Source organism: Aspergillus mulundensis, assembly GCF_003369625.1.
Source record: "Aspergillus mulundensis strain DSM 5745 chromosome Unknown scaffold_12, whole genome shotgun sequence".
Lineage (NCBI taxonomy): Eukaryota > Fungi > Ascomycota > Eurotiomycetes > Eurotiales > Aspergillaceae > Aspergillus > Aspergillus mulundensis.
Window position 1 is genome coordinate 435,627 of NW_020797900.1, and position 71,268 is coordinate 506,894.

Here is a 71,268-nt window from a genome sequence, read left to right on the forward strand (position 1 = left end):
CCCGGGCGTAATTACTTTTATTATATTTATAATAAGGGCACTTGCCTCCCCTTACTATTTTATATAAAAAAAATATTTTTTTTTATAATAAATAAACCCTGGTAACTATAATAAATATTTTTATTATTAAAATATATTTACTTATTAAGTTAAACTAATAATAAAGGCCTATAAAAAAAATAAGCCCTAAGGTTTATATAATAAAGGTATTAGCTTTAGCTATTTAAAAGCTTATTTAATTTTTTTAACTTACTATTAAATAGCCCCTGGCCTATTTTAATAATAGCTAGAATAGCTACTAGTTTACTAATATTTTTTTTTAAAAAAATAAGCCCGTCACGCCTTTTTTTTTAAAAAAATACTAGGTATAAAAAAAAATACCTAAAAAGCCCCTGCTTTTATTCCTAATACTAAATAATAATTTTTTATTATAGCCTTTACCGCGTAGCTAGTTATTATTTTTTTTTTTAAAAAAAATAAAAAAAATTTTTTTTTAATACTTTAACTTTAATATAAACATAGTTTTTTATTTTAAATTATAATTTAAAATAAGTTTTAATACCAAGCTGGCGGCAATCCGGCTGCAATTTATTAAACCTTAAAACCTTGTAAAAAAATAAAAAAGGTAATTACTTTATTTATAGTATTAGGTATAATTTTAAAACCTTATAAAATAAAAAATCTTGTACCCCTTTTTAAAGCCATAGGTAACTAGTAAGAATTAAATAATAGTTTAATAATTTTTTAATAATACTAGCGGTTTATTAAATTTTAAAACCTAGTAAAAAAAAAAGGTATTTAACTTAATAAAGTTATTACCTTTTTTTTTAAACTAGTGGTAAACTAGTATTATTATAGCTAGTTTTTTATAATTTATTAGGGCTTTTTATGCATGCTTAAAATTAAAAAGTAATTTTTATAAATTTTTATAGCTAGGCTAGCCCTTTTACTTAATAAAAAATTTATTATATTTATAAATATATTACTTTTTAAAAATAGCCTTAACTTTTTATTCTTTTTTTTTATTAACTAACTTTATAATTAATAATTACTTCTTTTCCCCCTTAGGCTTATCTTACTATATAAATAGCTTTAAAAAAAACATAAAACATTAAATAAATCTTTAACTAATTATATATATTAGTAAGCCGGAGCTAATATACCTGCTTTTTAATAATAAATTTAATTTTAAAAAGTTTATTATACTTTAGGTTAAGTTTTTTACTTAAATATATTAATTTAATATTTTTTAAAAATATTAAAATATTATTTTTAATCTTAAATTTTACTAAATAATATTTTTAATTATAGTAAAGCGCCTGCTTTTTCTACACCTTATTTATATAATTTTATAAATTCTTATAAAGCTATTTTAAATAATATAAGTATTTTTTAATAAAAAAATAAAATATTAATTTCCTTAAGTTTTTAAGCCTAAAAATTACTAGTTTCTATCCATAACTTACTATAAGCAAAGCATAGCTAGTTAAGTTATTTTTTAAGTTATTATAGGTAAAGCATGCTAGTAGCAAATATAATACTTAATTACTTTACTAGTAGTTATAATATACACGTAAATATATTTTAAGTATTTAGTTTTAGCGCTTAGTTTAACTATTTAATTAAAAATAATATATTATACTAAGTTATTACTTAATATATAGCGCTTAATAAAAGGTTATTTAATATTTTAAAGTAAAAAATAAATCTTAATTTATTACTATGCTCCGGGGCGACCCTATATTATATATAATTTTTTTAATAAATAAGTTAGCTAACTTCTCTGTAGTAATTTTATTAATAATAAAAAAATATTTTACTTTTTTACTAAATTAATTTATAATTACTAAAATTATGTTATAAACGCGCCCTTTATACTTTAATAAAAATAGGCTAATAATAAAGTTTATAAAAATATTTTTTTATAATATATTTAATATTAAAAAAAATATTAAACTTTCCTAAAATAGCTACCTTGGAACCTTAAACCTTTAATATAAAAAATATTTTTTAATATACACACGTGTATTTTTATTAAGCTTTTTTTATTAAAACTTACAGGTAAGTAATTTAATAGTTTTTTTATAATTAAAGTAGCCTATATAAAAATTATTATAATACTATTTTATAATCTTATATTATAACGCGGGCACGGGAGGTATATAAATAATACCTTTATAAAAAAAAGTCCTTTTTTTATATTATTTAGTAATAAAAAAGGCCTGCCCTAAATTAATAAAAATTATACTTTTAAGTTATTATTATAATTAGCCTGCAAGAGCATTCTTTTATTAAGCTATAATTAATTATTACTAAAGGGTATTTATAACTAGTTTAATAATTTTTTTTTTACTTACTATTTTTATAATAAATATTTTAAGGCTTAAAAATTTTAAATACTTATAAGCCTAACCGCGCGGAGGGATAGCTAGGTCCTTTAATATTATTTTAGTAATAGTTTATTAAAAAAATAAACTTAACTTTTTTTATAAAATAGGGAATATTTTAACTTAATATTTTTTATTTTTTATTATATAATTTAATTACTATAATAATATATTTATTAAATTATACTTACCTAGCTTATACTTAATTTTAAAATAATAAGTTATAAGTAATTCCGCCTATTATATCTACCTTTAATTTAAAACCTTTATTATAAAAAAATAGCATAAGTTATTATAATTACACTACATGCGTATAAAATATAAAAAGCCTTTAAAATAAAAACACTACTTTTTAAAGTACTTAACTACTATAAGTAGTTTTTAATTATAAACCTTATAATAAAGCTTTAGTTTATATAATTAATAAAAATAAAAAATTATAGGGCGCTACTAGTCTTATTTTTTTTTATTAAATAATTTTTTTTGCTTTAGCTATATAATAATTCTAGTAATAGTAAACCCTAACACATTAGTAATAATAAAATTTTTTTTTAAAATTAAAGTATTATAGTACCGGCGGTTTAGTAAAGTTTAACTTAATTTTTTTAAATATATTTTTTATATTAGTAAAAAATAAAAAAGGCTTATTTTTATATTTTTTTACTATTTTTATTAAAAGCTAGGTTATTAAACATGTTACTTTAGCATAGCTAAAAATAAAATATTAAAAATAGTTTATAAAGCCTAAAAAAACCTGTAACTTATAAAATAATATTAATTCTAGCTAATTAGTAATAGTCTAGCTATGGTTTAAATTAATAAATATTTTTTTTTATTTAATAATAAAGTTTAAAAACTTTACCTTTTTTTTATAAAAACTATATTTTAATAATTTTATATATAAATTATATTTTTTTAACTAATTAAGGACTTTTTAAACATGGTGCACATGTTTTTTTTTTATTTTTAAAAAAATAAGAATATTATTAAGTGTCAGGGCCGACATTGATCCGGGTCACGCCATCAAGTGATGCCTGAGGCACCCAGGTCACGCCACCGCGAAGTATTGATGTCACCTGTATAGGATGCCTTAGGCACCTATTTAGCTTAGCAAACCTTATTATTATAAATTACTATATAAGACTTAATATAATATTAGATTTAATATAATATTAGGTTTAACATGGTGTTAGCTTTAACCAGGGATTTTAGCTTGGGGACCTTAGGTTTTAGGTATTATTTAGGTAGTAAAATAAAGGCGCGCCTTATATTAAATTACTTTAATAACTAAAAAGTAGTTATAGGGGATGTAAATATAAAAATATTTAAATATTACCTACTTTTTAAATAAGAATAGCTTAAAAAATTACTTAAAAGCCTTAGGCCTTTAGGCAAGGCCTATATAAAAAGGCTAAAGGCCATAATATATCTAGTTTTTTAAGTAATTTTTTTAATTAAATTTATTAAGGTTTTAAATACTTTATTTTTATTAGTTAAAAATACTTTACTAAGCTTTATTATTATTAATAAAGAATATTTAGGTGCTAGGGCGCCCTTATAGTTAGGATTATTTTTTTTATTAATTTTTAAATATTATTAGTATGGTATTCTAGACCAAATTTTTAAATAAATAAAGGCGGATTAAAGCTATTTTAGTTAAGGTTTTTAAAATATAAACTTAGGTATAAAAAAGCTTAAAACTATTATCCCTACCTAAACCTATATTATTAATATATAATAACACTTTTATTATTAAGGTTAATAACTTAAACTATAAGTTAAATAACTTATCCCCTTTAGTAGGTAAGGCTTAAAAATTTTTTTTATTACCTTACCTTTCTAAAAATCCCATATAGTATATTAACCCTAAATATATTATAATAAATATTATTTTAATTAAAAATATTATTTTAAAAATACCTATAGCTAGGCTATTTACTATAATACTATAATAAAACATGCTATTAAAACTAAAGCCTAATAAAAGTAAGTAAATAGCTTAATAAATTAAAAAAAATTAGTAACTAGACAAGCCACCTCCGCCCGCTGGAAATCCTAAAAAGCTATTTAACTTATTAAGCTTAAATAATAATAATAGCACTGCAGGTAAAACACCGCCTAACTAGGACTAAGTATATAAATAACCTTAAATATTAGCTAAAAATAAGATTATTAAAGTATTAGCATGGTAATTATTATAAAATAAGCCTAAGCTAAAAAAATTAAAGCCTTTAAATATTAAGATTTTTAATAGCAAGAACTTAATAAAACTAAAAATATTTTTTAATAATTTTAAAAATATATTTAATAAAGCCCCTGTGCAGTATAGTATTAAAATAAGTAAAATTATTTACTTAGTAGGCAAAGTTAAAAAAAATATATAATATAAATAGTGTGTAAAGTAAAAAAAGCTTACTAAGCCACCCACGTGGGTAATATTTAAGTAGTTTATGTATTAATAAGTTAACCTAAAAAAAAATTAAGCTAGCTAAAAAATAAAGTGTTTTATAAATAATTAATAAAATAACTAACTACTAAAGGTATAATTAATAAAGTTTTAAAAAATAATTTCTAACCCCCTCCGGGGCACTACCAAGAAGGCTATTATTTATATTTATATATTAAATAAGTTATATTAATAGTATATAGCGCGCCTGCAGAATTCTTTAACTACTTTTAAAGGTATTAATATAAAAATAACCTAATATAAGTTAATTTTAGCATGTAAAAAGTAAAAAGCGCCTAGAAATAGCAGTTAAAAAAAATAATAAAAACCCTTTTACTATAAAAAACAAGAATCTAGTAAAAGGCACTAACTAAAGCTAAAATAAAAATATTTTAGTAAATAAAAAAAACTAAAATTTATTAGGACAGCCCTTAAAAAAGCAAGGTTAAAAAAATTATTATAGCTTTAAAAGTAAAACTAACAGGCAAAAGCTAGCGCAAGCTAAGCACTAGCTCTTGCCTAAAAAAAAAATAAATAAAAAAAAAAAAATTATTACTATACATGCGGCGCGGAAGGGCACTTTATAAAAAATTACCTAATTAAAATAAAAGTAAATAAAAAATTAAAAACTAAATAATAATTACCAGGCCCTAAGCTATTAACTTTAACTAGTGTAGATAAACCCACCGCATTTCCTATCCTAGTAAATTTGTAAGTTTAAAAAAATAATTTAAATAAATAGTTTAAAGCTTTGCTAGATACCAGGGCTAGTATAAATTTTTTTTTAGTTTAATTTTTAAAAAAGTAAAAAATTAAAATAGCTACGGACTAAATATTATAACTAGTCTAGTATACTAATAAAAAAACTACTTTATATTATAGCTAATTTAAGGCTAAAATATAAATCCGCGATTTTATTAGCAAGATAAAGATATTTAATATAATATTTTATATTATTAATCTTATTTATAATAAGTACCAAGCCGTGCTTAAACAGCCTTAAATAGCTAAAGTAAATTTAAATATTTTTTTAACTATTAATTAATAGTATTAGCGGTATTATACCCCACGCTTTTAAATTAAACTAATAAAAAAATTTATTAAAATAATAAAAAAGGGTCCTGTGCTCTTAGTCTTATATAAATTAAAAAAAATTAAAGGTGTACTAGTTATAATCCTGCCTTTTTAATATACTAAATAAAGTTAGGTCTTCTCTAAGAAAGAAGTGTTTTAACTTTTAAGTAAAAAAGTATATTATAAAATTTTTTTAAAAAAAGGTAAAATACCTTTTTAGGGGCCTATTTATAGCCTTTCCTATTATAAATTATTAATTTTAAAAAAGTATTTTAATAAAATATTAGCAAGGGAATAAATATAACTATCCTAAAGTTTAGTAAAAGCACTTGTTTTTTTTACCTAAAAAGCAAATAAATTTTTATATTTATATATTAATTATTAAGGTCTAAACACAATAACTTAAAAAAATTATTATTTATTGCCTTATATTAATAAACTTATAAATTAGTTAGTAAATACGCAATACTTTATTAAACTTAACCTTTATAACATGTATTACCGCATCTGCATAAAGTAAAAAAATAAGTAAAAAATAGCGTTTTAGACCCAGTACAGCCATTATAAATATATAGTTATATTATTTAGTTTTATTAATACACTTATAATATTTTAGTTTTATATTAATATAATAATAAACAGGGTTCTTAATAATTTTTATATAATTTATTTAAATAATATCCTAATCTTTTTAAAAACTAAAAAAAAGCATATTTAGCATGTTTAAAAAGTCCTAAAACGCCTGCAAAAGTATAATTTATATATAAAGTTATTAAAGTGTAATTTTTATTAAAAAAAGGTAAAGTTTTTTAGCTTTATTATTAGCCGGGGTGGAATATTTATTAACCTAGTATAAAATTAAATAGTTACTAATTAGCTAGCGCCAATATTATATTATAAGTTATAAGTTTTTTTAAAATTTATAAACTACTTTAAATAATTTATTAAAAAATATACTAAAATAACTTACCTTATAATATAACTTTTAAAAGGCATAATTAAGGGGCGCAAGAACAGCCCCTTTTTATAACTAAATAATATATAAAAAGCTTTTAAAAGGGTTAAATCTACTTTTACCCAGCCTTTAGTATTATAGCATTTTAACCTAAAAAAAAGATTTTTATTATTATAAATATATTAAGTTTTATTATAGCTAGCATTATTACATAGTTAAATTAGGAAAAAATACCTAATAAAAAAAATAAAACTAGTGGTAGCTTGTTACCTTTTACTTTTAATAACTTTATAAACTAAAGCTAAAATATAAGGTTTATAATTAGAAATTACTTATAGTTATTAAGTTTTTTAAAAAGTGGTAATACTATTTAAAGGGCTTTGCGTATTTTATACATGTTTAGTATAATTATAATAACTTATAGTACTTTTTTAAAATAAAGGTCTTAAATTAAAGGCAAGCTTATTAAGTAAAATTATTAATAACTTATAACTTTAAAATTAAGTATAGGCTAGGAAGGTTTAATTTAGTAAATATATTATTAAAGTACCTAGATTATTAAGCAGGAAATAAAAAGTACTAAGTTAATTTACTTTTAACTTTATAAAAAAAGTTAAAGTTATTTTTTAATTAAATTAACACTAAATAAGCGCTAGAGGGCCTAGCTACCCCTTTAAAAAAAGGTTAAAAAAAGTATTAGCTTCTAGGGCTAATATATTTTAGGTTATAAATTATAAAAGTAGCCTATAAAAAAAAACCCGTTAAACTAGCTATAAAACCCCTTTAGTAAAAGCTACTTAAAGCCTAATATAAAAATGCTTATACTAGCCATATTTAGTAATAATTAAAAAAAATAATTTTAGTTAAAATAGGGCAGGGCTTTTATTTAAAGTATTAATATATAAAAAATAATTTTTTTTACTAAAAGGCTATTTATATCCCTTTTATATTTATATTATAGTATAAAATTATAAGGGTATACTATAATAATCCCTATATAAACCACTTTAGTTATAAATATATTATTAAGCTACTTAAGCATAAATTTTAATAAGAAAATCTTAATAAAAAAGTGCAAGAGTATATTAAAAAGTATTTTTTATATTAAAGGTTTAAAGCTTTATAATAGCTAGCCCAAGGCTGGCTTACCTTCTTATTAGTTTTAAATATACTATAAAAAGATTTTTTTATAAACTTTATTATTAGCCTACCTTTATTAAAGTACAAAGGCCGCGTGTATAACATAATATTAGTAATAATAAATTATTTTAGTAAGAAAATAAAATACATCCCCACCACCTAAAAAGTTAATACTAAAAAGCTAGCTAATAAGTTTATTAAAAAAATAGTATATAATATAGGGGCGCCTAGGAGCCTAGTTATTAATTAAGGCTTATTATTTACCTTAGGTTATTAGTAATTATTTTATTAAGCATTATAAATTAAAAAATACCTTAGTACTATATATTATCCGCAGTTAAATAATTAAACTAAATAATAAAATTAAATGCTTAAAATATACCTGTATATTTATTATAACTTTTAGTAAAATAACTAGGTTATATTTTTACTAGCTATATTATTTACCTATAATAATTTAAAGCATAATATAACTAGGTACGCACCCTAAATAGCCTTACATGGCTAAAAACCTATTATTTTCTTATTAAAAAATTATAAAAAAAAAATATTATATTTTTTATTAAAAAATAAACTTTATTAACTATAAAAGTTGCAGGATAAATTACAAAACCATATAAATAAGGCCTAAAAAAAGTAAGCCCTTTATTATAATAAAAAGTATACCCCTATTAAATTTAAGGTTAGGAATAATATTTTACTATTACTACGTAATATTAAAATAATTTAGCTAAGTAAAAAACTTAACTAAAAGTTTAATAGTCCCTTTAAAATTATTAAACTTATTAAAAAGCAGGTATATTAGCTCCGGCTTACTAGTTATTATGCTTAGTTAAATATTTATTTAATATTTTATATATTCTTGCTAAGGCCTTACACTAAGCAACCTAAATTTAAGGGGGATAAAAAAATACCTAATATAAAACTTATTAATAAAAAGTAAAAATAAAAAGTTAAAGCTATTTTTACTAAATAACATGCTTATAAACTAAACTAGTTTTTAATTAAATAAAAAGGCTGGCCCAGCTATAAAAATTTATAAAAGCTACTTAAAAATTTTAAGCATGTATAAAAGGCTTTAAAAAATTATTATAAACTAGTTAAAATAATACTAAAATACCCCTAGTTTAAAAAAAAATAGTAATAATTTTTTACCTACTAGGTTTTTATATTACTAAAGCTAAAAAACTAGTAAAGCAGTTACCTTTTTTTTATATTTTAAAAGGTTTAAAGGTTTAATAAACTACTATTATAAATAAAACGCCTTTTAATAAAATCCGGACTACCTATGGGCCTAAAAATAATATTAAACCTATATATTAAAAACCTAGGTAAAAATAATTACCTTTTTTTTTTATTTTATATAGTTTTAAGATTTAATAAACTATAACTTAAATAACTTTAAATTACTAAAATTTACAAGTTACATTTATAAAAGCATATTAAAAAGGGAAAAAAGTTTTTTTTTAAAAATAAAAAATAAATAAAATATTAAAGTAGCACCAGGCTATTAACCTAAATAGCTAGCTATATGCTAAAGGTATAAATAAATATAAAACCTTAAAAAGGGGCATAAATAAAAATATAAAGCTTTTAAAAAGTAAAATCTAGGATTACTGCAATGCTAAAATTAGTTATATTAAATATATTTTTATTATATATCTTTTAATATTTTTTATTAAAAGTGGCTAAAGTCTTGCCAGCAAATAAATAAAGCTTGTTAACAAGTATAAAAATAATATAATATAGGTTATTTATAAACTAAACTTTTACTAGTACCTTATTAAAAGCCTTAGTAATATTTTCCACGTGCTTATTAAATATTTTTTATATGCTTATATATTTTTTTAAGCTCCTGTTAGCGGGCAAATATTATAAAATATTAATATTATTATATATATAAATAAAAATAGGCTTATACTTATTATTATTACTATAATACTAAACACATGCTAAACCTAAACCCTAAAAAATATAATTATAATAAGGCCTATAAAAATTCCCCTTGGGGAACACCACTAGTTTACCACTAGTAATAAAAATTTACTAATTATTTTTATTTTTTATTTTTTTACTATTACAAAAGATTACCTTAGTATATTTAAGGTATATTTAAAAGCTATTAGCTATTTATACTAAAAGCTATTTAAAAAAAAAATAAAAAAAACTTACCTTTATTAAAAGGGCGGGGCCGGCTGCAACAAAAGCAAAAAAAGTTAAAGTAAAAAAAGTTAAAGTAAAAAAAATAAAACTAAAAAGGGTAATTATAAAGGGCGTGGCAGTGCTAGCATTATTATTAATATTATTATTATTATTATTTAGGATATTTTTATTTAAGACACTTAACAAGCAAAAAAAAAATTAGGAAATATATTATTAGGCTTAGAAAGCCTATAATAATTATATATATTATTTATAAGCTAATTAATAGCGGCCTAGCAAGGAACAGGAAATAATAGTAAAATAGGTTATTAGTTTTAATAAGTCCTAAGTTAGCATGCTTTAATACTAATATACTTTTATTAAAATACCTCCAAATAGGCTACTATAAGTAAAAAAATACTTATTATTAAAGTAAAGCCCTACACATAAATATAAGCTAAAAAAAAGATTATTTTTAAAATTAGTAAAATAAAAAGGCGCTATTTATAGTTAGCTATTTACTACTACTTAAAAAAAGGCCTTAAAAGCTTTATTTAAAATTATTTAGGGGACTTATTACCAGGAAAGTAACTAGGCAAGTAGCTAAAAAAGGGTAATTTTTAAAAGTAAGGGCCCCTTAAAATTTTATTTAAACCTTATTTTTTTAGTTTTTAGCAAGGAAAGCTGCTAGCCATGCTTTTTTAGTATTAATAAAGCGCAGCGCCGTACTAAAAAAAGGATAATTTTACTTAGGTATAATTAAAATAAAAAACAAGGTAAAAGGGTAAAATAAAAGTTAAAATAAAATTATATAGCCTAGTTATACAAGAGTAATTTAAGGTTTAAAATTTTAAAAAAACTAAACTTAGGTTAAACTAACAAGAAAGTTATTTTTATAGTTAGGCGCCTTTTTAAAAGTAAACAGGTAGTAAGATGTTCTAAATAAAATATTAAATATTATTTAATATTTTAAACTAAGAATAATAAATAATAAAAATAGTAATAATAAAAAACACTATTATATTATAATATAATAATAAGTTAATATTATAAATTACTTATTTATTATTTTCCTAAGACGGCTAGCGCTAGATCGCGGATAATTTATTTTTTTAAGGGGGGAAAAATTATTAGGGCTAATATTAATTTAGGTTATATTATTAAATAATACCTAAGACACCTAGGTCACGCTATTATAAAATATTAATATTACCCGTGCGGGATACCTTAGGCACTTATTTAGCTTAGTAAACCTTATTATTATAAATTACTATATAAAACTTAATATAGCGTTAAATCCAACATAATATTAGGTTTAATATAATATTAGCTTTAACTAGGGACCTTAGCTTAGGGACCTTGGGTTTTAGGTATTATTTAAGTAATAAAATAAAGGCGCGCCTTGTACTAAATTACCTTAATAATTAAAAAGTAGTTATAAGAAGCGCGAATATAAAAATATTTAAATATTACCTACTTTTTAAATAAAAATAGCTTAAGGAATTACTTAAAGGCCTTAGGCCTTTAGGCAAGGCCTATATAAAAAGGCTAAAGGCTATAATATATTTAGTTCTTTAAGTAATCCTTTTAGTTAAATTTATTAAGGTTTTAAATACTTTATTCTTATTAGTTAAAGATACTTTGCCAAGCTTTATTATTATTAGTAAAAAATATCTGGGTGCTAGGGCGCCCTTACATTAAGGTAAATAATATAAAACTTATTAAAAATCCTGCTTATAACTATATTTATATAGAATTAAAATATAGCTAGCGTATTTATTAAGCTAAAGGGTATAATTATATACTTATAGTAACTATAATAGGTTTAAAATGCTATTTTTTATTTATTTCCCCTTTTAATTTATATTTTATAATACGTGTTACGCAAATCTAGCTTAATAAAATATCTTATATTTACTAGCTAATTTATTAGCTTGTTAATATATAATAGTAAATAATAATTCTTGTTAATTATTATATTTAAACCATGGTAGTTAATATAAAAATATAAAAATTTATTAGGTTTTTAAATAAAAAGCACTAGTGCTTTAACACTACTTTAAAATAGCTTAATTTATTTTTTTTAAGTATTTTATTAAAATACTTTTTTAATATTTATAACTTATATTAAAAAAAATTATAAATAAAACCCTATAAAGGCTTTTTACCTTTTTTTAATAGGATTTTATGTTTTATTTTACTAGTTAAAAGTTAAGTAACTTTTTATTTAAAAAAAACTTTACTTTAATAAATATACTAGGGTGGCAGGACCACCTTTACTCCCCCTTTAATATTTTTTAGTTAATAAAGTATTATAAGTACTAGTTTCTTGCACATAGTTTTTGCAAACTTTTATAATATTTTAATTTTAATAAAAAATATATAGCTTTACTAAGTTTATTTTGCTATAATAAAATAAAGGTTTAGATTTAATTTAATTATTTAGGGATATTTTAAAACTACTTAATAATTTTTATAAATAAGATTAATAATATAATAAACTAAATTAAATATTTTTATAACTTTTTTTAAATTATAAACCTAAGTACGGGCTTGTAAACACCCGTAATAAAAAGTAAAAATATTATTAATATATTAAACTAGCTATATTATATAGTTAGTATTTATTTTAATACCTTACTTTTATAAATATTAAACTAAAATAAAATTAGTATTAGCCCTAGTATTAAGTAATACCTTAAATTATTAATTTACCTTATTTTTTTATATTTTAAAATTTATAAAAATAGGGAAAGCAGTCTTCTTTTTTAAATTATATAACTTTAATAACTTAAGACCAGGGGATTATTATTTATTTTTTATTAATTTTTTTTAGGTTTTTTTTTATTTAAATAGGCCTTTAATAAGTGGCCTTATTTACTATAATTAAAATAAAAACCCTTTTTTTTATAGTGCTCTTTTTTCTCCTTAAAAAGTAAGTTATTACTTTTTTTTATTTTTTATTTTTTTTTTTTAAAAAAGCTGCTCCGCCGCTGTTTTAGTTTTATTTTAAGTTATTTTTATTTTTTTTATTTTTAAAGTTAAAACTAGCTTTAAATTTTTTTTTTTAGCCTTTAAGACCTTATTATGCTTATTAATAAACTTTATATAAATTATTATTATATTTACTTTAAGTATAATTTTTAGGGGTTTTTTTAACTTTTTTAAGTATAAGTAAATATTTTTATTATAAGTTTTAATAAGTATTTATATCTTAAACTTTAGATTATTAAAGTACAGGCCTAACTTTATAAAGCAAAGTTTTTAAAAAGTAGTATTTTAAATATTTTATTATTTAATTAAAAAATACTAGGTAGTATAGTGGCCCTAGTTTATAACTAGGTTAACTTATATATATATAAATTTTTTAAAATTTACCTAGGTTTACTTATTATTTTAAAGTTTAACTTAACCTTTTTAATAATTACAGGCATTTTTTAAAGTATTTTAAATAGTAAATATAATTTTTTTATTATTTATTTAAAACCTTTTAAGGGTGTTATAAAAGTAATTTTTTAAATTTTTAAACTAGATTTTAAGCTTTATTATATTTTTTTTAACTTTTTAACCTTTTTAAACTTAATCTTAGGCTTTTAAAAAGCCTTTTTTTTTATAATAAAGCTTATAATTTTTTATAACCTTTTAATACCTTTTTTATATATATTTAAAATTTTTAAACCTTTTAAAGCTAGCTTTACTAGTACTAGGTTTTAAAGGTAAAATAATTTTAAAATAATAACTTAAGTTATTTAAGCTTAACTTTAAATTAAAATTAAAAAAATTATTAAAATTAATTTTTTTTAAAGCTTATTAAAAATATTAATAAAAAAATTAGCGCGGGAATTAATAAAAAAATTAATATAAAAATTAATAATTTAATATTATTTTAGCTCCAGGTTACAAGAACAACTTTTCCTTATTTTTTTTAAAAAAATATTTTAATTTTAATATGTAATACTAATTATATTAAAGTTAAAAAATAAATAAGCTAAAAATTATAATTTTAGGCTATTTTCCCTTTAAAATAGCTTTAGTTATAATAAATTTTAAATTAATAGGTTTTAGTAATAATATAAAATAATAAGATAAAGGGTGTATTTTACCCTACGCTTTACTAAGCTAGTAAATTAAATTATTTAAGTTAGGTTTTTTTTTTAAACTATTTTTAATAGTAATAAAATTTTTAAGCATAAATAAAAAAAAGAATACTTGTCGGCACGGGGGGTGCCTGAGGCACCACCATACCGGATTGGGACTAGCGCGTCACGTGGCCCACAGAGTTTTCTCCCGCTAATTAAGGCAAACCTCTTAATACACTAGACTTCTTTTATTAGATACTTCGCCTACATTAGCCATTAGGTTATAAGCCCTTTCTTTTTTATATAAGCGCTTTAGTACCCCAGGAAACCTTATTTTAATATTTATTATAACGCCATTGGCTGAGCAAAGCCCCGGAAGTCTTTTAAAGCACCTTACTAAGTTAATATTTACTACCACATGCTTGGAATATACTAAAATTAACTAATTAAATAGTTTTTTTATACTTCACGGCTTAAATAACTATTAAAATTAGGCTTAAATAGCCGCTAGGAAATAATAGGCTTAAATAGCTATTATATTAAAAATAGCTTAAATAGCTGCTAGGAAATAATAGGCTTGGATAGCTATTATATTAGGATTAAAAATAGCTTAAATAATTAATTAAAAAGCTTGGATAGCCGCCAGGAAACTATACAAAAAATAAATTAAAAATAGCTTTAAATACTAGGAGTACTCCGCAGGATACAGGCAAGAAATTTATAAGTAAAAAATTTATAATACCCGTGGATAAAGGTACTAAGGCCTTGGGATTAAAATTAAAAACTATAGGTTTTAGCTAATTAAAAGTTATAAAACACTTTTAGCTAGTGCTTACTATTATTAACCAGGCGTATTATAACAGGCGGCTAATTAATAAAACACCCCTAATATTTATAGCGCCTATTTAAAAGGCTTTAATTAGCTAGGAAAATTATACCATGTGGGCGAACTATATAATATACTAACTTTATATATTTTAAATATTTTAACTTATTAATAAGAGCGTACCAAGGCCGCGGATTAGGGATTTAAAGTATAAAGTATAAAAAAATTATTTAATTATTATAGTTAATTAGCTAATTAGGTAACTATTTAAAAAATTATTTTATTATATTAGCTAATTACCTTACTTATTAAAGTATACTAATAATGCTTGGACTATTATTAAGCGCGTTATTATAAGTAATAAAACACTCTAAATTTTAAAGGTGGTGCTAGCGCTTTATAACATGCAGGTAGCCTAATTTAATAAGATTAATAAGTTTATTAAAGCTTATTTAAATACATAAAATATAGGGAACTAATTAGGGGTTATGTTAATACTAAAAGTTACCATAATTTTTATACTTTAAAAAATTAAAGTAAAAATAACCGCATGGGTGGTGGTAAAAAAATTAATAATTATAAAAGCAAACCTTAAATTATATATAAAAAATTACTTCTAGCACTTATATAACAACGCATATACTTAAGTAAAGTTAAATAAAAAAATATAAAAAATTTTATTAGCTACTTTAGTTAATAAGCTTAATAAAGGTTTAAATATCCCTGTATTAGTGCTTAAGGGTCCAGGGGAGGGTATTTTTAATAAAAATTATATTAATAAAATACGTAGGATAAAGCCTTAAACTAATACTAGTAATTATTATGCTTATTATGGCTATAGGAAATATATAACTTATGGTTATTTTTACCTACAGCCTAACCTACGGCCTAAGAAATAAATATTATGCTATAAAATCTAGGTATTAAAAAATAAAAGCAAGAATAATAGCTAATTAAAGCTTTTTAAAAGAATAGCTATGTTAGCGTGAAGAGCTTTTAATTAGTTAGATTACTTATTAAAAAAGGGATTACTAATTACTTGGGATAAAAACATATTTTAAAAATATGGGAAAGTATAAGAGGTGCAGTGTATAATTTTAAACTAGTTAATAAAAGACTATACTGCACCTGGGATGGTAAAAGCTTAAAAGTTTATTTATTTTTTTAGGTTTTTAGTTTTATATATATATTATATAAATAGTAACTACTTAACCACGCTAGTCAGGGGGTGTGTTAGCACGGGGGGTGCCTAAGGCACTATTATACCAGATTAAGACTAGCGCGTCACGTGGCCCACAGAGTTTTCTCCCGCTAATTAAGGCAAACCTCTCAATATACCAGACTTCTCCTATTGGACGCTTCGCCTACGTCGGCCGTCAATACTTTTTTAATTATTTAAGTCTAGGTTTTAAAAACCTTAACTAAAATACTTATAAACCACCTTTGCTTACCCTTTAAAAATTTAGTTTAAAATACTATTATTAAAAAAGTTTAAAAAATAGTAAGTAAAAGCAACTTTAACTATAAAATTAATAAGTTTTAAAAATCTTTATTAATAATAAAAATATTAATAAAAAAATTTAATTAATAAAAATAAAGTATTTTAAACCTTATTAAATAATATTAAAAAAGTTACTTAAAAATTTAAAAAAAAGGCTAGCCTTAAAATTATTTTTATAAACCTTTAAGCTATACTTAAGCTATTTTTAATTAAAAAATAAATATAAATTTAAATATTTTATATATAAATTTTTATTTTAGCTTATATTTAGGGCCTACCCTAGCCTTGCCTAATTAATAGCTAAAATTTTAAATACTAATACCTTAGTTAAGTTATATAACCTAATATAATAATAAAATATACTAAGCCTTGGCGGCCTAAGGCTAAAGCTTAAGTTACCTAAGGTGCTAACTCCAGACCAACAGTGGATTGGCTCCAGTAACATTAAATGGAAAAACGTTGGCCCTGACATTTACTTAACATTTTTACTACTATTTTTACTTAAAAACTTAAATACATGGGATATTTTAGCTTAATAATAAAAGTTAATAAGTAGGTAGTAAACTTATATATATTAAAAATTTTAAATAGTTTTTTAAAGGGCTAGGTTTGCAAATACTTAATAAAAAACTAAACTTTATAACTATAAAAAAAGACTTATAAAATATTTTTACTTTATTATTAGGCACTTAGTATAACTGCCTAAGTAAACCCCTGGGAACTTTACTTTAAATTTACTAGCTATATTTATACTAAATTTACTAATTTTACTAGCTAATTTATTATATTTATTAAGTAATTAATATTTTTTAAGATTTTTTAGTTTATTACTTTCTTAAAAATTACTAGGGTGCTTTATACATGGCTTACCTACCTTACTTACTAGCTTTAATTTATACTTACTATTTAATTTTTTTTAATTTTTAAACCTTAATAATTTTTTACCCCTTTTTTTAATAATTTTAGGTGCCTAAGTTACCAAGGCATAGTTACTAATATTAAAAACCCTTAATTTAGGGGTTTAGCGGGCGCCCTTTTTACTTTTATAATATTAAAAAAACATGCCCTATGTTAATTATTAATATATAAAGGGGTAGTACTAAAGCATAAAAATAAAAAAAGCTAAATAATAATAAAAACTAAAAACTAGACAGTATATAGTACAAGTAGGAATAATAGTAAAAAAAAAATATATATATATTAGGGTAAATAATAAACTAAATATAAAAGGCAGGTAGTAAGGCTATAAGTACTACAGGAATTAATGTTGGGGTGCAACCCCACTACACTAGTTTATACTAAAGGTTTTTATAATAGCTTTAAAGCTATAAATAAGGTATTATAGGTTATAAATATTCTCCCCCCCTTAATTATAATATACGCGGTGTAGTAGGAGTTTAGGCGTGTTATATTAATAAATAATAAAAAAAGCCTAGGTAATAAATTTATTTTTACTAGCTAATATTATAACCTAGTAATAGCAGGATTTATTATTTATAATAAAGCTAATATATACCTTTTTATTAAATAAAAGTAAATACAGGCCGGAAATATTTATATAAAGTAATTTAAATAATTAATTAATAAATATTATAATACTTTTATAAAGCTTAGCCTCCTAGTATATAATAATATAAAATTTATAAATATAGCCCTTAGGTATATACATGTTATAAATTACCTTTTTTATTTTATTAAGCTAATTTTTAAAAATATAGCTTATTTATTAGTATTAAAGCTAGGAAAATTTATTTTAAAAAATAAAGGTTATTAATATTAGGATAGCTAGTATTACTAGGCCCTAGTAAAGGTTAAAAAAAAATATTTTATAAACTTTAGTAGCCATGTATTAAGCTAATTTATAGTTATATAAAGTAATAATATTAGTATTTTATAGCTTTTTAGCTTTTATATTTTACTAGCTAAAACTAACTAAGCAACACTTATTTAATAACTAAAAAATAAAAATTAATATAAAAAATATATTAAGGTAATATAAAATATTATTTAAAGCTAAAATCTTAAGCTAGTTATTAATATAATAAAGGATTTTAATAATATTAATACCCTGGGTGCTAAAAACTTTAGGGCTAATACCCTTAATACTAGGGCTAGTATAGGGCTTAAGGTCCTAAAATAAAAAGTAATTATAAATAATATATTATGCATAGTTACTATTTAAGGTAATTTATTAAATAAGGCTATTTTAAATAATTTTTTACTTAAAATTTAAGTTAATTTAAGCTATAAGCACTAGCTTAAGTATAAGCTTTATATTTTTTTTAAATTTAAAGTTTTTTTAAGGGTACTTAGCGCCCTTGCCTTCCCAGGAGTTTTTTTAAGTAATTTTAAGTTTAAAATAAAGTTAATAATAGGTTTTTTAATTATAAAAAAGCATGTTATAATAAGAATAATAACATGTAGTAATATTTATAATACCCTTATTTTTATATATTTAAATAATATTAAGATAATTTTTATAATATTTAATATTAAGCTTAAATATTTTATTAAAAAAAAGTGCTAGGGTGCCGGTGCCCTAGTTCTAGTTTAATTTAATAAATTTAATAATAATAATAAAATTATTTAAAAAAGTAATTAATATAATAGTATCCCCCGGGAGGTATTTAATAATATAATTATTAAAGTATATAATTTTAAGGTAATTAAATTAATTACCCAGGGCTTAGTAAAAGGTAGTAATAGTAAGCTTAGCTAAAAAAGTAATATTAATATATATAAATTCTTACTAAATCTCCCTAAGCTTCTTACTAAAATTAGGAATACTTTTATTATAAAATAGGGATGTTAAGTTAGCCTAGGCCTTAAAAATTATAATATTAATATTAAGTTTAAGGTGGTTTTTAATCTTATTAAGTAGCTTATACACTATTTACTTATTAATAAAAAGATTTTATAAATTAAAATTTAAATAACTAAAAATTAAGGCCATGGCATGGTTTTAATTTTACTATTAAATTTTAGCCTTATTATAATTTACCGGGGGCGTAGGCTTAATAATAGCCTTAATAATAAGCTAAGTAAAAGGCTATATAAAAGGCATAGTAGTAATTAAAACTCTGCTATTAATACTTATATTTTTAGCTTGGCTTATAATAAATTATTAGTTAAAAGTCTTAGTATTTTTACTTATTAAAGCTAGTATAATAAAAAAAAAACTAGTAAGGGTTTTCACGGGGCGTTTTTAATTTAGCTATTTTAAAAGGTGGCTATAGCTAGCTTTTTAAAGCTTTAAAAATACCTGCTAGTTTTATTTAACCTATTAATTTTTTAATATTAAAACCAGGATATTCTTTACTTTAATTAAGGTTATTTTTTTTATTTTAGTTTAGTATAAAAAAACTAGATATAAAAAAATTAATAATAAAAAAATAGGAGTAGTTTATATACCAGGAATTAAAATACTTAAAAAATAAGATTAGGAACTAAAGGAAGGTAAGCCCTAAAAAGTTATTATAATAAAATTAAGGTTAAATAGGCTAAAGCCTATACTAGGATAGTTATAAAGAAAAAGGAAAATTAATAATTAAAAATAACTAGTTAATTATTTAAAAATTAATTTAAATTTTTAAAAAATAGTTAAAATTTAAGTTTAAATTAGGAAATTTAAAGGTGTTATACTACCTTTAAAGGTTTTAAAACTTTTTAGCTACTAAAAAAAACTTATTTTTATTAAAAAATTAAATACGTGTGGCCCTGGGAAGCAGGTGTTTATAAAATTAAAAGCTAATTAAAAAGGTAAAAATAAAAATAAAAAATTTAAGGTAAAAAAAATAAAGTTATAATATTTATATTTTTATAATAAAGGCCTTGCCCTAAGCATAAGGCTTTTTAATTATTATAATAATTAATAAAGTTAAAAATAATAAAGCTAAATAGTAAAATAAGGAAATGCTATATATTTAGTTAGTATAGGTTAACTTAAAAAAAAAGACTTTTAGTTAGGTGTATAAGTTAAGCAAACCCAGGCTTATAACCTACTAAAAAAAATAAATAATTATTATATATAAAAGTTTCTTGTATTACTTGGTGTACTTTTTTAAATATTTTAGGAATAAATAAAGAGTTTTATAGGTGGCTATTTAGACTGGAAGAACCTTCCTCCACCGGAGCCCTAAGGCCTCCGGTGGCCTCAGGCACCCACTTCCAGCACGGCCGCAGGTGGCCCGTTGGCAGTTGTCAACTCGGACAGCCACCAGAGCAGGGAGGACTGGAGGTGCAGGGATAGGAGGTACTGCTTTGCTTCAAAGTGGAAATGCGCTGCAGCAACACGATGGCAGCGGTTTCGTTTGATGACCAGATATCCGTTCTGTTCATCCGGGCCCATGCGGTCGGAATTCAGCTCCACGCAGTCAGGCTCGTTACAGCGCAGGTATCCAACTGACTCTAGGGCTTTAATGGCAGTGGGCATCTGAGCGTCAGGGATCACAAAGTCAACCTCACCGTCAACCATGCGGTTGCCAACCAGTATCAGCCCCTGCCATCCAAAGAGAACATTGGCGATGTTGGCTTCGTCCAGGTAGAAGGCGACATCGGTTGCTAGTTTCCTGGAAACACGTTCGGGATCCATGATCGTGGAGGAGACTCGAGATTTCTGGTAGGATTGCTGAAGAATGGACTCGAGAAGGTACACCGGCATTTATGATTCCCTTGACGGGAAAGCAGTACTAGCTAGCAGAACCAAGTAACTACCCTGAAAGGCAGGGCCTAGGGCAACTCCAGTCCAACAGCCGATTTTTACATGTGACAGACATTGTTCCGCTGTATCTCAGTCCTGAATATAGTTCGGGTATTGGGCCGTCCAGCATGGCATTTCCCCAGCTACTACCGTTGGTGGGGAGACTACGGTGGCACTCATTGTCCCAGGCCGTTGGCAGCGGAACAGAAAAAAGATAAAAGAAAAACCAGAAAAGCAAGAAGAAAAGAGGAAAAGGGCAAAAAAAGCGAGGGAGAAGACGGGGCAGGAGGAAAGCAAAAAGCAACAAAGAGAAGGAAAAAGGAAGGACCCAACCTTGGAACAGTGTGGATGAAGCCTGTTTCTGACTCCATACCTCCATAGCTCGAGACTCCGTATACTGTGTAGGGCCGAACCTGTCCTGCATGAACTGCTGCAACTGTCCTTTGCCATGTTGAGGATCAACTCACTGCATGCCTGCACTAGTACCAGGAACTAGCCCAGACAATGGCTGGCCATGAGTCTATTGACCACCTCAATAGGATCAATACACCAGCTCTCGTATTTTCCTGGCCCTGGCACATCTGCCACAGCCCATGGTTCAAGACATTGTATCGTATTCAGCACAGCCTCCACTGAAATTGCCAGGTGGCAGGATGCTTCCACCACGAGATGAGCATGGCTCTGCGCATGATGCGGCAATGAGGCTTTCAAACAATGATTTGGCGCGATGGTGGAAGCACCAAAGAACAATAGTAGAAGGTCCCATGGCCGCTGTTGACAGCGGAAGATTGTTGATTTTTGAATAAACTTTGCCGATCAGAGATCGCGCAAAGGGTCAAACCTTCCTGCTCTCCTTCGCAGCCTGCTTGCTCGTGGTTGGAATGGTTCGTTGGCGTTTGGAACGGCAGTTCTGTCTGCGACTCTGCGTCCACAGGCCCAGTCAGACAAGCCCTATGAAGCGCCCTGGAGAGGTTATATCACGCTTGAGGAGCATAATGCCCATACTGTCCGAAGACTGCTTCATTGCTAAGGCTGGGTGTCGCTAAATGTAATAACCAGCAGGGATATCTCTCCCGTCCATCTTCATCCCCAACGCAACACTCCAACACTCTCACACACAATCCTCATCATGCTCAACAGCAGACACCCCCTCCCACCGCTCCTCAGAACCAAGCCCAATTCCCTCCCCATCCTCTCCCCAAACGAAACAGCCGCCTCGTAAACCGTCTGAATGCACGTCTCCCGCTCCCCTTCCTTCCCGGCCGCGCACCTCATCCGTCCCGCAATCCCATACGCATTCCCAGTAGCGGGCAAACGCCATGCGAGCATGTGTATAGCAGTCTTTGTGCTCTTGAATGCAGTCGGCCATGATAGGCGGGCAGAGAGGCAAGAAGCGAGTGTGTTTCTTTCCGTCTATGCTGTTTATCCCTTCCAATGTTCCGTCTAAGCAAGACACGATCCAGTATTTCCATGACCACAGGGCCAGAAGGAAATATGCAAAGCCAAACCTTAGAAGGCCTTGAGGGACTGGACCTCTGAGTAACAACCTTCCCAGACTAACATAAGGGACTCAGGTACAACGTATATGCCAGGACAACAGACATAATACGGGTTCATCTCACTAAATATACACGAGAAGGAAAGCTATCTGCGCATTCTCTACATAAACAGACAACAAGAGAACAAGGCCAGCCTACTTAAAACACTTCCATATCCAATACCTCACATAGCTACACGCCACCTGATTGCCAACCTCCCTCGCAAGCACCTTCAAGCGGTCCAGCTCCTGCTCCAACTTCCCACCGCGACTCCCCTCCGTCGCACGAGTAATCCACTCCCGAAGCATCGCATGCACCATCACATTCCCCGTCACCCCCTTCTTCCTCTGTATCGCAGCCTCAAGCGCAACCCGATACGACGTCCCACTCAACCGCCCCCCCGTATTCTCCATCAGGTGATTCACCAGCACAATCTGCCCCTTCTCAATCGCAATCGCCAACGGATTCCCCTCGTTCACATCGAGGTCCCCCCGCCGCTCAAGCAGCATCGCCGCAACATCCCACCGGCCAATCTGCATCGCGTGCACGAGCGCAGTCGCCGGGCGCTCGATCGGCCCGTTCCCCGCGTTGATCCCCGTGTAGTTCACGTCGATCATGGGCTTGCGCAGCAGCATGTCGAGCACGGCGCGCGTGTCGAAGATCGAGCTGATCGCCGAGTGCAGGGGCGGGTTTGTCGCGGGCGCGTTGACGTGCGCATCCGCGGCGATCAGCTTGCGCACGATGTCGCCCCGTGTGTCGTCCTCCGCCGTCCCCTTGGCGATTGCGCTGCGCATGCTCTGGCCCATGGCGCAGGACACCGCGCAGCCCAGCGCCGTCATGTTGCCGAATAGGAGGAGGTTTGGGTCCGCGCCGTGCTTGAGCAGCAGGGCGACGAGGGCGAGGGTGATGCGCGGCGGGTGGACGCCTGCGCCGGTGATTGCTGTGGCGAGGGGGCTGGAGTTTGCGCGCCGCGGGTCGTTCTCGTTCACGTCGACGAGGCCCTCGCTGTGGGTGATTAGGGTTTCGGCGAGCTCGGTCCAGCCCTGGCGGATGGCGAGGCGGAGGAGGGACCCGTCGTAGGTGAGGCCTGTGCTTGTGGGGTAGATCGGGCCGACGGGGCGGGGGTAGGGGTTTGAGCCGGCGTGGAGGAGGAGTTGCACGGTGCGCGGCTTGTTGAGGTGGACTGCTAGCTCGAGCGGGGTGAGGTCCTCGAAGCCGCGCGCTTCGAGGTTTATGGGGGCGCCGGCGGTGCGGGAGTTGAGGATGGTGGTGATGGCGGTTAGGTTGATGCCTTGGATTGCGTCGAAGAGGGGGAGCGTTGCGTCGTTGAGCTTGGTGGAGGTCAGGGGTTGCTCTGGGGGCTGCCAGGGGGTTGGTATGGTGTAGCTTCGGCTTTCGTCGAAGATGCTGAAGGGAGGTGGGCCGTCATTCTCTACCTCTCTGTAGCTGGGGGGCTTGGAGCTTGCATTGGACATGTTGCGCTGTGGTAGATTATTCTAGGTGATGGGTAGTTGGGACGGATAGTAGAAAAGTGAATGTATGCAACATACTATTGTGATGGTGAGTGTTCATTATAACCTCGAACACAGTTTCCATGTCAATTCAGAATCAGATTCTGGATGGAGGGCAAGCTCATTGTTGGTTCCATCATAGCCTTGAAACAAAGTACACTCGAATTAGATCCGTAGTGAATGAGAACCATGTGGCCATCTCTGCCAAGCGAACAAAGACCCAAACCTCCGTGGATGCCTCCTTCTAGATCTGACCAGAATACTGACCTGATTGCCCTCACGGTTATAGCCCTGAAGTACACTATACCAATATCTGTTGGTACTAGAAGCTGTTGAGCTCCCCCAAAGAGTCCGAGGTATGTATGCAATACGAAATTTATATCTTATTTGCTCGCAGATGTAAAGCGGAGAGGGTGTGTATCATCTTTGGAACCCCAACACTACAACGAGCTACTATTCTGGTGACAAGGAACTCCAATCAATTTATTAAATCAAGAACAAAAGAACAGCAACCAAGCCAGCCCTATCAAATACCGTTGCCTGTGCTTTCCAGCCCGTCAACGCCCTTTGAGACCATGGTTCGCTGGAATTTGGTAGGGTATGATGGTCAGTAGCAGTCTAGGATGATGATTCAATAATATGGTATTGCCAACAAAAACAGCTTTCTACCCCAGACTAGACCAGCAAACCAGACAGGGTGACTACTCGTGGGCCAGGGCTGGATGCTTCATACGGTGGCCGGGTAAGGCGGGATCAGGGCATGACGTGACGCTCATCACGTTCGGGGCGGAGATGCTCATCAATCGTCTTCAATGGCTTTCGTGCGAGGGTATCAGAGAGGGCGTCGTGCATGACCCTCTGAATCGTCTCGCGGTGATTCTGCATCAGCTTTCTGCGCGGATGGGCGAGACGGCGTGGGATCTGTCGCCTGTGTTTGGGGCTGTCGAGCATGTCCGTCCACCTCCAATATTTTGCCTTGCGAAATCATAATGATAACCAATCCATTAGAAAGCATTGGGGACGCACATCGACCGCGAGTCGTTGACGGGGCTGCGCAATATCTCAAAGCACATCATCTACCTGCAAGAGAGATCGGACGCCGCGTTGGAGACGGTCGAGAACCTGCGAGACAACCACCCGGATGTATCGTTTCGAGGAACGAAAGAGCACTGGGATGCGTGGGACGCGACGAATCAAACGCCGGCGCAGGCCGAGGCCGAGTTCCAGACCGTGAGGCTCAGACTCAGCAGCTTGGATAGGCGGATGTAGAATGTTATTGCTTTGGGATGGGTCCATGGGTCGATCTTGCCTACCGGTGCACGGGCAGGGACTGATGCTCAAGTGCAATGCATCCAGTCGTTCCATCTCGTCACGCAAGAGGGGAATGGGTTCCTGCAGGATCCAACACCAGAGGTGAAATTATCCCCGTGGGCACGAGCTCAATTAACCCCCACTCCACTGATCCCAGACAAGTTGGAAGGTGCCGCGAGTCCTGGCGTCGATGTGCCGAGCAGTACAACTAGGGGCGACCCTTCTACTCGTGCAAGGGCCGCGCAGGGTACGCCGTCCGTAAGTGCTACTGATACAAACCGATGAAGGATGGCCCCATGGTCGGTGACCAACAGCAGGCCCGAGACATCGCCAGCTACTACAAGCCAGTCTATACTTGATTCTTAACAGGGGATTCGGCTCCGTGATAAGATTGGGTATGTCCTGATGATGCAGAAAAGGAAAGGTAGAGTGGAACTCGTGCTCGGGAGTAATGCTGTCAGGTTTGGATAGGCTTTAATGTGTACTTTGATCTATCAAAGCGAGACAATGAAAAATCCGCATAGGAGCACAAATGCCATAGCAGTCCACGTCCGGGTCCTTGCGTTCTTTCCATCATAGATTGAGATCAAGACCGCTGGTAGATAGTAAGACAGGAACCCAGCTGGCCAGTCCCCCGCCAGAGCAAATCTACTATCTGGGTATCCAGGTTGTCGTGGCGGATCTGGTAGACTATGTATACTATACAGTATTACACCATGCCCTTCACCTAACCTCCCAAAATCAGGCACCTTTTCTGTCGGGTTAATAAACGTTACAAGGAACCTCATCCCATCAGAATCCATCACAGGCATCGATTCTGCAAAACCGCCCATGCATCCTACACATCCACTAGTCCAGGCGAACCAGTCACACGTACCGCCTATCAAGCAGCACCTTCGCCACCGCCGTCACTGCACCGGCCGTTTCCTCATCCTCTGCACCACCTGGCACCAATCTCTCCATGGAACCCGGGAGTGGCCAGTCCCCGGGGCCCCGGATGCAAGAATGGGTGTCCGGTCTCGGCCACGTAGCAGGGTGTAGGAAGCGGCTGTCACGCAAGCGGCGCAGTTTGCTGCCATTCGGATGTTCCACGCGACTTCGCGCATCTTTACAAGGTAACGAGTCGCCAAAGAGCAATTCAATCCGTTTCTCACTGTCTGAGCTTGAAGTTGATTCCGGACTTCGGGGGCTAACGACGCGGATCCTCGCAACCTGCGCGTATGTCCTGGAGCGCTTGATCCCGCCGCCCGTATTAGGGAGGGCGTTCAACGCCGGCTGCGAGTTCTGAGCCAGAGCAATGAGTTCGCCGACTGTGCTCCAGCTACCAGACGTGTGTCTTTGTATGACAATGTAGAACGTATGCAGCGCCGCCATAACCATGTGGATTAGGAGGACGGTCATGGATAGGTAAGTCGCTAGCGAGGCTTGGAGGGAGAAGCCGCTGATTTGCATGCGAGCGTCAATGGCGATATACTCGTCCGCATTCGCAGTTGGTGAAGGAGGTTGGAGCGCGGGTTTGTTGTCTAGGATGAGGGCGTTGAAGTCTGGGAGGGGGTTGTAGTTTGCTATTGACCATTCAGGAGGTGCGCTGGATATGTTGAAGACGCGGTGACTTCCTGTCCGGCTTAGACCGTCGAGGATAACGCTGCAGATAATGGCTTCGACGAGTGAGACGCGTTCCCAGGATGCGGTGTCCCTTGCGAGCCAGGTCTCTGGGGGTGTTGTTGCGCCGGCGGTGTGGAGGATGCTTTCGATTGTTGAGGGGTGCCAGGATGTTGTTTTTGATGCTATAATGGGAGCAGGGGGCGTCAAGAGACTAAGCCATTTATCGCCGAATGCAACGCGGCCGTTGGTGGGAGCGATAGAAGCAGGATTATACACTGGTGTTCGGTCGCCGAACAGGATGTTCCATGTATACCAACCCGTCCAGAAGATATATTTATCTGTGTAGACCGTCGCTGGGACCCAGCCTGCTTGAATCGTGCACCCGAGCACGGCTCTGCTTGGTTCATCTGTCCATCTCGATGACCAGGGTGTTTCGAAGAGGGCGCCAATGCTGGCGGCGCCGAATTTGGCGGGGAGGTGAACCCATTGAAAGCGCAGGTGGTCCGTCCTAGTCTTATTTACACCGGGAACGTTGAGGGATAGGGCATCGGCAAAGTCGAACCGGCCGTGAATAGAGGGAAACTTGACGGTGGTATCTGAAGCGCGGATTTCCTGCGGTTCGCTGCACCGCGCGACGGTGATGGCGTTTTTGAATGTTGCCGAGGCTGTCCGGTCGTCGACTTGGTTATTTGTGAGTCCCTTTTGGTCTTGGAGAGCGCTCCACCAGTCTTTCGCTAGCCTTTGTAGGATGACCGTGGTTGCCGCGTGCGGTTGGGTCAAGGAGGTCCTCCCGTTAGGCGCTTGCTGAATATCCCCGAGGGCGTAGAGAGGGGGAATTAGTGACGAGGGGCTCGAGACAGGCCAGTAGAACTTTGACCCCGAGACCTCTTTTGCGTAGGAGCGGACGTCCTGGGTCTGAAAGGTGCTGCTGTTCATGGTCCCCCAGTGGGTTCGTAGGGATTCGTATCCGGCTGCCGGGCAAATACCAAGATTTGTTGAGCTCTCTTCCGTGCAGATATCTTGAAGTTCAGGCAAGTCTCCAGAAAGGTCAGCAGGCCAGAACTGGTTGTTTGTTCCATTCAGGTAGAACTGGGTTCCGCCCGCGCTCCAGTCTTGCGACTTGGGAACGAGGAGTGTGGCGCTCGCCGGACCAGCCAAGGTAGCCACCATTCCAGCGACCATTATAAGCAATACAAGTGCTAACTTGCGGGTCTTTCCCGCCTCGTGTACATATTTAAGGCTCCCGTAGAACTCCTTTGAGAAGAAGTATTCCAAATGGTTGAAAGCAAGGCCTGATCCAAGGAGACCTAAGGGTAGCCCTTCCCCGAATAAAAGTTCATGTCGAAGGCAGTGCAGGACGATTACACTTAGGCTTGCAACAATTGCTATTTCGTGAGCTTTGGCGGCCAGTTGGAAGAGCATCAGGTTGATTGTCTCCGATTTGAAAGGCGACATCAAGTCTGCGCCAAGGTACGCTCCGTTTGTATTGAACGCAATTACCGTGCTTGAGACTGCTATGGGAATGAGGTGAACTGCGCAAGATCTGAGTGCTGCCGGTATAGATCGTGTTATGACGACTTTAGGGGGCTCGTCGTGATCGGATGGGGCGGTACTTGCGATGGAGGCAGTCTCCGCGGATGTGCGTTTGCGAGGCACATCTTCTAATGGTATTTGCATGACTGTGCATCATAAGCAAGAGTTCTCTCGGATGAGTGTATACCCAAGAGGCTGAGCTCGACGAGGACGTTGGGACGAGCATGCAGGGCCGGAGCTGAGATGAACTATGCGCGGGGTTCCGAGGACAACCATCTCAGGGGAGTACTAGCTTATCACCACGGCGCCTAGACATGGCATGTCACTAATCAACGACTCTGAAACAGGCTTGTTGGACAACTCATCGAGAAAGGGCAAGCACTAATGGCGTCGCCCCAACGAACCGGCCAATCCAAGTAGCATGGCATGTCTCGCAACCCGCCGGGGTCAGGAGCGAACCAAGCCCACGGCCGCTCCTCTCGTAGCTATATTTATCCATTGATGTAAACATTGGCCCCCAAGTGCGCGATGAAACGTAACGACATGCACTTATGCACTCTCCGAGGGAAGGCGCTTAGGGCTGGAAGATGATTGGTCAGCACGCGAGAACGCCACGCTAGCCCGATCGGGTGACGCGATTTCGTCCGCGGCCAAGGTCGCTGGACTCCTGAATCTCCGACTCTTCATCTCACTCGCCATCGCCTCTCCACCAGTTTCTCGGATTCCATCATAGACTGCATCTTCATATCGCATATATGTCTTAGACGGCCTATACCGCCCGAAAGCAACGACCACCGGCGATCCGACGCGGCGTTTTGCGACCGGACCGACGATCAGACGACACCCGCCCTCCGCCAGGAATGACCGACGTCTCGCGTTGCGTTCACTTCCGCCGATATTCGCTCTCCGTGACCGGCACTCTTGTCCTTGGCTACCTCGTCCTCTACCTCCTCTCCCTGCGGCACTATCATGGCGTTAGCTACCGCGACCCGACGTCCTACTTCTTCGACGCGGACCGCGCCTACGAGCGGGGATACTCGGCGAAGCGCGTCGCGGAGGCGGAGGCATACCTTAGCGCAGCTGGCGATATAGCGCCTTCGGCGAGGATGCCCGGGCAACAAGCCGCGATTTGCATGGGCATCGTGTCGGTCAAGCGGAGGGGCGAACAATACGTCGGGTTGACAGTGGCGTCTGTGCTGGAAGGGCTGAGCGAGTTGGAGCGGAGCAAGCTCCTTCTTTACCTGCGCATTGGGAATACAGACCCAAAGGACCACCCCATATATTCAGAGAAATGGGTCGAGACGCTCCCTGATCGGCTGTTGACTTACTCGCAAGAGGATCCCGATTTCGAACAGCTAAAGGAATGGGAGGATGGTGGATGGTACCGGAACAAAACTATCTACGACTTTACGACCCTTATGAAAGAGTGCTATGACAGCGGCGCTGAGTACGTCGCGATGCTTGAGGACGATACCCTGGCAGTCAAGGGCTGGTTCCCGGCTGCCTTGCGCGCGCTCGATACAGTGCAATCTCGGAATAGCGGTCGCGACTGGATCTACCTGCGTCTCTTCTATGTCGACGGCCTGCTTGGCTGGAACGGCGAAGAATGGCCGAAATATCTCGCCTGGTCGTTTGTCGTCTGGGCGCTCATTACCGGAGCCATGGTGGCGTCGAAGCGAACATTCAAAGCCGAGCTCCGATCCATACCCATGAGCGCCATCTGGCTCACGTCCGCGGTGTTCATCCCCGCCGCTATCGCCCTCCATTTTCTCGCCGGCCGGCAAACGATGTGGCCGATCGCCCCTGGTGTGCACGAGATGAACAAGTACGGCTGCTGCTCACAAGGTCTTGTCTTCCCTCGCGCTATCATACCGCGGTTCCTGGAGCGCACGGACCTCACGACGGACTGGCTGGTCGATATGATGATCGAGAAGATCGCGGACGGCGAGGGGTGGAGCCGGTGGGCTGTGGTTCCGCCGTTGTTGCAGCATATTGGGGCGACGAGCTCCAAGGGGTACGGGTTCGATAATTCCGCCAGTACGATCTGGAATTTTCGGTTTGAGGAGTATGACATTTAGCGATCGATACCTAATTCAGGAATGCTATACCTACTTTCATAGAGATGCTCCCCGATTGCGTCAAGGTTACGGTCGGCGGTCCCGGGTATTGAGTAGCCATCGCCCGCATGTTATATAGGTACTGCTCGGCATCATGTGGTCCCGAATCGACGTTCCCGTAGCGGGTACGAGCTTGCTGATAATAGTTACCAGAAGGATGGCCGTGCAAGGACCGGAGAAGGTGTGGTATGTGTTGGCGTGTCTGAACGGCGGCGCGGGGAGTCTCGGAATGCATTTGGCGATAGAAGCTGGAGAGCATCGGGTTAGCTGGAGCCTTTCTCTCATGCAGCCTCGGGTGTTCGACTATACCTGCCAAATCTTGGACGACTAAGATCCATAGTACTCTGCCGCCGCCTTTGCGATACATGAATGGATGGCCCGTTGCCGTCCACATATGACCGAGCACCTGCAGTACCCGAGGAGCCACCTGCATAGAGCTGAGCGGGTCGAAGGGCGAGGACATACAGATTGGAGGCGGGTTGGCCTCCCAGATCCCTGCTCCTGATATCAATCGACCAAACTTGGAATCCACAATGGACCCCAGAACCCTCCGCCCTGCCATCCCAGTTGTCGCTGTCGCGAAACCACCTCATCCTCTTAGAACACGCGAGAATCCCAATACCGCGCCTGCGTTGGACCGCCGTTGTACTCGCCAGGGATTCCTACGCCGCAACAATCCCGCGTTGGCTGACATCGTTAGCTCCCCGTCTGTCGTAAACCCGGCCTACCTAGCATCATTCCCCGCCTTCCCATATATTCGTGACTCGTACGCGAAAACGCTGTGTAGCGAAGAGCCGGCTCGTCATTGCGTCGCGGGTATGCGTCTTGGACAATGTTCGTCGGCCCTGGATGCGCGCGTGAGTCGGTGACGGCCCGGCGCAAGTCAGGGTCTGGTGATACCGGGGATGCCGAAGCCGTGGAGCGACCGATCGTAGGCTCGGCAAAGCCCAACAGCGACGATCTTGAGTGACCGGTCTGTGGAAGGAAGAAAAAGCACGAAGAGCCGCAATTCCAAAATCAGTCAGCCCTGGGGCCAGATTCTGACTCAGCGCACTCTGCTGTTTTGATTCGCCGCTCCTTTGACTAATCCCACGAAGCAGTGTCACGTGCATATCGACCAGACCGCTTTCAGCTCTGACGTGCCTGAGATCTAAGGCCTCCAGGCATCGCCGACGTACGTACAGAGTACTCTCGTTGCTTCGCTTGCTTTTCTTAACAGTTGGTCCACCGGTAAGAGGGCCTGCGGGGTATCTCACCGTACTGCGTACCTCAAATCATCATTGCGTCGTCGCTTGATGGACGCCGATGGCGACTTCCAGCCTGGGCGTGCATGCCCTCCTACCAGGTCTTTACAGGCTCAACTAGATGGCCTCTGAGGTCAGCAGCGTATGCAGCTGGAGCTGCGCAATCATACATATGCCGAGCAGGGGCCGTCGCTGTATACGGTATACAAAGACTACGGTAGGGTGATGCCTGGGGCAGAGAACGCAAGAGGGGAAATGACTGCAATCTATTAGGTACTAACGACAGAAGGAAAGGAAGCAAGAGAAAGCAATGGAAAGCAAACGAAACCAACAAAATGACACAAAAAGAAGGACAACAAGAACGCAAGACGACGGCATAGAAATCTCTCAGATCCCGAGCAACAACAGCAACCTAGCCTTCTCACCCGGACCGACCATGTGGATCCAAGGTGTGCTTCAAAATCCAATGCGGGTTCGCCAATATGCGCTGCTATTGAAAGAATATCGCATGAATGGAGGGAGCGCCGCTCGCGCGATCGCTTGCTGCCGGGGTGTTAGCGGCGTCGCGGCCGGATTCTGTAGCCTTTTGTTGGTGAGGGCCCACACGTCGTAATAGTCCTGCCTACTGCCCAGCGGTGACGCGCGAATCGGCGCGGCCAGGAAGCGAAGGAGGATGCAATCTTCGATGGACGGGTAGATACGGGCGCCGGTCGTAGAAGGACGGCTGGCTGCGGTCGGTAGATAGGGCAGCTGGCGGGGAGGCTCTGGTTAGCGGGAGGACTTGTGATGGAGTTGAGAGACAGGGCTCAATGTCGGACTTACCTCCTGGGCTGCATGAAGTTGGACCAGCGTCCCTGTTGCGACGTGGGTCACCGAAGTTGGTCCAGCCACCGGGTTCAGCACGAACAGCGCGCTGTGCATCACGAGCATCTGGAGGATATACTCGGCCGGCCCTCCGGGGTAGAGAACCCGGGCATGGGCGTCGAAGTTGACCATGTCAACCAAGAAGTCGACGTCCGCCTGCGAAGGGAAGGTTAGCTCAAGCTCAGTAGGATGCGCGACGGTGGGACGGGAGTTGACGTACATTGTTAGGCGGCGGGCGGTTCAGATGGTGACAAGTGGAAAGGTTTCCGACAATCAGAACGCGCATATTACCGTTACCGGGGAGGGTGCCCATGGCGCTGACTGCATCCCTCGCGGCGCTGTGGAGGTGGGTGGACATTTTGGTTGGATCGGGGTCGATGCGGATGGCAGGATGTCGGGCCGGTAGGTAGGCGTAGGACGCTGTTGGGGTAGGGTTGATTCGAGGAGAGATGAGGCTGACGGCTGGGTTGGATGAGGAAGGGGTATTCTTGGATGTCTTCCGAATGATGGGAAGGGCACGATGCTGATGAAGGGTGCTTTTGAGAAGGTCAGGAACAGGAGGGGCGGAGGAGATATTTATGGCCTCATCTGGGGGCAGAGAGAAATCAGCTGCTCAAACACAACAAGAAAGCCATCAACTCTATTACTGAAAGGCCTGCTCCAGCTGGCGGGCCATTCTTTATGCCTCCTTTCTCCATGATGTTTGAGTAAATCGCGCACAGACAAAGAAGCAACAGTCGCATTTGTGCATTAGCTGTAGACATACAGAGTTTGATTTGATGGACTAGCTGTGCTGCTGGACGCCTTTTGTGAAACAGCCTTACAAGTGGATGAGAAAGCAGGGTATTAGCAAAGGGCGAAGCATCGCCAGCTGGCCATTGTTACTCATTGCAAAGTACATGAGCCACAGCCGAACGTGCAGGCAGGAGTGGAACAACGCAAGACACAACCAACTGAACAATAAGAAGCCACTGCAATCAATCAATGGCCGCCAAAGGAAGACCCCAGTTGTCACAATAGACAAGCCGTTCTGTCTAACCAAGTAGGCGGCTTCAACAAGATAATCGGCCTGTCGGAGCGAGACCATTGTACACTGCACACAGGGCAAGGAGGTAATTGACAAAGAAGAAGTTCCGACATGGCAAATCAACGGAGTGGCTTTGGTCTCAGAGAAAGTCATCTGGAGGAGTGTACTTGCTGCCATCAACGAGAGGACCAAGCTCGTTCGCCAGAGCCATCCGATCGCGGAGCGCGCGCACTGCATTGAAGACATTGGTCATTCCGGGATCGCGCTCATTCAGACCATCCCAGGCCTCCTTGAACTTGGGCCTAACGTGCTTGGAGATGCTGGTCCCACATGAATCATAGAGCTGCGATGACATGAGGGTCCACAGCATGGCCAGGTGATCCGCCTCTTCTGACTCCCCCATGGCTTGGCGAGCGCGGTCGCGACACAGAAGCGTCAGCAGCGCCTCTGTCAGGGAGCCTGGATTCAGGATCTTCACGGGGTGGTAGAGGTTCGCGGAGCATGGGCCTGGTCCGCCTGTCGGGGCGACGCCTTCCAATGCGGGCTTCACAGACAATGGCGGCAGCCGGGGGTCGGTGGAAAGCATCAGGTACGGATCCTCCGCCGCGGGGGCTGCCGTCGTAAGCTCTGGCAGCCACCAGAGAAGCTTGGACTGGGGGTGTAAATTGAGGATGAAGGTGCCGTCCTCGAGGTGGAAGTGGGCGGCGGCGACGGAGTGGATGCGGTTGGGGCTGAGGACCAGGCTTTGGTCCGCGGTGTAGCCCCGGACGCGGTCGAAGTGAAGCTCGTTGCAGTTGGGGTCCTTGCAGACAGGATAGTTGGCTGTTTCAGCCAGGGTCTTGATGGCAGCGGGCATCTTGTTGTCCGGGATCACAAAGTCGACCTCGGTGGACACTTTCCTGCTGCCGACCAGGCTCATTGCCAGCCATCCGAAGAGGAGGTTAGGTACCTTGGCCTCGTCGAGATAGAAGGCAACGTCGCTGGCTAGCTTCAGCGAAAAGCGTTCATCGGCCATACTGGCAGTTGGATTGAGAAGATAGTAGGTAGGATAGCAACGAGTCCGGGACTGGAGAGGGAACCTCTGGGGTTCTAGTACCTACGGGGCACCTCGCTAGTCTTCAAATCGGGCCTCGAGAGGGACCTGGCGCATCGGATCCATTGGATCTACAGCAAAAAAAGCCACCAATTCACCTGTCATGTACGGGGGCAGCGATGTGCTGGAAACGCGGAGAGTGGATGTCATCCACTCCACTAACCACGTCGTGCCCTGGCTCCATCCTTGGCCTTGGAGTGGAAGGAAGGGTTATCCAAGATACTCATAAATTCTGGCTTGGGAACCACTGCGACCGTGCACATGTGGATGGCACAACGCTCCAGCGGTAGGGTCGACCACCCGTAATATGCACTGTCAAGGCGTCGCTGCCATATCCGTTATTTTATCATCCCCGTCACAGCAAGTTTCCCTCACCATCGAAGATACCCGTTCAATCGAGATGTCTTAGAACAATTGCATCTCGCTTGGTTGGCTGCAGTTCCAGATCTTGGGCAAATTTTACCATCCGTACCTGCAGTCGTTCATTCCAAACTATTGCTTCCGCCACATCCAAAGAATCAGGAAATCACATGGGATCGGGAACAGGCTACAGCAAGGACCGCTTCCGAAGCGCGTCGTGACTGCTGCTTGCGCCGGCCTCAAGAGGCAGACAAAGAACTGCGCTTGGTGCTGACTTTGGTGGCGGTTCGGTCGGCGCAAATCAGAATGATTTCACCGCATCATGTAGGGACCGGCCAGCCATCGCTGGGGTGGAAGCCTGAGAGCAACATGGAACGACGATCAGTATGTTTCTACGACTCCGAGAAGCGCGGATAATGTGAGAAAGACCATCTGCGCCTTCCAACCAACTCTGACCTCAGGACCGGCCAGTTCACCGAACGCCAACGTCGGACGCGAAGCCAAGGCGAATAAGGATAATATGCCGACAAAATAATTTGATTCTCGACTGATTACCACGGATGATCCGTCTGGTTCGCCCGCAAATCCGTGCTACACGGGCGCAGCCTACGTGCACCATTTGCCGAGACTAGGGTTGAAAGAACTGACCTTTCCCTCTGGACCATCCAGGTGTCCGAGCTTCCCATGGGTATACCTATGCATGATCAATCCCTTAGCATCTGACCCTATTGCAGCCCACAAGCAGTACTCTCGCTCATCGCGACAAAGCATTGCTCCTCCTATTGAGTACCGTGGTTTTGCCATGATTGTCCGGCGCTGGTCACAAACACACCCAGATAGATGATGCACGGTTGCATCCATCAAGCAGAATTTTTGATTCGTTACCGGAATATGGTCTGCTTGTTTTTTTGTTTAATAGCAAATCATAACCTGCCTGACAGTAAAAATCCTCATGGCTTCGTCGGCCTGGGCATACCGACCGACCGTGCGGTGGACAAAGGAATCTCAAATTGCGTGCGCAGATTGCCATTGCCACATTTGGCCATGCAAGTCACGGCCCTGCGCCAATCTAGCCGTTGTAGTATTGTTTTCTTTGTCCAGTCGCCGCGTTCACTGTGATTGGGGCCTGGCTGGCTCCGACGTAGAGCTTTGGCGCCTCGCCTAGGGTTTTCTTTCGACCGATTCATCATGTCCGGTATCAGCCAAGTCGATGTCCAAATGGGCTCTTGCACGGCCTACAGTTTTAGATATCGATAGCACAGTGGCGATAGTTTCACTGGCTGCCGTGACCTTTGTTGACTGCTTTCGCGGCGGCTGAAGTCCTTTTGCGCGCGTGGAATGGCGCATGCCACCCGGACGACAATGGTTTTTCTTCTTGCTCAGCTGTTCCCATTAGACTGATTGTTACCTAACCTTTGATCCTATGACCGTCGCAACTATCGGAGGCAAAGTCAGGAACTGACTTATGTGTAAAAGCTCGCTCAATCGGACGGACTTGCTTGGTTTACCTGGAAGCTGAGAGTGCGTGCCGCAACCCCGAGCCACAATGGTACAATAGAGGGCTCATTGCTGTCTACGAAGCTATCGTCAGCCCCGAGGATAGTGGCAGTTTGATTGACTGTTAGTGACTCAATAAACTACTGATCGCGCTCTAGCTCGTATTACGTTTGTGAATCAGTCGGGCTTGTAACGGGCGCATCAGGGAGTCATTTGCATCGGCTTAAGTCGGAGGCGTTGCTGTTTCTTTGTTCGAGAATGCGCCGCCAGCTGCCAGGATTTCCAACCCAGGCATCGGACAGTGAGTAAGGCTTCGGAGGTTGGTTAATGGTGTTGTCGAAGCATGTTAGAATCGCGTTCTCTTTGTATCCAGAAGGTATAGTGCAGAGCCCACAACATGGATCATCCAATACACCTTACTCCGGCCCAACCATCTGCAAAGCTATGGTATGGTAGTAGAGCCACTTGGACGGGATCGCCCATCCACTGCGCAACACATGAAGGGTTGGAAGAGGGAACCTACCTATGATTTGGCCACAAACCATCCCACGGGCGATATCAACATGTTGCTCCTCACCCGGCACGTAGGTAACGGGCGAGACCGAAAGAGTCGCGGTCGGATCTAATTCGCGAATTCCACGAATGAATTGTCCACAGAAAATGTCTGGCGTTGCTGGTGAAGCGACCTAAGCACCTGCATAGGGGAGCAACATTGCGGCTTCATCCGGATAAGAACATGAATTAAATAAACCTGAGTGATATAAAACAATAAAATCCAAATCCGCATGCCTATGAGGAATACGGTATCGATCGTGAACTCTATCAAGGAGGAAGAAAGCCTTTACTAACACTGCCGATGATTAATCGCAGTGAAGAGTCAATCAACAATTGGCATAATGACTATGAATAAAGGTATGTATATTCCGAATCCATCTCTGGATAGTAAACAACAGAGCTATGTCAGGAATATCTACCAGGTATCGTCCAGCCAATGCAGACGCCGTTCCAGTGAGAATATCGCATATCCTCTCAGAGCGAGGGAGCAAAGCATACAGTCGAATGGGGAACAAACCAGCGCCCTGAAGCTTGGAATCTACTCAAAGTGCAAGAACATTGAGTTTGCGACCGTAGACCGTGCCTACCGTCAGGTCTTTGCCATTCGATGCTCATCAGTACAAGAACCAGCCACTAAGAAGTAGATAGGCTGATCATCCTTGCCTTGACCTTGCCTCCTCGTAGCTCGCGGCCCTAGAGTCTGGCACGACCTTGCCAGGTTTTCACGGTTGTGCAGCTGCGGCATTGACACCTTTGCCTTTGCAGGTTGACCGGGAGCTGAAGTACCTACCTACCCCGAAGCATGAGCAGAGCCTTCTCCCTCCGACTCCTCGGCAGTGCATCGCTTCTGTGGTTTGTCCAGTGGTGGTTGGAGCCGGGGCAGTTTTTGGCAGTCCATCACGACCATATGCATTCTTGCTTCACGCCATACAATGAACATCCAAAGTTGCCGTCGTGTCATTCTCTGTGCCCATGTGATATCGGCCTTCCTCGCAGTCGGGGTCGCAGTCTTTGTTGTTGTGCTGCTCGGGCTGGATGCTACGGTGGCGGGGGGTAGGGAGAGGCCGGTTGCTTTCAGCTACATCATGTGGTGGCTTTTTATTCCAGCAATAGTGCAGGCGACGGCGTCTTCTATTCCATTTGCGCTACTCGGCGATCACGGTCCAACTGATCAGCACTTGATGTGCTAACTAGTTAGATACTCTAAGGTTACAAGCCCAGGGTCCTATCGAAATACGCAGAGGATGGACATCTACTCTCCACAACCCTGGTGAATTCTGTAGTACCGATAGCCATTCTAGTGCAAATCTATTCTGTAGGGTCTGTCGAACTTGAGACTGTTGGAAATCGTGCAACTAGTGTGGTTCTCGTATTTTTCAGCTTGTCGACTTGGGTGGTGTTAGCCAACATACATCCTAGGGAGAATGTCAACTGCAATAGTTCAACGGGATCACGGTAATGGTAATGAGCAGAGGTGCAGAAGACATTTTGATAACACCGACTATAAACAGACAACGTATATACCCCGTGCCTGTACTCCGTCCCGTGCCTGGCTGTGCTGGACCTGCCTATCTCACCCGACACATCTGCTCCTGATCCCACTCCTCACTGCCAACCCCGAGCGTCACCACAAAGAGCCCATCCCTATCCCAAGCCCTCTTCACCCTCTGCAGCCGTCCGTAATTCCGATCCCAGAACGCCTCCGGCCACTCCGGCTCATCCCAGTCCGCCACATTCGCATAAGACCCCAAGCCCGGCCGCTCAACCGCCCGAATATCCGTCATCGGACTGTCGGCCCCAAACCGCTTCGCCGCCGAGCTCGCAGGCACCGCCCGCCGCGCCGACACATACAGCCCCACGTCGCGCCACCGCGGGCTCAGCGCCGTGTCGAGGGCCCGGTTGTCGGCTAGCTGGCCGCCGCCCGTCATGAAGAACTCGATTGTGTCGCCGGGCCCGTACGTCTGGTTGAGGACGGTGTCGGTGATGCGTGCGGCGCCGGACGTGGTGTGGTAGAATTTCTCGGAGAACAGGACGGAGCCCTCGATGCGGCCGTAGGGCGGGACGGGCTGGACGGCGTTGAAGAAGGCGGAGAGGTGCGGGTACGCTGTGATGTTTGCGGTGTAGGACTGCGAGAACCCGGCGGCGTTGAGGGCGTTGGTGAGCTTGGTGATTTCGGCGCGCTGGGAGGGCGGGAGGGCGTCGACGTTGGGGATCACCGTCTCGCTTTGGATGAAGGAGCTGTTGGCTTGCGTCGAGGCCAGCACGTACCCGCTTGTTTTGCCGGACTCGTCGCCGCGTTTGATGGCCGGGAAGGCGCGGACGATGTACTTTGCTATCTCGAAGATTGTTTCTCGGGACCCGATGGCGTCGATGCGCAGGACGACGCCCTTGAGGTCGGGCAGGGCGCGCACGGTCGTGTTGACTGCGATCCCGAAGGTGCCGCCGCCGCCGCCGCGGAGGGCCCAGAAGAGGTCTTTGTTTTGGAAGGCGTTGGCGACGACGAGGTCGCCCTTTGCCAGCGTTAGCTGTGGGGGCTTAATAGGGGTGCGTAGGGGACTCACATCCGCCGTGACAACATTATACTCGACCGCGTTGTCAGAGGCCATTCCGAACGCCGACGCCAGCAGTCCCAACCCGCCACCCTGGATATACCCGCCCGCAATCCCAATCGTATCGCAGATGCCCATGATGGACGTGAAGCCGTCCCTGACCCCAGCGTCCGTAAGCTCGTGGATCTGGACGCCCGCGCCGATCGTCACGACCCGGCCAACGGATTCCTTGCCCTTATCCGGGACAAAGTCGTCGACGGTCTCGATGCGCTTGAACCGGCCCGTGTTGATCTGCAGGGAGTCCGGCGCCGCGGAGACGCCCAGCCCACCGTGCCCGGTGTTCTTGATCACGACGCGGAGGTTGCGGCGCTTGGCGAAGCGCACGGCTGTCTGGATCTCCTCGGTTGTTTCGGCGAGCACTGCGTACAGCGGGATCCGGCCTTGTCGGCAGGGCGTGTTGCGTGGGGTGTTGATGTCGCAGTCGGTTGCGCCTTCGCCGGTGCTTTCCCAGTTGGTTGTTTGGAGGGCTCCTGCGCGCCGCAATGTTAGCTGTGTCAGACCTTAACACTGGGCAGGCGTACCTGGCTCAGCAGCCCGCCAGTACGAGTTCATCGTGTTTGCCTGTGCATCGGCGCATTCGGCCGCGTCGTATTCTGTGCCGTGGCAGGCGGCGCCGACGGGGCGGAGGTGGATGAGGTTGCCGTTAATACTGCGATTGAAGGCGTTCCAGTCTTGCTCGGAGGGCCAGCAGCGATCGTTGGGACGGCAGCGACATTGGCGCGAGGGTGTGGAGGCGGAGAGGGTGGGTTTGAACGCGAGGAACAGGGACAGAAGCAGCAGCGAGACCATTGCGAAGGGCTGCATTGCGCTGCGACTCATCGTGAGGCTTGCAGTGTTGCTTGGGTGATGTATTGAAGGTAATGACCAGTTAATTGGAGGTCAGTAGGGTTATATATCCACACGCCCGGGAAAAAACACCACCCTTACAGCATCCCGGGCCTGACTAAAAATAGAGGCAGATGCGGAGGCGTGGCGATGTTGACTGCCAAGGACGATGTTCTCGTGGACTACTGCGTATTCTTTCAGCAGGCTGCCCTATACATACGCTGGGTCTGTCTTGCTCGAGTTGGCGTTGGTGTTTGCCCGCCCCGAGGTCGGGGCTCGTATTTGCTGCACTGACTGGGATGATCCTGGCTCAGAGTACAAGGGTTGTGACCAGTCATGCTCTGGAGTAAGCTCTGCTTCTCGATACGAGGATACCGAGGGCGAGCTTCAGGTTCGAGTAGGTGAGTAGATGTCCCGCTCTGGTCGTGACCGAGACAATGGAAAAGAGTTTCGGGCCGACAGCGATTGGCAGCTATATAGGGCAGGCTGCGAACGTTTGGGGTATTTCACAAGTGCACGGATGCTGTATGCAGCAAGATTACGGAGTAGCCTGGGCACATCGTCTAAGATCGGGGTGGTTGAATTATCTCCAGTCAGGCTGCAGCGCATGCATGGGGCGGGCTACCTTGCCGACTGGCTCGGCATAACTGCCCGTGTGGCAATTTATCGATTGCTCTGGCCCTGCCGTCCTGGAGAAGCCCTTCACCTGCTTTATGAGAGGATGACAGGGATAACCAAGCGAGGCTCAAGCCATCTGCTTTTGGGCGAATCGGAAAATCTGGTAAGCTGTAGCGACAGCTGAGGCTTGCGGGTCCAGAACACGATGAGTTTCGAAGTGTGCTGTCAATGCACCCTCAGCTGAGCATGGACGCCTGCATTGGTTCGTATCCCTGCTCGGGGTCCGATGGACCGGTCGGGTGCAGAATGAGGGAATCGACTTCGAAGTCGATTTGATCAGGTGTCCGATGCCGACTATATACTGAGCCTTGCCCAGTCCCTGATCCAGATCATTTTCCGATGGCCTAGAATCTACGCCGTAGCCTTGCCAGCCTCTTGGTGGAGGCCGAGCCCTAGAGTAGGGTACGTATCAAGTCATGTGACCTGCAGGCAGTCACTTGCAGCTGACCTACATGCAGAGTCTTGCTCGGCTGCAAGGAGGATTGGGCTCTCGTAAGCAAAAGAAATATCCCTTCAACTCTTCAAGTGACCCCCCCACGGACCCCATGGCCTCCTACTCTCCACCCGCCATGCATCTGCGCCCGGCGCACAAGTACCACCAACCGCCACCTGGGTCCTGACCAGCCGCTGCGAATCAGCATTTAAGGCCTGCTCAAAGCAATAAGAGACCTGCCGAACCTGCAGTAAGAACTGAGCTATGTCAATCTCAAATTCTCGCAGCCTGCGGGACACCAGCTCGCATGGTTGACGCTATACGGCTACTCCGAGTGACGAGTCCCACCCAGGTATCGCGGGCGATTCCGTCATCCAGTATGAGTACTAGGCTGGGTCAGCGAGCGAAAGGCAATCGGAAGCGTAAGCATGGTACCCAATAGTCACCATAGCGGAGTATATCGCGGAAAGTTTGCCGCCAGTAAGTACTCAATGGCTGATATTGTGGGAAGGAACTTGGATGCGAGTAGAGGTAAGCAGTGCGACCGGCAAAAAACGCCGATAATCTGCAGTCAGCATATTTCCGACTCTGCAGTGCTTTGTTTTCGGCCCCGGGTGACCCACGTTGGACCCCGAGTATGCCGGAGAATATGCTAATCTGACATGTCTGGCCGATACGTGTGACCTAGACGGAGTCAGTGAGGCAGAGGGCGTTTACAGGGGTTGTTTATGCTTGGTAATTGGAAATCTCAAATCATTGCCTCAGGAGTGCCTCATACTCTGTTTGTGTACCAGCATTCATTGTGGCGTCGTGATTGTTTGATCCAGCCTGCTGATAGAACCGCAAATACGATGCAGCAATGAGCCTTCTTGAACAAGGCCAGCCACTGTTGACTCGTACCTGCAGACAAACATGTATGCCTACCCGATGGCTTATACTCTCATTTATCGAAGGAGTAGTGCTGGGGGATGCGATAGGTTGTGATCAGGCCAAGGGTATCATATAGATGAAATGACGCAGGGCAGAGTACAAGTACCACCATGCACACCGTTAATTCGCGTCCTGCATAGGTTCATGTTTGTCTCTGCTGTACTCTGTACATCCACCTTGGTCACACCTCCCTCTCAGCCTCACTCGATCCCATCCGTCCAGTCCGCCTCATCTCAGTCGTTCCCCTGCGCAGCTGCACCTGCCCAACAGACTTCAATTGCCTTTCCTCACCTCACCCCATGTCATCGCCTCACCACAGCCAGGTCCAGCCTACAACCCCCACTCCCGCAAATACGCAAACACCGCCTCATAATGTCCCGTCGCATTGCCATGCAGTGTAAGCGTATGCCCACTCCCGGGCTGAACATGCACGCCCACATCAGCAGCACCCGGGAACAACCCCCTCCTGATCTCGGAAACATCATACGTCCCCTTACAATCCCCCAAGCACGTCCCAAAATCATACTCCGCAAGCGCGAACAATATCGGGCCCCGGTACCCCCCCGCCGGCCTCTCAAGCGCCGACCCAAAACTCACAAACTCCCCCGCCGTCCCAGTCTCCTTGATGCTATCCGCGTACTCCAGAACCCGCGGCTCAAAGAACCCCTTCTTAAAGAACACCTGCTGCAGCGCGCTGACCGTCCCCTGAACAAGGTACCCGCTGCCGCGGTCGTGGAACCGAGACGGGTTACTCGCCGCCGCATACTCGAGCCCGAAGGCGCGCTGCCCTGCGGCCCCGACCTGCGTGTTGGGGATTAACCCCGTGGCCACGGCGCCGTCGACGAGATGCGGGTAGTGCGCCAGCATGGAGATCGTAAGCCCCGAGCCAAACGAGTGGCCGACGAGCACGGTCTTGGTGAACGTCGGGACGGTGAATGATGCCTTGGCCTTTGCCTGGGTAGCGAGGGTCCCACGGCGCGCGAGACCCGCGATCGCAGCGAGGATCTCGACTTGCACGGGGACCTGCACGATTTCGTACGCGTCGGGCTTGTCGGACGATCCGACGCCCAGCCGGTCATAGGTGAGGATTGAGTAGCCTGCTGCTAGGGCAGCGTCGACGTAGGAGTATTTTTCCGGTTGGAGGCCGGCGTCCCAGTACCTATTTTCTTCTATCAGCTTCGTCTAGACGAAGGGTACCGTCGAGTGGTACTTGGAGGGGAGAGGGAGGGGGGTACCTCTTATCAAACCCAAACCCATGCGTCGCAATCTGCAGGATATCCGCTTTCTCTGCGTTCGGAGCCTGCGGGACGCAGAGCTGGGCGCTGATCGTGAAGGTTTGGTCCACGGGCTTTGGGCCCCTGATGCGCTCGGTGGCGTTGGGGGCGGACCAGTGGTCCAGGTCCCAGACGAAGTCGACGGCGTCGATGTTGTTGTCGACGCGGGGGATGTCGTAGATGGAGTTGTTTGCTTTGATGGGGAGGGAGAGGGCTAGGTCGACGCAGGAACGGGTTGTGGTGTTTGGGGTTCCGCTGGAAACTGGGGCCGGCGCCGCTATGGACGAGTGGCTTAGGAGTGACAGGGCTGTCAGGAAGAGGAGGGATGCCATGTTTGGGACTCTGAGAGAATAGTGTAGCGGTTGGTTGTTTTTGTTCTTGTTGATGTCTGTGGTGTTGTGGTTCAGTGTTGGACCTGGCTTTATATATATATTCAGACCCCGATAAAACTTGGCTATGGGCACTCCAGGCCGTTTAGATGTAGACATATACCCTTGATATATCGTCATCCGGGTACGCATACGAAGACGAAGGGAATGATGGATACTGAGGTTGGGTACTACCATATTCTGACGGGAACGTATGCGTATTTGAATATCACTGAGCCACTGAGCACGGACGGGTTCCTCAGCGAATAGAGAAAAACATGACCGTAGAATCTTCGACATAGCAACCTGTGGATGATCATGTGCTGGCTATCCACAGGGTGTTTTTTGTATTGAACCACCTGAGGGGAGCGAGCGACATTGCGAGGTTAGGGCTGGGTGGCAGCCACCCTACATATAGGATACCTACCATAGGCACTGTTTCATACGCCGTTGGCAACTGTCAACGCGTCCCATCCATCTCCCTATTAAATGATTCAGCGGTTGATATCCAAGGTTAGAAAGCAAAAAAACAACAAAAAAAAACACACTTGTTTGTAGATAGTATATGTGGAAGAAGAAAAAAACGACCGAGGAGCGATTCGAACACCCGATCTTCGCCGTGGTCCAAGAACCGGAAAGCGACGCCTTACCACTAGGCCACTCGGCCAGTCGTTGGAAAAACATTCTTTTATTGAGGTAAATAATCCCCTTGACCAGCTTCTCAATGCTCACCCAGCCATGGTGCCTATCGCCATAAGATAGATGGCCCTGTGCACATTGGGACAATTATGTTGAGAACAACTGTAATCACGTTCTTTCCTCTTGTACAACAGTTCCTATTCTACTTGAGGACCATCTGCCTTATCCTTAACAAACCGAGTAGTAGTCTCCAACCCCACACTTTACCCCGCAATTGAAAGAGCCCATTCAGGGAAACTTGCGCCGCTCGACATATCCCTTGGACCTCTCTGGGCAAGACGCGGAGGCCATGTATCTCTTCCTGCACATACACCCATAGCCTAGTTGAGTATGACAGCGCCGAATCCCCCGTGTTCAAAATGCCGTGGTAGGTCTCAACCCCAATACGCCCTGCAAGCTCATGCAGTTCTAGATTCTCGGAGCCCACTAACAGCCACCTACCGCAGAGCGGCACATAAAATGTCCGTGAGCCTCCTCTACTGGGCCATAAATCGACTACCAGGTCTGACGGTATGCATGAACAGGCGACAAACAGAAGCCGAGATGCGGCCGGTGTCACTCTCGAAACCTGGAATGCGTCCCTGTAGAACGCAAGGCTGTTTTCCGGCGTGGTGGTCAAGATCTCCGGGGTAATGGCTTTGCAGCGGATCAGACGTGGGTGAATAGTCAGCCGAAGAAGTGGAGGAGGATTGCTGGGGAGAGAGACACAGTGACGGAATCTGTTGAGGGGACGGACACCATTATAAGCCCGAAACGGTTGGGCTTCGATGAGACCGTGACAGTATCGAATGGCTCTACTGCACCGGATGCTTCGCATTTCAATGGCATAACCCAGGTCGGTGACAGCGGTGGTCAAGCGCGTGCTCACGCTGTACCAGACCTTGGAGCTCTTACCAGGCTGAATACCCTTGTCAATGCAGCAGTCGATGTTCAGGCCTCACATGCTTCGCCCGCCTCAGTGTCGCTGTCAGGAGGAATCATCCAGTCAAGCCATGGGAGCCCGCATTCCCTCAACCACGTCTCCCCAGCAGCATCATCGCACCAGTCAGTCTCGAGTCTTCCCTCACCTGCAGCCAGTCAACGACTAGCGACAGTCCAAGAATCCTGCCTTCTCCGCTACTTTATCGAGGAACTCTCGCCTTGGGTATGGTACCTAAACCCTAACCGTTCCCCTCCGCGCGACTAACCCTAACTCTACCTCTCAGTTCGACCACTGCGACCCCCAATCACACTTCCGGCAGATTGTCCCCCTCCGAGCCCAGTCCAGCCAATGTCAAACTCTTCTCAACGCCATATTCGCCGTCTCCTCGCGGCACCTGAGCCGGCTCCCTCAGTACAAAACGCCCGAAGGCATAATCGTCTACCACGGGCAGTCCCTCCCGGACTTGACGACGTCGTCGGCGGTGGAATACATGCTAAACTGTATACCCGGGCTCTCGTCGTTCCACGAAAGCGATCCCAGCGAACAGGAGAATCTCATGTGCGCGGCGATCATCCTACGGCAGTATGAGGAGATGGAGGAGGAGATGGACGAGATCACGCCAGAACCCGGCGCTATCAGCCCTGATACAGAGGACCGCGTCAACCCTGGGAATGAAAATGGGAGTGGGAGGGGCATGAACCCAAAGCAAGCTGGAAAAAGGGTAAACTTCCTCGCCATCACGCAGACGATCATCCACGCCATGATCTCGTCCTCGTCGCCAGTGCAGCGGTCCTCGCTTGCAGTCGCCGCATACTGGATTGCCATCCGCCAGGAAGTGTACTATGCACTTACACGAAAACGTGCACCAGCTGTGACATTCACCGTGGAGGACTGGGAGAGCGCGACCGTTGCGAATACGATGATCATGCATGCGGGCGAGGTGACGAAGTGGTGCTGGGGAGAACGGACGGTGGATGAGTACGGTAAACGCCATCCAGCTCCTTTACCATTATCTTTGAACCCTGGACAAAAAAAACTAATGCAAAGGCTCGCGACAGACCGCCTGAAGGCTCACCAGCAACACCTGACAACCATGTACACACCCCACCTAGCCCCGATCCTGCAAAAGCCCGCCGACAGATCGAAAGGCGAGATTTTCCCGACAGTTTGGTATACGACAGACGCACAGGTAACAGGCGTGCAGCATCTCGAAATGGCGCGGATGATATTGATTGCTGAGAATCCGCGGATAGTGTACGGTCTTAACCCATTCTATTTATTCTCCAGGCGTTTACCACTAACAACATGGGCATGACAGGGAAGCAAGTCGCACCGTACATCGTAAAACCGAAGCCCTCGTCCGGTCCATCGTGCTTGATCTGTGCGGGATCGCAGTTGATGACGTCTCAAAACGGATGCCGGCGCTCGTGAACGCCGTGATTTCAATCATGTTGTACGGGGAGTATTTTACGGACCAGGGGGAAAGAGACGCGCTGCTGGGGGTTATAGAGAGGACGAAGGATATGCGTGCGTGGCCGTTGAGGAGGGGCGTCGAGAGACTCTTGAGGGCGTGGAGGGAGGGGGATGATGTAGAGGTTTAGCCCTAACCCTTAGCTATACGGATGATTGCAATTGCGTTGCATTATGGTGTTAGCATTGATAGGATAAGCTTCTGTGGGATAGGTATAAGTCATTTGACTTTCTTTATTCAATTTATTGTCAGGTGAGGCACCTCGTATTCATTTTCCTCTCTCTGACACCCCCCCCTCCCCCGGACCGAACTCTCACGCAACCCGCCCCGACAATGGCCACGCAGGACCAGAAACCAGTGGTGCTTGCAATCCCAAAGCGAGAACACTTATCATCAGCCGAAGCTATCTCAACTATAGTAAACAAATCCAAAACACTCCGCCTCACAGCTCTCAAACGCAGTCCCTCGGCATTCACGTCCACCTACGCCCGCGAAATCCAGTTCAACGAAGACACATGGACGAACAGAGCGTTCAATCCACTGACAAGAATCTATATCGCCTTGTCGCCTTCCGCCACATCCGCAAATATCCGTCCTGAATCGAATGAAGATAATGGCAGTCACAGCATCGAGCAAATCTTGATTGATCGGCGCTGGCTCGGCCAAGTCACGCTCATGGGTCCCGTTGTCCTGCCCACCGACGGCGAAAAGGCCAACTCTGCGCCGTGGGAACTTTTCAAGGGCCTCGACTTCGAGCAGGCAGCTACTGACGCCCAGGGCATCCCGCCTGGTTCGAAAGTCGTGTATGTTCTCTTGGGCATGTATGTCCTCCCCGAGAAACGCGGAGTAGGACATGGGCGAAGCCTGCTGGAGGCTGCGACAGGTACAGTCAGGGAGGAGGCGAAGGGGAAGAAAGTGGATGCGACGCTTGTCGTCTTGGTCGGGCGCGAGAATGAAAGGGCAAAAAAGCTGTATGAGCGGGTTGGGTTTGTCCCGTGGGAGGAGACGGTTGATGTTGAGGGGGAGGAGCATTGGCCCCTGAGTTTGGATGTTGGGCAGTAGAGAAGATGATGGTATGGAGCAGAGATATCCCAAGAGATGTTTCTGGTTGACTGAAAGAATACATGCATCGCGGGGCTATAGCAGCGTCCATGTAGCATATCAAGTCAATTACCGTGGCACATCTTACTCAGTACGCTAGTATTCGGGCCGTACTAATATCCTGGAGAGACATTATCAGATTTAGGGAGAACTATTATATTGCATTGGCAGGTGCGTTGCTAACCAACGGAGAAACCTTGGGAGTGGAAATGTGACAGATCACGGAGCACAACGAGGGCTCAACAATAACAACATGGAATGAAGAAGGACGAGTGGCTAAGAAATGACCTACCTACTTAGGCCGCAATGCTGTAGTGAGGTAGGTTGCATCAAGCTACCAGGTATGACTTAGGACACCATCCCGCAATTAGCTGGTTTGCTAATATACTAAAGTATAAACACCTAGTAATAATATACTAGAGCTAGGTGTAATATATATAAAAATAAAAATTTATTATAAAAATACTATAATATTACCCTATTTAAGCTAAATTTACTATTTATAACTATTATAGTATATATTTTAAATATATATTATTAACTTAATATATTACCTTACTATTACTACCCGGCCAAGCTTTTATTACCACCCTTAGTAAAAACTAGGTATATATACTTTAATATAGCTAAAAAATAAATATATTACGGTAATATATTTACTTAATTTTAGTATAGTAATATACTAGCTTTAGCATGTTCGCGGGACAGCCAACTGCGGGATGGCAATCATGTCAAGACCTTCAGATAAGCCATGGCCCCGAGGCATCAAGCGTTGAAACAACAGTGGATGTGTAAGAGCGCATTATTGAATTCATATGTGCAATCCTATAAACGTATGGAGACACAGGGGACACAAACCCATGTATCAAAAGAAACAAACACAAACGAACTTGAACTGGCTTTGCTCCTCTGTGTGGTTGGATCTCGCAGACATTGAGACGTGCAAAGTGCCTCTGTTTGACTACCCCACCATCGCTCGCATTCAAGTCTGCTAGTAAATTCTATGGGCGTTTGATTGATCGGTATCAAGAGTCAATCCCTCAGGGGGGATATCGTAATTCTATTATAAATCCACCGAATCTTATGATAGTCTCATCAAACCTGTAGTTTGTTATTGGTCAAGTTGCTTTGAACCCATACAGGGATGATATATAGGCCTCGATACATATATAACTGCATTGTATTAACAGTTGGCAATTACGTGGGAAGGTCTTGTCATGCATCTATTTGTCTAGGAACATTTGGTCAAATGGTGTGTACGAGAGAATCCTATTACCCTAGCTAGCTTTCTTCGCATTGACGACCGTATTGTCTTTGATATTGTTCATTGGTTTGTTGTGTTCAGGCAAAGAACATTCTGACCGCAGGTAGACCTCACGAGCCTTAGGTGACCCGATTAGGTATCAGATATGAGTGGGATTAGAACTAGGTAAGGCCACCTCAACGGCAAACTTGAGTTGTGCTCAAGAGACATGCACTCCAAAGGTACGAAAGGATGCCTCTGCTGAGACAAACTATCACCAACTTGATAATCATGTTCAATATAGCTTGGACAGTACAAAGTTCAATGTACGTGTGATTAGATAGTGAGGCCGACTTGGGCTTGATGGCCGGGGTGTTGAGGATGGTAGTAGTAGTAGTAGTAGTGATATTTAACGCCCTGGGGATCGCTAGGCGTACGCCTAATATTTTAAACCTTTCTTAGGGTATAAGGGCGTGCCGCCGCAGGGTAAATAGCTTATTTAAATAGTTTATATATAAAAGGCTTTTTATTTTAAAGGGTAACTTTTACTAAAGCTTATAGGCTAAATACTTATTTTTTATTTATTATTTTAATATATAATTACTAGCAAGTGTTATTTATTATATACTTAATAATTTAAATATTATAAAATATAGGGGCTAGTTTTATTTATAAAAAAAATATATAGGCTAAAGTTAGTTATATTAAAAAAAAGTATAAAATAAAAAAAAAATATAGTAAAATAAAAAAAATAAGATTATTTAATATTAAGTTAAATAATTTTTATAATACTAGGGCGCGGGGATTTTTAATAAAAGTAAATAAATTATCACACCCACGGGTGCCAAGCCCCGATAAGATAAGGAAATTAATAAAATAAGAGTTATGGTAATATTAACCTGTTATATAGTAATAATATTACTACTATTTTAATAGTATATTTAAGGCTAACGCCCCAGTAAAAAATAGTTAGTTAAAAGTTAGTTTTTATATATTTTAGGCCTTAAAATTTAATATTAATTTTTTATTAAATAACCCTTTTAATACTTTATTTTATACTTAGTTAGCCTACTTAAGGTTTTTATAATTTTAACTTTTTTATTTATTAATTACTTATAAAATATATACTATGCTACTAGTATACTCACGCCTTATTTTTAAATAAAATTATTTTAATAATTTTAAAAAAGAATTTTTTAATACTTAATAATTTTTTATTATTAAAACTATTAAAAGTACTACTATAAAAAATTATTAAAATATTTATAAAATACTAGTAACTTAATAATTATAAAATATAAAAAGGTATATTAAATATTTAAAAAATTAATTAGCTAAATGTAATACACCTTTAAAATAATATTAATATTAAAATAATTTACTAAATAATTATAATAAGATTAAAAATAAAAATATACCTAAGTATAATTTTAATTTTAGCTTATAATAATATTTTAACTAGCTTAGTACTTTAAAATTAAATTTTAAAAAAGTACCTAAAAAATATAAATTAAATTAATAATAAATTTTAAAAGCTTTAATTATAATAAAATTAGTATATAAAAGTAACTAAATTTAACATGCTAATAAATTAAAGGGTATAAATAAGGAATATTAAGAATTTTTTTAAAAATACTTTAAAAAATAAATAGCTATAATTTTAAGAAGTTTAATAATTAATTTATTAAATACTATAGTTAAACTAAAGTTAGCTTGTTAAAAAAAAGATTAAAATCCTAGGGATTTTACTAATTATTTAACTATATTAAAATAATATTTTTTAAAAAATAATAAAAAAATATAAATTTAATATTATTTTAGTAAGCTTTTACCTTTATTTTAAAATAAAATTTATAATTTTAATAATACAAAACTCCTAAATACTAAAAAATATCTAGTTTAATTTATTTTATAATATTAGTTTTATATATTATATTTGCAACCTTGTATTACCTTATATTATAATAAATAATTAAAATCCACTAAATAAAAAAAATACTACTAATTTAAAAAAAAATTAACATAAATTCACCCGTGGTAAAAAAACCTAAAAAAAAAATTATTTTATAAAATAAACTTTTAAAAAAAGTTATAATAAAATACCTGTAAAATAAACTCCTAGTATAATAAAACCCTTTTAAAGTTATACTAAAATAATATAAAATTAGGATTAATTAAAATTAATTTTTATAATATATTTTAAGTGCGGAAAACCTGGTTATATTATACTTAATTATATAAAATTATTATAAAACCCTAACTTTTAGCTAGTAAATCTTAATTAAACTACCAAAGTTTATAAAATAGTAGTTAAAAACCCTTAAAATAAAGAATATTATAAAAAAAAGCAAGATAATTAGTAAAAAGGTAAGTATATAAATTAAAATAAAAATAAAATATATAAAAAAAAAATAAAAAAAAGTTAAAATAAAGTCTTATGCCCTAGCTTAATATTTAAAAATAAAAATAAGTAAGTATTTTTAAATAAAAATAATAGTAAAAGCTCCGCGGGACAAGATTAAAACTAAAATAAACTTAAATATTAAAGTAAAAATAAATATAATAAGTATAAAATTTATTAAGCATGCTTATTTAAATTAAGTAAAATTTTTTTATTTTATTTTAAAAAAATATAATAGTTAGCAAGATAATTTAAAAAAAGTATAAAAAGTACCTATTAAAGTTACTAATTTTAGGGGTATTATAAAAATATTTAAATAGCCTTATATAAAAATAAAGTAAACTAAAGTTAAATATTTAATTATTTTTTTTATTATAATTATCCAAGCCATGTATATTTATATAATAATAAATTAATAATAATTTAGTAATAAAGTAAATAATATAAGGTATTAAAGTATAAATAATTATTTACCTAAACTTAATATAAAGTCTTTATAAAAAAAAGCTTAATTTAAATAAAAAATAAAATATTTAAATTTAAAGTATTAAGTGCAACAAGTGCTTTAATATTTTTAAATTTTTTTTTTATTTTTAGGATAAAATAAAGTTAAATCTTGATTTTAAAAACTATAATATTATAAATATATAATTTAACCTTAAAAAAAATCAGGTTTTAGGCTAGTGTTAAATCTAAAATACTATATTAATTAAAAATATTTACTTTAATTATATATTAAATTATTTAATAAAGTTACTTTTAGTATTATAATTTATAAATAATTAAACTTAAAAGCAAATTAAAGCCTTAAAAGCAAAAAATTAGGCTAAAAAAGCTAAAAAATTAAGTTTTAAAAACTAGTTAATTATAAAAAGTAATTTACTAGCTTTTTAAAATTAAATTTATATTTTACTAAATTAAAGGCTTAAAACTATAATTATTTAAGTATATTATAATAATTTTTTAATAGGATATTTTAGTTTATAAAAAATTAAATTTTTAGTAAAATAAAAGTTCTTTTAATTAAAAATAAAAATTATAATAAAAACTTTTACTTATTTATGCCTTACATGCTAATATATTATAGCACCTTAATACTAACCTTATAAAAAATTATTTACCTTACTAAAATAAAATTACCCTTTTTTTAAAGTTAGCATAAATTTTATTATTAGCCTACTACCTACTATATACTAAAAATAATATATTAATATTATTTTTATAATAATAAATTATTATATAAAATAATATTAATTTATCCTTATTTTAATATTAACCCGAGCCCATAAACTAGCTAAAGTTTTTTATTAAAGTTAGACTTTAAATTATAGCTAGCTAAGAAATATTATATTTAATTAAAACTTTTTTTTTATAAGTAAGTATTAAAAAAAGCTATAGTTTTATTATAAAACTAAGTTATATTTATTAACTGCCTTTTACCCCTAAACTAATAAATAAACCAAGCAGATTAACTAAGTTTTAAAATAGTATTTATATTATTTTATTATAAAAAATTATCATGCCTGGCCTATATTACTTAAAATAGTATAATTTACTTATAATAATACCAGGAACACTATTATTAAAATATTACTTTTTTAAGCTATATATAGCTAAGACCCGGAGATTATAATATAGTTTAAGGTTAACCTTAAATAAATAAAAATATTAGCTATATTAGCCAGGATTAAAAAACTTAAAAAAATTTAAGCTAAATATAAAAAAAACTAAAAAAAATATAAAATATTATTAAACCTATTATAATAAAGGCTAGAAAGATATAAAATTTAAGCTAAAATAATTTATTAAACTTAGCACTAAAAATTTAAATTTAAAAGTATTAATAAAACTTAAGCCTAAGTTTATTAGTCCCTTTTAAGTATTAAATAAAATTAGTTTTATAGTGTATTAACTCCTACTTCCTAAAAAGTATTATTAAATATATAATATTTTTTATATTTTATTACTTAAGCCTTAGTATAATAAAATTAATATAAAAGCTATGCCTAGTTTAAAAAAAAATAAAAAATAGGAAATTAATAATATTATTAGCTATAACTTTATTAAAAATAAAAACTTATACCTAGTAAAATAAAAAAAATAGCCTTTAAAATATAATTAATAGGTTCTTATTAAAAATATAAATATATTAAATTTTACTTAAAAGTATAAAAAAAGGCAAGTATAGTAAAATAATTATTTATTATTTAGTTAAAAGTAAAAATAAGACCTAATTTTAAGCTAAAATACACCTAATATACTTAAATAAAAAAGACCTTAATAAAATACTATTTAAAAATTATTATCTTAGCCTTAAACTATAAGTAATTATAAAAAACTATAAACCTAGGAAGTAATAAGCACTAAAGTAAAAAAAAAAATAAAGTATTATTAAAAAAATAAGGTTTTAATATTACTAAGCTATTGCCTGGTATAACTAAACTAAAAAATAATAAAAATAAATAACTAAAATACTAAAAAGGTATTAAAAATAAAATAAAACATTAATTTTAAAAAAGCAAGAAAATAAAAAAATATTACTATTAAAACTAAGTACAGGATAAACCTGGCTAAATACCCTTAATAATAATAGGAAACTTTATTTTAATATAAGTAAGTTTAGTATTAAAATCTAGGGTGTTAATAAAATAAGCCTGGTAAATAAGCTTAACTTTTTTTTAAAATTAAAATTTAGTAATAAACTATTAAACATGGCCTAAATTACCAGGGAAAAGGCAGAGGTATAATTATAAAACTTTAATATTATTTTTTATATTAGTAATAAAGGAATTTATAAGCTAAATAATAAAAAGTAAGGCGTAATATAATAGTACTTTAATATAATATTAAAAATTTAACTTTTGTTAGTTTTTTTTTACCTTACTTAAAAGAAAGAATTTTTTTTAATAAGCTTTTTTTATATTTTTAAAGGCCTTTAGTAATTAAATTATTATAAAATAAGTTTAGAATATAAATTTCTAGCCTTATTAATACTTTTTATTTTTTAAAAAAAGCTCTACTTTTTTATTATTAATTTACAAGTAAAATAAATAATAGTACCTAACTAAAAGCTGTAAATTATAGGTATTACCTATTATTATTACTTTAATTTAAAAAATATAATAAATTAGTTATAAAATATTAAAAAAAAATATTAAAAACTTACTGGCTTGCAAACTTTATTATAATAAAAATAAGTTTTATATAAAATTAATATAATAGTATTAAACTTGTAATTAAATTAAAATAATATATTATTATTATTTAAATTACTAGCTTTTAATATAAATTAAAAGTATATTAAATATTATAACATGGTTAAATAAATAAGCACATGTAATAAAACCCTGTAGGTTTTACTAGCTTTTTTATTTTTTTTTAAGCTTTTTTTTTTTATTATTTATAGCGCCCTTTTTTTACTTACCTTTTTTTTAAATTATTTAAAAAATCTTTATTATTCCTGTTTTTATTCTTGGTGGTAGTAGTAATAGTCTTTAGTAAAAAAGGGAAATAAATTTTAAACCTTATTATAAGGGCCATAAGATTAGATAACTAATAAAAAAATAAAAAAATAAAATATTAGACTTTAAGAAATAAAATAGGGGAACTAAAGAAATAAAATAAAAAAATTAAAAAAGTTAAAAAAAAAAAAACTAGGAAGTAAATAAAAATTTATTTTTTATATTTAGCTACTTATATAACACTAATAATATAATATTATAATAATTATATTAACCTTTTTATTATTTATAAAATACTGCTTATTTATAATTTATTAATGCTTAAATTAATAAAAAGTAACTTAAAACTTTTATTATTTACTAAAATAATTATTTTAGCTACTAAAAGCAAAGCTATTTAAAAGTAAAATATTAATAAAAAAATATTATTTTAAGCCTTAAGATAACCCCGCATTTAATAATAAATTATTTTAAATAAAAAAACTAAATAATTAAACACGAAACTAAAGCAAAATAATAATAAAATATATTTATTATAAAAATTAAAGCTATTTAAAAATTAAGTTAATTTTAATTAAAAAAGGGCTAAGTTATTACACCCACAGGTACTAAGCCTTAATAAAATAAAAAAATTAATAAAATAAAAGTTATGGTAATATTAACCCGCCATGTAGTAATAATATTATTATTATTTTAATAATATATTTAAAGCTAACGCCCTAATAAAAAATAATTAATTAAAAATTAGTTTTTATATATTTTAGGCCTTAAGATTTAATATTAATTTTTTATTAAATAGCCCTCTTAGTACTTTGTTTTGTACCTGGTTAGCCTACTTAAGGTTTTCACATAAATTTATAAAAGTTTATAATTTTTAATAAAAATATAAAGTTTTTAGGCTTTAATTTATAAAGGTATTTTAAGGCCTTAGCCTTAATTATTAATAGTACTATAGGGCGCTAGGGCTATTATTAAAAATATTATTAAAAATAATAATAAAAAATTAAGTATTTAGGGCTTTTACTTTTTTTATAAAAGTAAGTAATTTTTATATTTTTATATTAAAAATATTTATAATATTATTTAAAGTTATTATATAATAACTTTAGTACTAGCTAGTAATATAAAATTAAGTGCTTTAATATAAGTTTAAGCTATAATTTAATTTAATAAGGCTTTAGCTTTATAAGCTATTATTTATACTAGGTTAATAACTTTATAAAAATACTATTTTAGTATTTAGTTTAAGTAATTTAATATATTTATTTATATAGGTTATATATCCCGCTTGCGGTAAATTACGCCTTAAAAAAATTAATATTTAAGGGTTATACCTTTATAAAGGCTGCCTTATTAGCTACTTTATTAGCTAGCTTATTATTATTAATATTTATATAGCTAAAAAATTATTATAAATAAATTATATATTATTTTATAAGCTAGTATAGTGCTTAAAAAATTTAATTAAAAAATAATAAGGGCTACCCGCGCGTGTATTAAATTATTAAAATATTATTTATATAAAGCTAGTAAATAAAAGTTTTAAAAAGTTTTTTAATTATAACTTTTAATTTTTAAAGCATGTTAATAGCCTTAGTATTATAAATATAAAACTAGGCATTAATAACTAATAATTTTTATATTTAAAGGTATTATTTATAATATACTATATAATTATAGCTTATATAATACATGCCTTAATATATTTATTTAAAATTATTATTAAAAATTATTATTTTTATTATTAGCAGCGCTTGCTACTATTATTTAAACTTTTTTATAATTAGTTTTTTAGCCTTACCTTTAGTAAAATTTTTTAAGTATTTTTAAAAGTAGTAAGGGTAAGCTAGGACTAGCCTTAAGGTGTTTAAAAAAAGTACTTTTATAATTTATATTTTAATTTTAGGCTTTTAATATAAGCTAATACCTTATTTTTATAAGATTTTTAGTAATATTACCCGTGTTATTAATAAATTTTAGTTATTTATTAATTAAAGCCTTAAGGTAAATTATAATTAAGCTTTTTTTAATATTATTACCATAAAAAAAAGTCTAGTATTTTTAAAAAGGGTTACTATAAGTATTATTTAAAAAACTAGGAGTATACCGCGGGCGGTTAAAGCCAGGGTTTTTTTAATTATTTTAATATATTAGCTTAATTAGGTATTAACCTTTAAATCTTGCACATGTTTTTTAAGCTTGGTTTTATTATTATACCATACCTTAGTATTATATAATAAGCTAAAAATAATATAAGTAATAACTACCTTATAAAAAAGTTTATAAATAAATTATATATTATATATACTAGGTTATAAATATACTAGGCTACTACACAGGCTTTAGCTACTTACTTAATAATATATTAATATTAAAAAAGTTACTTATTAAAAAAAATGCCTAGCTAATATAATATAGGTTATTTTTAGCCTAGTACTATAATAACTAGGGTAATTATTAATTAATTATTAATTATTAATAAAGGTAACTTATTATACTATTTTTAAATAATATATAATATTTTTAACTTTTTAAGTATAAAGGCTATTTTATTTTATTTTTTTTAAGCTAGCATGCCGCAAATATTTTTTATTAAAAGCTTATAATTTATATAAAAAAAGTTATTTATATAGCTTAAATAAAAGTTATTTATATAATTAAAGCACAGGATTAGGTTTATTAATAATAGCTTTATAATATATAATAAAAATAGTATTAAAAAAAAGGCAAGCTTTATAATATATTATAGCATACTAAATATATTATTATTATAGTAAACTTTAGGCATACTTTTATACTTTATTTATTAAAAAAACTTATAATTAAGGCTAGAAGTATATAAGGCCAGCCTTATTTTATTATTTATTAAAGCAGGTGTTATAGCAAAATAATATTAAAAATACTTAAAATATTTATAATAACTATAGTAACCTCCTGGTTTTATAAAAGTATTATTTTTATATTATAAATAAAAAAGGTTATTAAATTTATAGCTAAGTACTTAAATAAAGTACTATATTATTATAAGCTTAGTACCCCTTGTATTAGCGTAATAAAAATAATATAATATATTATAATTTATTTTAATTTTTTTTTAATACTAAAAGTAGTGCTATAGGGCGCCAGGATTAAAATAAAAACTTATTTTTTTATTACCCTTTAAAAGTATTACTACCTTTGCAAGCTTTTATAATAAAAAAAAGTATTTTAGCTATAAATATTCATTATATAGCCTGTGTATAGCCTGCTTAATATACTTTTAATAAGCCTTTAAAATATAAATTATTACCTAGTCTACTTTAGAAAAGGTACTACTTATATTAATAATATTTTTTTAACCTTTTTTAATAAAATCTTTTTTAGCTAGTAAAAATACTTATTTTTTTACTAATATTTTAATACTAGGGGATTAAAGTTTAAATTATTATTTATACTAAAATACTTTAGTATTACCTTTTTTAAAATATTAGCCTTTTCCCGCGTGTTTTTAATTATTTTATTATTTATTAATAATAAGAAAGCCTTAAGCCTAGGCTCTAGCTTATACCATGCTATTATTTAATATAATTTTTAGTTATTTTTAACTTTATTAATTATTTTAGTTTAATATGCATGTTTAATTTTATAAATTATAGCTAAAAACTACTTTTTTTATTTTAGGGTAGGGTTTATTACCCAGGCTTAGTAATTTTTTATATATTTAATTAATTACTAGGGGGCGCTGCGGTTCCCTAAATTAAAATATTTATTAATTATTTATAAAGCTTTCGTGATAGTATTACTAAAAGATTTAATATATTAATTTAATACTTTTATATCCCTAAGTTCCGCGGGCTAAAAAAAAATTATTTTATTTTTTATAAGCTTAACCAGGCACTTAAGCTTATAATTTAATATATTATAATAATATTATTTTAGTATTTTTTTCCCGCGCCCTAGTATTATAATAACTAAAGTTTAATAATTAAAGCTATTATATAATTTAAATATTACTAGTATACGGGTAAATAAAATATTTAAAAAAATTAAATTAAAAATATAGCTAGCTTTGTGCATAATTATACTTAGCTTATTAATATAGCTAATATTATTATTATTAGTTTACCTAGTAATTTTACCACCGCGGTATAGGTTATTTATTTTAGGCTTAAAAATATTATAAATAATATTAAAATCTTTGCTTATTACATAGTTTAAGGTAGGAATTAATATAACTAGGTAGTTAATTATTTTATAAATAATTAATTTTTAATATATATTTAAAACTTTAATATTATTTATTATAAGCTATAATATGTTTTAATTTTATATTAAATAATATTATTTAATATATAGCGCTTTCCCTTTATAAATATAAGTAAGTATTTTAGGGCGCTTTTTTAATTAGTTTTTATAATTATTTTAGGTATTTACCAGCGCGTAGTACTTATATACTAGGTAATTTTAGGTTTTTATGCCTGCGGTAATTTAGGGCTTTTAAATATAAGTAATATTATAGCCTTGCTTATAGGCTAGTTATAAAATTATAATATAACTAAGTATAAATTTATTTATATTTACCTAGTAAATAATAAAATCTTATTATTATTAAGTATTATTATAATAGTAATTACCATAGTTTTTTTTTTAATACTTTGTTATTAAAGCTTAAAAAAAATTTAATATTAATTTTTATTACCTAAGGTAAGAAAGGCGTGCCTATATTAATTAAAATAAGTTAAATTAATTTAGTAAAAAGCTACTTAAAATTTTAGTTTTTAATATAAGTATTAAACCATAGGGTATAATAATTAATAATTATTATAAAGCTTTATTTATTTATTTTAGGTTTTTCCATGGTATGCTTTTAGGGATTTTTTTAAAATAAAAATTATTTAATTTTAGCTTAAAGCTAGGTATTAGCATTAATTTAAATATATATATTTTAATATTAATAGGTACTATAGTAGCGCATGCTATTAAGTTTTTTTTTAAATAAGTAAACTAAAGTTTTATTCTTGCGCCTAAAGGCTACTAGGTAATTATTATATTTTATTAATTATAAACCTAGGTAATTTATATAGCATGTAAGGTTTTTATAATTAAAATTAATAAAACTTAAATAATTTATAATTATTATATTATATTATATATAATATACCGCGTGGTTATATTATACTAGGTAATAATATTTTTAATAACTAAAGTTATACTAAAAAACTAGCTAGTATTTTTTAATAAGCTAGTAGTATTTACTTTAGTTAAATAAAGTAAAGGCCTTAGGCTACTTTAAAAAAAATATTATTTAAATAATTTACCTAGTACTAGGGTTAGGCCTATATTTTAAAAAAATAAGCTTAACTAGCTTTAATCTAGTTTAGGCCCTAACCTTATTTTAAATTAGCTTAATAATATTTATTTTACTATTATTATATATTTTAATAGTGCTAGGCACCCCTTATATTATGTAATTATATTATTTTTAAAAAATATATATATTAATAGCGCCTAGGATGCGGTATATTATATTAATTATTTTATTAATTATTAAAAAATTTTTAATAAAAAGGTTATTAAAAATAATAGCCTAGCTTATATAAATAATATTAATTTTAAAAATAGCTATAGTTATAGTTAATCCTAGTATATATTTAATAAAGGCCTACTAAATAATATATACCTTTAGGCGTGTTATTAACTTATTATTAAAAAGAATAATTAATATTTTATAATTATTATATATAATTAAAGCTATAATAAAGTTATTACATGCTAATTAAGTTATTAAAACACCTAATTTAATAATTAAGGGTGCCTTGTTTAAGGTAGCGTTAGTTAAAGTAAAAAAACTTACTTTAAAAAGGGTAAGCTAAACCCTTAAGTTTTTAGGGGTTAAACTTATTTTTTTTTAGGTAATAATTTTACTAAAAATTATTATAATAATAAGCTAATTATATATATATAAAAAAATATAATTAATATTATTAATATTAGCATAGCCCTTTAAAAAAATAAAGTATATAAATTTATTATAAATATTATAAGTAAAGGCTTTTTAATTTTAAGTTTTTTACTTAATTATAAAGCTATTAATAATAATTATAAAATTTATAAAAACTTTATACTTAATATATACTTAATATTTTTATTTATTAAGCTAATTATAAAGGGCCTTTATAACTAGGCTAGGCTAGAAAATTAACATGCTATTATTTTTAATAATAAAAAAAATAGGCTTGCTAGGGCCCTTTTTTTTTAGCTTTTTATAATATAAAGGTTAAAAAAAAATAAGGGGTTTTATAACTATATAAAGTTAGCTAAGTTAATACTTATAGGCTAGTTAAAAATATATACCTTAATTTTAGTTATTACACCGCGGGGAGTAATAAAAAAAAAGGTTAAAAATAAAATTAAAATAATAAAAATATATATTTATAATAGTTTTAAAGTGTCTAGAGCCCTTATTTAAAGGTACCCCTAGATTGCTAAGAGTTATAAAGGTGGTGTTAAGGATGGTGTGCCCAAGAAACATCTGGAATTACCAGCAGTACAGAGAGACGCTTGAGTAATAGCGGAAAGCAGAGACAAACAGCCACAAGAAGCAATAAACCATATATAGTGAAATTTTACCGCTCATATCTGACTACACTGTACACGGTTTACCGTAGTAAGAACATCGAACGGAACGCAAAGCAAAAGCAACGCTATAATACCAGAATCCTACCAGACTCCAGCACTAGTCCTCCTCCTCCTGCGGACCAGCCATAACAGCTATGCGGTGCAGCATTCCCAGCACCGTATTAGTCGCAGGGCCGTTTATATCTAAACAGGACCCGAGGCGCCCATCAAGCGTATTCTCAATGGTGTGGCTAATGCTAGCATCCACGGGATAGCCACCAGCGTCCTCAAGCCCAATGTCATCACCCTGCGGAATACCAGGGAAAGAGAGGGACTCCGTCTGCTCGTCATTCTCATCGTCCTCCAGCCCCTCCTCCAGCATGTGCAGCCGCACCGCCTGCAAAGCGGGAAGGCCCCTGCGGCTGAGCGTCTTGAGGAGATACTCAATGCCGCCAGGTAAGACCCTTAGAACGATGATCTCCAGCGTCTCGATCGTCTTGTGGTGGCGCACGATAAAGTCGACGAAGTCCTCGCCCCAGCCTAAGTGCTGGTCTTCTCCGGTGTAGGCGAAGTGCACCAGCTGGAATTTCTGACGCCGGCGGTTGGTTTCGGACATCAGGGCTTCGAGGATGACGGGGCCGAACAACTCGGTGCTCAGCGTGAGAGCCTTCAGGTCGTCGGCGAGTAACAGTAGCTTTGCTATGTACTCGGCCATCATTCTGTCGTTGTCGACTTGGTTTTCCAATCCGTCGGGCCCCCCCAAAAGTATGTGAGGGAGAGCAGGAGGAAGAGCAGGAGCAGCGCCAGCACCAGCGCCAGCGGCAAGGAGGAGAGCAGCCCGGATCTCCTCAGCCCTGGAACTAGAACTAGAACTGGAACTGGAACTGGAACTAGAACTCGCACTGGATCTGGAGCTAGCACGAGAGGCAACAGAACCTTGAATCTCCGGCAGGGAATTCGTATCGCTTTCGTCCTCATCGCCATCCCCGTCCGGAATCGCCGACGGGATTTCCTTGAACTGGAACTCAGTGAGACCAGCCCAAGCAGCCTGGAAGTCCGGATCGTCCAAGTGCGCGTCGTCAATCCAAACGGGGTTCAGATTGTCAGCCCGGATTTCAAAGTACCGCACAGGCAAACGGGCCTTGGCGATGATGCGGAACAGGATCATGATCGCGTCCTCGATGGAGACGGCATCGTCGAACATCTCGCCCTCCTGCAGCGCCGGGCGCGGGATCGTCGTGCGCAGCGCCTGGCGTCTCGCAGCAATGCGGCCCACCATGAACTCCAGTTCCCGCGGATCGTCCGCATGGATTTCATCGCGGGGAGGGTGGATAACTTTGAAGGTGGAGCAGCGCGTGAATTTACTGATAACGTCGTGCCAACGCTGGACGGTGTCTTGCTCGAGCACCAGACGGCCCAGGCCCTCTGGCTGCACGGCGTCGGGGACCTGCAAGCGGCGCCAAGCTAGCCCTGTACCGAACCACCACAGGTCCCATTCGGCGGTGGTAGTGACTGTGAGCCCCTTGACGTACTTGGCCAAACGGGGTGTGTTGCTGATGTGCTTCAATCGCTTCAAGGACTCCCGGCCGAGGTCTGTGGTGAGGTGGGTGAATCCCGCGGCGGCGAAGTTCGTGTATGTGGCCTCGTAGAGGAACTTGCAGGTAAACCGGACACGCTTGAGCTGTCGCAGTTTCAAGTTTGAGCCGATGATGAAGATGATCTCTGGTGGGAGGTGGCAGATGGTTCCCGTTTGCGAGGATAGTTGGGTTGCTTGCATCGTGGCGAGATTATAGTGGGCTTAATTCTGTTGATTGACAATATAGTGTTCTTGTATTGAAAAGAGCAAGAGGCTATTCCTATGTATGGATTGGGTGAAATAGCTTGATGTTGTTGATAAACCTGAGTGGTGGTGTACATGACACTATTTAACTTCTATCTGGTATCGTAGGCACTGGGCTTAAAATAGCCACGATGCAGCATACAGGATCATGATACAGCGATTCAGACATTATACTTGTTGCGAGGTATCAGCATTCAAAGCAAGAGGGACCTTGAGATCGGTCCAACAATGAGTCTTTGTCCCGGATGAAGTTAGGGTTGTGTCCGATCCCAGCCCTAATTGTTTCACTCTCCTGTTCCCATTGTTAAACAAACTGCTTATTTTAGACAACGTCTCGCTTTCCCGATATGCTTTGTTACTTGAAACTATTGACTTCGCACAACAGTCTGGCCTATTTTAAACCGTAGCAGATTGACGGCCATCAAGTACACAACAAGCATTGTTCAGATCACCTATTCTCACGATATCCAACAACCTGAATGGCCGTTTAAGTGCAGGCGCCAGAACTGAATAAGCATAAAAGGTCGTCTGCATATAATATGGCACAGGACATGATTAAGGAATGGATAGTAATTCATGGATGTTAACCCAGTAAATGCCAACGAACACATATAATACCCACCTTCAGTGCCACGTTCCTACCATAATCCATATCTACTTCCAGTTCTAAAGTTCTATTGACCTTGTATAGTGTATTTTGGCCAACAGATTTCCATGTTGGAGGTATGATTAAATAGGCGAATTGTTTAAATGAGCCGCATCTACTTCAAGACAGATTGCGAACACGGCTCGATATTAACTTGATAATTGGGAGCATGATGGAATGAATAAACCGCCAGACAGACTGAGCAGGAATGAAGGTGTAGGTACATATTAGTACGGAAGTCAACCGAGAAACCGAACTCCAACACAGGCAGTCGTATACCAATCCATACGGCATTGAACATTGCCCAAAACCATGTACCACCGTTGAAAAAACGTAACTATCGCCGGATCTTCTTCAAGACAGCCATATCCGCCAGCCACCCCAAAGCCACCGCCGTTCCTGAGCCTGACAATTCGAGGTCCGGGCCACCCCACCTAGAATCGCGATATGTGTCATCATGAGTGAATCGTAGATCATTAGCTTCGTTGACCTGGTCCACTCCGAGCGGTATCTCCGGGAAATATACCCAGCGTACGCCTCTCAAGGAACCCCCCTTCTGCTCACTGAGGAAGGAAAGTTTGGAAAGACTGCAAGACAGGAAATGGAATGCGGGCAAGAGCGTTGAAAAGATACTTGATGCCTCCCGTACGGAGCGTGAACTGCCTCAGTGAGAGGTGTTTGAGCATGGTTCGGTGTCATTTCACCAGCTTAACCAGGCTTTTGCCGTACTGCAGACAATCAACTGTGTCTACAGTGAGTGATTTGAGCTGTGGGTTGGGCGGGATCTTGTTAGATACAAGACAACTGACGATCTGCGCGGGGTTCGTGGAGCTCCCGGCGCTGAATGTTAAGGACTGTAGATTGATACCGCGAGCAATTGGCCTTACGACGAAGGTTGCTGCTGCGCGCTCGTTCTCACGATCACGACCTCGCCAACCGGCGACGCGGTATGTGAAATCCGACGAACTTGCCCAGGCAGCGCAGAAGGCCGGGTCGTCGAGGTGGGCTATGTCGATTCGGTGCAGGCAAAGGACGTTGATATCGAGCTCCAATTTCTCGACCGGGATCTGGACATTGGAAACGATATTCACCAGCACCATGTAGGCGTCCGAAATGTCCAGGTGGTCGTTAAATATCTCGTTCTCGTGCAGAGCTGGGCGGGGTATGGTTTTGCTCAGTTCGCGGAATTCGCGGTCCTTTTCGTCTGCTGCTTCTCTACTCAGCCCAGCTGCAGTAGGGTTATAGGAGTAGGTAAGAAGGTCGGAATAGAACGGATCCCGAAGGCTAAGTGACCTGCAATTGACGAAACGCTTGATCACGTCTTGCCAGCGCTGGATTGACTCTCGATCCCTGATTACCGGGCCTGCATGGTACTGGAGCTGACAATCACTGTTGTTATGGCTGCCACTTTCGCTATCGGTGTCACTATCGCCGTCACCATTGATCATGGTCGGAGTCATTGTCGGAGCCATCGTCAGAGCCATCGTCAGAGCCAATACTAGATCCAATACTAGAGTCATCTTCAGAGCCATCGTCAGAACCACCATCCAAGTCAATGGATAGTAGGAGTCATAATCGTGGCCAATATCGGTAATGTCACTATCAGCTACACTCTCGCTGTCGCTTTCGCTCTGAACTTCGACACCATCGTCGCTCTCGCTGTCGCTGCTGCCTTCGACGGCTTCACTGACATAGCCCGAACGTCTCAAGCGGCGCCAGGGCAGCCCAGCCCCAAAGCGATGGACATGCTAGACAGAGACGATTTTCACTGTCAGTTGTTGGACGTAGTTGGCTATACGCGGATGGTTGCTGATGCCGTTGAGTTTCGCGAGGGAGAGGTGCCCGAGGTCGGAGTTGATGTTGCCGAATCCCAAGTTGCCAAAGTGGATAAATGTGCTCTCGCAGAGATATTTGCAGGCAAGGCGGGTTGTCTTTAAAGTCAGATAGATCCAAGTAGGATGCCATCTCTGCAATAAGCTCGGGTGGGAGGCTGCAGATGCTCGGCTTGGTTGATGTGGTCAACACCGTCGGTGGCTGATTGGGTGACATCGTGAGGCGATCTGGCGTATCCGTAACGACGGAAGGCCTTGTTTGGTGTTGAGGTGGTGTTGAGGATAAGAATGGGATCGCAAGGTCGAGGGCCTGGGAGATTTTATATCGATTTTACGGTATACCTTGCGCAACGAGTTCAGGAGTGTGTTAGAAAATCAAAGCCTGATATAAATTGAAACGTGAAAGAAACGGTAAATGGCGAGGGGAACAGAATGGAGAAGGGGAAGACCAGGATGAGTCAAGACATCCATACTAGGCACAGTGCAAACAGCAAACCGCCTAGATAGAAGCAAGGTGACAGCCTAGAAATCCCGATACGTAGCTCCATCAGAAACGATTGAATTGCAGGGTTCATGGCACTAGGGAGGCCCCAAAATGCGGTGAACCTGAATATTTAGAGTTGCCAGACGCTACCAGAGCGGAAATCAGCGATTACCTATGATGCCTTGATGCGCCAAAGCAGGCTCCTGACTTGCCACATTAATGGATGCGCTGATAGTGAAACCATTCAAGTAGACCGACAATTCAAGAGGCCCCTTACAGGAATAAGTGTTTATGTATGGCTAGAGCTACGCACGAGAGTACTAACCATTAGTGTTCCAGCTTCGCCCGGGTTCAATTTCCTACCTCATCTCATTCTTCACCTATGCTATCTCGAAGGCCTTTCTACAGACTGGGCCTTCTGCAGATTAGCGCTCTTGATCAAAGGTACCATAAGGAGGAGGAAGCTACTCCCCTATTCCCAAGGTTGCTGAAATCTACAGAAACAGGGTTACCATATGAATGAGCTCCATCGTGGCTTCCTACCAATTCCGAGTTATTTCGGTAATGTAGCTTTATAATCTGGGGTATAGTACCCATGTTCGCAATCATCAACGCGCATGCTAGGCGCATGGGCATATATAAAATACATGAGTGACAGGTTAGACGTCGCTTGAATCGTTGCATGAAACAAAACATTGAAACATCAGAGCAAAGGGTATGCTCGAGTTTTGAACGTCAGGAGACTGCGTGATTAATCCAGGTGTTCTATGGTACAGTTTACCTGCGGGAATCCTCTATGATAGGGTCCGTGTGGTTATGCAAAGGCCTACCAAAGACTTTTGGAGCTGAAGAGGATGTAAAAATCATATTAAACACCTACTGTAATAAATGGGAATCTTGACAAGGATTTAGAACCCCTTAAAATCGATGGAGCCAGATATGTGATACGCCTTCTGCAATATACTGTTCAAAAGGTGCATGAAGAACAACTGTGACATTTGAGCCTTGGAAGCTTAGTACCAGATACTATCATACATAACATGTGTGGATGGATAAATCTGAACAAAACAGGGTCATACACATTGAACAACATATCGTCCCATCCCAGGAAATATGACTAGAAACACGAAGGAGAAAGTACACAAAAGTCACGAATAGCTGCAGTGCCTGAACAATCACCAGGGCAGTTCAACCCTAATATCGACTCAGAACAGCCATGCGTTCGAGCTCCCGTAGCGCGTTAGCCGTCCCCGGACCCCAAATATAGAGGATCGACTGCAGACATGGAGTGTAGGGTTCATGAGTCAATTGATGATTAAAAGAGATTCCGCGGGCCTTGTCAACCGTATCAACGCCTTCCGGCCAGTCTGGAAAAGTGAGACCAGCGTAATTATTCAGATCGCCATCTCCGCCGCCCGCAACAAGATGCTCGAAGTGAAGGGAGCCCAAGGCAGGAAGTCCCTTGTCACATAGACCCTGTAGAAGATGTGAATAACCTTTATGGAACACCTGGATCTTCTTTAGTGTTATATGTTCGAGAGTACGGTGATGACGAACAAGAAGCTTGGTCAGGGAATCCAACGAGTCTAGCAATGTAAAGCTTCTAGTCCCATTCAAACGAGTGAAAGGGAGCAAGGAGAGCGACTTCAGCTGGAAGTGATGAGGGTGTTCGTCGGACACCAGCCCGTCCAAAACCAGACCGGCGTCGCAGTACTTGAGCGTCAGGGATTCGAGATTGTTGGCGAGGCTAAGCAGCCGGACTAGGTATTCCGCTGGCCTATCTTGTCTCTCGATCTGCGGACTGTCCTGTTGCCTGTCATAGTCGAAATCGTTATCGGGTGCATACCGGTCAGGAAGATCAGGAAGCTCATCAGGTTCGATAAGCCGTGATTCGAAAGAGAACTCCTTTAGGCTCGACCAGACAGCATGGAAAGCCGGGTCGTCAAGGTGAGCCATATCAATGTTTGAAGGGTAAAACCAATGAAGGGAGAGGTTAAACTTCTCTACGCGCATTTTTCCTTTGCTAAGGATATTAACAAGGAGCATAAAGGCATCGGTAAGGCCAATCTCGTCGTTGAACGTCTCTCCTTCCAGCAAGTTTGGACAAGTTAGACGGTCCTGAATTCGACAATGCTGCTTTGCACCTTTACAACTCTTAGCAATCTAGGGGTACCTTTAAATAAGGGCTCTAAATACTTTAAAACTATTATAAATATATATTTTTACTATCTTAATTTTATTTTTAATTTTTTTTTTCTTTTTTATTACTCCCCGCGGTGTAATAACTAAAATTAAGGCGTGTATTTTTAATTAGCCTATAAGTATTAATTTAATTAACTTTACATGGTTATAAAACCTTTTATTTTTCTTTAACCTTTATATTATAAAAAGGTAAAAAAAAGGGCCCTAGCAAGCCTATTTTTTTTTTTATTATTAAAAATAGTAGCATGTTAACTTTTTAGCCTAGCCTAGTTATAAAAGCCCTTTATAATTAGCTTAATAAGTAAAAGTATTAAGCATGTATTAAGCGCGAAGTTTTTATAAGCTTTATTATTATTATTAATAGCTTTATAGCTAGGTAAAAAACTTAAAACTAAAAAATTTTTATTTATAATATTTATAATAAATTTATATACTTTATTTTCCTGGAGGGCTATATTAATATTAATAATATTAATTATATTTTCCTGCAGGTATATAATTAGCCTATTATTATAATAATTTTTAATAAAATTATTACTTAAAAAAAAATAAGTTTAACCCTTAAAAACTTAAAAGCTTAGTTTATTTTTTTTAAAATAAGTTTTTTTACCCTAACTAACGCTATTTTAGGTAAAACACCCCTAATTACTAAGTTAGGTGCCTTAGTAGCCTAATTAATATATAATAACTTTATTATAGCCTTAACCACGCGTAATAATTATAAGATATTAATTACCCTTTTTAATAATAAGCTAATAGCATGCCTAAAAATATATATTATTTAGTAAGCCTTTATTAAGTACATGCTAGGACTAACTATAACTATAGTTATTTTTAAAATTAATACTACTTATACAGGCTAGGTTATTATTTTTAATAACCTTTTTACTAAAAATTTTTTAGTAGCTAATAAAATAGTTAATATAATTTATTATACCCTAGGTGTTATTAATATATATATTTCCTAAAAGTAATATAACTATGTAGTATAAAAAGTGCCTAGTATTATTAAAGTATATAATAATAGTAAAATAAATATTACTAAGTTAATTTAGGATAAAGTTATGGCCTAAACTAAATTAAAGCTAATTAAGCTTATTTTTTTAAGGTATAGGCCTAATTTTAGCACTAGGTAAATTACTTAAGTAGTATTTTTTTTAAAGTAGCCCAAGACCTTTATTTTATTTAACTAAAGTAAGTACTACTAGCTTATTAAAAAATATTAACTAATTTTATAATATAACCCTAGCTATTAAAAATATTACTACCTAGCGTGATATAACCACGCGGCATGCTATATATAATATAATATAATAATTATAAACTACCCAGGCCCTATTAGCCCTAATTATAAAAACCTTATATACTATATAAATTACCTAAATTTATAGCTAATAAGGTATAATAACTACCTAGCAGCCCCTAGGCATAAAAATAAAATATTAATTTACTTATTTAAAAAAAAACTTAATAACATGCGTTATTATAATACCTATTAATATTAAAATATACACGCCCAAGCTAATACTAATACCTAGTTTTAAGCTAAAATTAAATAATTTTTACCCTAGGAAAATTCTTAAAAGCATGTAGTAAAAAAACCTAAGGTAAATAAATAAGGCTTTATAATAATTATTAATTATTATACTTTATAGTTTAATACTTATGCTAAAAATTAAAATTTTAAGTAACTTTTTATTAAATTAATTTAACTTACTTTAGCTAACACGGGCATGCCTTTCTTATCC

At 37.2% G+C, this 71,268-nt stretch overlaps 14 protein-coding genes across 14 annotated transcripts; 4 read left to right on the plus strand and 10 right to left on the minus strand.

Moving 5' to 3' along the window:
* Positions 1–20,703: 20,703 nt before the first annotated feature.
* DSM5745_09470 (uncharacterized protein) lies at positions 20,704–21,210 on the minus strand (the record flags this gene model as incomplete). Its single annotated transcript, XM_026751486.1, has 1 exon — positions 20,704–21,210. The coding sequence occupies one exon, from the start codon at positions 21,208–21,210 to the stop codon at positions 20,704–20,706; it is 507 nt and encodes a 168-aa protein (XP_026599834.1).
* Positions 21,211–22,942: 1,732 nt separating this feature from the next.
* DSM5745_09471 (ankyrin repeat domain-containing protein) lies at positions 22,943–24,262 on the minus strand (the record flags this gene model as incomplete). The annotated part of the gene is made up of 1 exon (XM_026751487.1): positions 22,943–24,262. One exon carries the CDS (start codon positions 24,260–24,262, stop codon positions 22,943–22,945), a length of 1,320 nt encoding a protein of 439 aa, XP_026599835.1.
* A 2,214-nt stretch (positions 24,263–26,476) lies between these two features.
* Positions 26,477–28,891, minus strand: DSM5745_09472 (uncharacterized protein; the record flags this gene model as incomplete). Its single annotated transcript, XM_026751488.1, has 1 exon — positions 26,477–28,891. The coding sequence occupies one exon, from the start codon at positions 28,889–28,891 to the stop codon at positions 26,477–26,479; it is 2,415 nt and encodes an 804-aa protein (XP_026599836.1).
* A 716-nt stretch (positions 28,892–29,607) lies between these two features.
* DSM5745_09473 (uncharacterized protein) lies at positions 29,608–30,825 on the plus strand (the record flags this gene model as incomplete). The annotated part of the gene is made up of 1 exon (XM_026751489.1): positions 29,608–30,825. One exon carries the CDS (start codon positions 29,608–29,610, stop codon positions 30,823–30,825), a length of 1,218 nt encoding a protein of 405 aa, XP_026599837.1.
* A 572-nt stretch (positions 30,826–31,397) lies between these two features.
* On the plus strand, positions 31,398–31,733 carry DSM5745_09474 (uncharacterized protein; the record flags this gene model as incomplete). The annotated part of the gene is made up of 1 exon (XM_026751490.1): positions 31,398–31,733. The coding sequence occupies one exon, from the start codon at positions 31,398–31,400 to the stop codon at positions 31,731–31,733; it is 336 nt and encodes a 111-aa protein (XP_026599838.1).
* An 831-nt stretch (positions 31,734–32,564) lies between these two features.
* Positions 32,565–33,330, minus strand: DSM5745_09475 (uncharacterized protein; the record flags this gene model as incomplete). The annotated part of the gene is made up of 3 exons (XM_026751491.1): positions 32,565–32,858; positions 32,931–33,128; positions 33,193–33,330. 3 exons carry the CDS (start codon positions 33,328–33,330, stop codon positions 32,565–32,567), a joined length of 630 nt encoding a protein of 209 aa, XP_026599839.1.
* Positions 33,331–34,138: 808 nt separating this feature from the next.
* Positions 34,139–35,014, minus strand: DSM5745_09476 (uncharacterized protein; the record flags this gene model as incomplete). Its single annotated transcript, XM_026751492.1, has 1 exon — positions 34,139–35,014. One exon carries the CDS (start codon positions 35,012–35,014, stop codon positions 34,139–34,141), a length of 876 nt encoding a protein of 291 aa, XP_026599840.1.
* Positions 35,015–39,072: 4,058 nt separating this feature from the next.
* Positions 39,073–40,932, minus strand: DSM5745_09477 (FAD-dependent oxidoreductase; the record flags this gene model as incomplete). Its single annotated transcript, XM_026751493.1, has 3 exons — positions 39,073–40,014; positions 40,066–40,583; positions 40,635–40,932. The coding sequence occupies 3 exons, from the start codon at positions 40,930–40,932 to the stop codon at positions 39,073–39,075; spliced, it is 1,758 nt and encodes a 585-aa protein (XP_026599841.1).
* A 2,377-nt stretch (positions 40,933–43,309) lies between these two features.
* On the minus strand, positions 43,310–44,585 carry DSM5745_09478 (alpha/beta hydrolase; the record flags this gene model as incomplete). Its single annotated transcript, XM_026751494.1, has 2 exons — positions 43,310–44,138; positions 44,215–44,585. The coding sequence occupies 2 exons, from the start codon at positions 44,583–44,585 to the stop codon at positions 43,310–43,312; spliced, it is 1,200 nt and encodes a 399-aa protein (XP_026599842.1).
* A 1,194-nt stretch (positions 44,586–45,779) lies between these two features.
* On the plus strand, positions 45,780–47,843 carry DSM5745_09479 (uncharacterized protein; the record flags this gene model as incomplete). The annotated part of the gene is made up of 4 exons (XM_026751495.1): positions 45,780–45,822; positions 45,908–46,464; positions 46,526–47,496; positions 47,561–47,843. The coding sequence occupies 4 exons, from the start codon at positions 45,780–45,782 to the stop codon at positions 47,841–47,843; spliced, it is 1,854 nt and encodes a 617-aa protein (XP_026599843.1).
* A 203-nt stretch (positions 47,844–48,046) lies between these two features.
* Positions 48,047–48,775, plus strand: DSM5745_09480 (uncharacterized protein; the record flags this gene model as incomplete). The annotated part of the gene is made up of 1 exon (XM_026751496.1): positions 48,047–48,775. One exon carries the CDS (start codon positions 48,047–48,049, stop codon positions 48,773–48,775), a length of 729 nt encoding a protein of 242 aa, XP_026599844.1.
* A 13,859-nt stretch (positions 48,776–62,634) lies between these two features.
* DSM5745_09481 (F-box protein) lies at positions 62,635–64,293 on the minus strand (the record flags this gene model as incomplete). Its single annotated transcript, XM_026751497.1, has 1 exon — positions 62,635–64,293. One exon carries the CDS (start codon positions 64,291–64,293, stop codon positions 62,635–62,637), a length of 1,659 nt encoding a protein of 552 aa, XP_026599845.1.
* Positions 64,294–65,697: 1,404 nt separating this feature from the next.
* Positions 65,698–67,051, minus strand: DSM5745_09482 (uncharacterized protein; the record flags this gene model as incomplete). Its single annotated transcript, XM_026751498.1, has 3 exons — positions 65,698–66,750; positions 66,787–66,933; positions 67,028–67,051. The coding sequence occupies 3 exons, from the start codon at positions 67,049–67,051 to the stop codon at positions 65,698–65,700; spliced, it is 1,224 nt and encodes a 407-aa protein (XP_026599846.1).
* A 1,461-nt stretch (positions 67,052–68,512) lies between these two features.
* On the minus strand, positions 68,513–69,331 carry DSM5745_09483 (uncharacterized protein; the record flags this gene model as incomplete). Its single annotated transcript, XM_026751499.1, has 1 exon — positions 68,513–69,331. The coding sequence occupies one exon, from the start codon at positions 69,329–69,331 to the stop codon at positions 68,513–68,515; it is 819 nt and encodes a 272-aa protein (XP_026599847.1).
* Positions 69,332–71,268: the final 1,937 nt, after the last annotated feature.